Consider the following 72,089-nt stretch of genomic DNA (forward strand, 5'->3'; position numbering starts at 1 on the left):
CTCATATTTGTTTTGTGCAATGTTTCCATAACTTATTTTTAATATAAAATTATAAATAACTAAAATTTAGGGTTTTTTTCCAAAAACTTTACAAAAGTCATAAGTAGACGAGTGTGTGACCCGCCGCTTGATGGGCAAGGGGACACACTCGTCTACTCATGACTTCCGTTACGTTTTGAAAAAAAACCCTAAGTTTTAGTTATTTATAATCTTTATATTAAAAGTTTTGGAAACATTGCGCAGAACAAGTATGAGAGCACATCATGAGGGTTGAGAGAGAGAGAGAGAGAGAGAGAGAGAGAGAGAGAAAGAGAGAGAGAGAGGGCCTCTTTTCATGCTCGGAATTGCCCACACCAAGGCTCCCTCTCTTTCTTTCTTTCCCTTGGCATCCAATATCCCCTCCAATCTCTCTCCTAATATCACGTGGAAGAGGCCTCCAAGGTGCATTAGATATTATAGAGACAGAGATTATGAAAAATTTAAAACTTTTTAATTGGAATCTTTATTGCATAGGTAAAACCAAAGCCCATCTGCCGCATTGTAACTATTTTACACATTTTCAGTGAATATCGATGGTCAACATGAACGATAGTTCAACAAGTTTTGGGGGTGAAAGGTTTCAAGAATCGAAAACTTTAGCTCGATTGGTTGAAACACAACTACAGTTTCTTTCGCAAAAACGTACCATCCCTTTCGGTCTTTCACATGTTAGCTTTCCAAAATGCCGCTTTACTCCATGGATTGGCTTGATTAGGTTCTTTGTTGCTTGTTCTTGTATCTTTTTTTTCCTTTTTGGCAAAACTCACAATGGAGTAAATTATATTGACAACCACAAAAAATTACAAATTCTTGCCATGTTCGTGCCGAGCCATGACATCTCTAAAAGGTCAATGACACATCGATTAATAGAGGAGCCATCCCTCGGCTAACATAGGGTCCTTATATATGAGAGTCAGTTACTGTGGTGCCAATTAGCATGTTCCATTCATCAGAGTTCTTATGTTTCCCTAAGGCTAGGATTGCCCCCTTGCTTTCTTCTATTACCTCTCTGAACCTGGCTATTTTCATGGTTTAGTTGAATATACGACATTTCCTAGCCTTATAGACCTGTTTGAAGTAGCAGAATCTAATAATTTGTGTTGCAATGAGCATCTCCTGGCTTTTAAGAACCTTCCCTCCCAAGAACAGATCGTTCTTATGGAAGCCTATCTTCCATGTCCTTTGCACCCATTTGCATATCTTACCTGCAAGGCCGCTGATTACAAGGCATTCCTTGAACAAGCTAGCATGCTTTTTCTTGGATCTTGACAACTCTCACTTGTTTCACTATCACCCATTTTTGAGGACTAGGTGCTAGTGGTTTGACTTCGGGGACATCAAGGGCCGCTCTTTTCTTCAACCAATTGGAACTGGAGCATTGGCGACTAGATGGGCATAAGTGAGGAGGAGGAAGCAAAGAGAGGTTGAATTGGGGGGATGGGGTATGCTTTGGCTTGATTAAAAACAACCACCACCGTGTGACTCTCTCCTCTTCAAGATTGTCTCTCTTTATAATGCATGAAAAATACATTTAAGATTACTAGATTTAAAGAAGATCTCATGATATAGGATTGCAGATACTACAATATTTCCAAGCTCTACAAGATCTCCAAGCTCTCCCTGAGGGAGCTTATAGGAGTGTATGCCATAGCTTGCACAAGGAGAAAGAGGTCACTACCAATGCTTCCATTCACATTTTGAGACGAGAGACGAGGACAACAGCCTTCACAAAAAAGAGAGACGAAGTCCTGAAAAATAGTTCTTATGCTTTGTTATTGCAATGTCCTCATGCAATGGTGGAGTCTTTTGCACAAGGCACAATTTTGGTAACTATGAAATTCTTGGAGGCATTTGTAGAACACAATATGCAAGACCGAGCAGAAGAATTTTAATCGGGCCTTGTTTCGTGTTTGGCTTGTGAAGAAGCCTCTCCACCATAGGATGGCCTCTTTTTGGCACTATGGACACCTCTCATTTGGAAGGGATCTATAGTCCCAGATCATCAATGATCATGAACTGTTAGATTGCTTTAGGAAGTGCGTGAGAGGAGAGAGGCGGGGGGGGGGGGGGGGGGGTTTGAACCGACTACATTGCGATCTAGACCGATGACTTACCAATGCACCAACGCGTGCAAGTTGATACATGGCACTAACTTGGGCATTTATTATCGGTTCTGTGAAAAACCTAGTACACGCCAAGCTGGCATTGTGCTCACGCACAGTTCACACAATCAAGGATGCACTAGCCACCCATGTTGAGTTCACATGACAAATAGTCAACACCTACTTCACACTGAGCTCATAAACAACAAGCTCACGCCAAGTTAACATTTTGATTTAGAGTCGATTTTCTTGCCAATGTGGGACATGGATTTCGTGCCATAGATCCCCTCCAAAAGTGAGCTATCATTCATGGTGAGATGGTAGCCTACATACAAAGCGTCCAGTGTTTGGGAAAAGTGTGCGTCAACTTAGCCTCGAGCCGGTTGAAAACTCAAAACAACAGGTTGAAGGGGGATTCGCGAAGGAGAAGGAGAAAATCTGCTTGAAAATTTTAAGAAAATAGAAATGAATTGCAAAAAATTATGGTTATTTTTGAAAATTTCCTCTTTGAATCTACCCTAAATTATAGCATAAAGTTTGGAGACAGACGCTTGGAAAATCCAATTTTGCAAACATAGAAAATTCTCTCAAGGTTTTTAAATTTTGACTCGGAAGCTTGCACCACAAGTCGAGCATGAAAAAAAAAACTTATGGTTTCTTTGACATGAAATTTGAAAGAGTTGACTAGCAAGCGCATATAAAGAGCGCCCTTCCAACCGCCACCTGATATGAACACTGAGTTTTCTGCACATCTCGCGCCATCGCCATTTAACCAGCTGCTGCAAACGCCCTGCTCGCTCTCTCTACACGGCCTTAGATCTCCTAGCTGCGAAAAATCTCTTTGTTGCATGTGAGGTTCTGCTTCCCTCTACTTTCTCCTCTACTTATTATTGCTTCATACACAAGAATCTCAAGACCGATTCTTTGAAGGCTGCTTCTGATCAAACCCTTGTAGGGTGCATATTTACCCACCATGGATCCAGACACAGGACCTTCAGAAGAACATGCAGAAAAGAAGGAAATAGCGCCTGCAGATCGTGCTGTACCGTTCTTGAAGCTTTTCAGCTTTGCCTCGCCCCTCGATGTGGTGCTTATGCTCATTGGTAGTGTTGGAGGTGCCGTTAATGGTGTCAGTTTTCCCCTCATTGCCCTCCTCTTCGGTCAACTCATTGATGCATTTGGCAATAACAACAATACTGATGATACTCTTGACGCTGTTACTCGGGTATGAGCTTTTCTCTCATTCTTGCGCACATTTTGCTTTTGTGTGTGCGAGTCTGTGTGTGTTGTGAGAGAGAGGGAGACTTCCTTTGTTATTGAAGCTTACTTTGTTTTTAGGTCTCCTTGCGCTTCATCTACATCGGTATCGGAGCTTTAATAGCATCCTTTTCACGTAGGTTTTCTTAAATGTCGTTTGCTCTCATCCTTACTGTTGTGCGTAGAGTCACCAAGAAAACATTTTGTGTTTTTCTGCAGAGGTCACATGTTGGATGATAGCAGGTGAGCGGCAAGCCGCTCGTATACGTGGGCTTTATCTGAAGGCTATCTTGAGACAGGATGTGGCTTTTTTTGATCAGGAATCAGCTACAGGCGAGGTTGTGGGCAGAATGTCTGGTGATACTATCCTTATTCAAGATGCTATAGGAGAGAAGGTGAGTCTTGGCAGTGATGGAGCTTGTGTGAAAGCATGACTATATATTACACAAAGTAAAGCAAAAGAAGACATATTATTCGTGTTACTCACATATTATGAAAAGAAGATGCCTGTTAAGAGAAATCACGTAATTAGATTTAAATTACAATCACCATGTCTGAGAGCATGAACACAGATATAATGCCACATCCACTTGAGAATGAAATTGTGAAGTGTTGAATGGCTCACAGCTAAGTATTGTCATGTTTTAATTTTTTGGTTTTTTTGCGCCATGTGCTCTGTTCTGATGAAATTTTGAGACTGGTCCTGCAGGTTGGGAAAGTCATACAGCTGGCTTCAACCTTCATTGGAGGGTTTGCAGTGGCATTCATAAAGGGTTGGAAACTGACTTTAATGATGCTTGTTACCATTCCACCAATGGTTGTTGTGGGTGCAGCAATGATGACCTTTATTTCTAAAGCAACAAGTCGGGGTCAAACTGCTTATGCAGAGGCGGGAGATGTTGTAGAGCAATCGCTTGGTGCAATTAGAACAGTAAGTTGTCTCCTCTGGTTTAACCTTTACATCTTTTCTTAAAATTTGCTGCTGGAAATCTGGATCAGAAATCTCTCCATTTATTTTTTGGTTAATCAGGTAGCAGCTTTTGTTGGAGAAAAAAAGTCAATTGAAGCATACAGCAAGAAGCTCAAAGTTGCTTATGCGGCTTCCATTCGACAAGGAATTGCTACTGGGCTAGGGCTTGGCGCGTTTATGCTGATTATGTTTTGCTCTTATTCTTTGGCTTTTTGGTATGGTGCAAAGCTCATACTAAACTCAGGATATTCAGGTGGTGCAGTTGTGAATGTGGTTTTTGCTGTACTCATGGGAGGCATGTGAGTATTTTGTCAGAATGGTACCATTAAGGGGCTACTTTTTGTCTTTATCTTCTTGTTTTCTCAATCAAAGATTTCTTACAGGTCTTTGGGTCAAGCTTCACCTTCATTGAGTGCCTTTGGGGCTGGAAAAGCAGCAGCATACAAGATGTTTCAAGTTATTGATAGAGTGCCAGATATTGATGCTTTCAGCTTGACAGGGGAGGTCCCGAAGAACATAAGAGGGGAGATTGAGTTTAGAAATGTGGACTTCTCTTACCCAGCACGCGCAGATGTGAAGATTTTCTCAAACTTTTGCTTTCATGTACCTGAAGGGATTACTGCTGCCCTAGTTGGAGAGAGTGGAAGTGGGAAATCCACAGTGATCAGTTTGATCGAGAGGTTCTATGACCCACAGGGGGGCACCGTTTTACTTGACGGAGTGAATATAAAGAAATTGCAGCTGAAGTGGTTAAGACAGCAAATAGGGCTTGTAAGTCAAGAACCTGTTCTTTTTGGTACCTCCATCAAGGATAATATAGCATATGGGAAGGAGGGGGCAACCTTAGAGGAGATTAAGCAAGCTGCAGCATCAGCGAATGCATCGAATTTCATATCCCGACTCCCCAAGGTGTGCAACTGGTCAGACTGCTCCTGTGCTTGTATTGTATTGTTCATTTGTGCTTCTTATATCTGACATAGTTTCTTGTGCGACTAGGGTTACGACACGCTGGTGGGAGAACATGGCACACAATTGTCTGGAGGCCAAAAGCAAAGAGTTGCAATCGCACGTGCAATTCTTAAGAATCCTTGCATATTACTTCTTGATGAGGCCACGAGTGCATTAGATGCTGAGTCCGAGCGGCTAGTGCAGGAAGCTGTGGATAGAGTGATGATGGGCCGTACCACTGTCGTGGTGGCGCATCGGCTCACTACAGTAAGGAATGCTGACGTGATTGCTGTCATTCAACATGGGGCAATTGTTGAACAAGGTAGGTGCTTTTTCTCACTTACTTGATAAAGTCCGAGTTTGATTGCTGGTTAGTGCACAATGTTTGAAGCACAGTGTGAATTTTTCCATGTTGGGCTTTGAGGGTTTTAGGAATTGCCTGCATGTGCAAATATCTGTCTTTTGGCAGACTATGCTTTTAAAACAATTAAGGGAGTCTCCCATTTAATGCCAGGGAAGCACGAGGAGCTGCTACAAAGCACTACAGGAGCTTATTCTCAGCTTATACGCTTACAGCAAATGAACAGGGAGAAGGAATCAAAGGAAGATGCTGATGGTGGGGAAACCAGGTTGTCGTCGCAAAGATCTGAACGAAGAAGTGGAAGTCACAAGTTTTACCGAAGATCTTCCAGCGTGAATTCCGACTCAGATGGAAGCATCCGGTCAGCAAGTTTACATCAATCTAGAAAGGAGGTTGTTGAACACCATAGGAAAAACCTTCTAGGTTGGTGTGGACAAAAGGTTACAGAGGGGGATTTGGAAACTGGGGAAAAGAGACAGTCACTGCCAGAGGTTTCCATCTTCCGTCTAGCTTCATTGAATAAGCCAGAGACACCGATTTTCCTTCTAGGGGCGGCTGCTGCTGTTGCTAATGGATGTATTTTCCCAGTTTATGGGCTTCTTATGTCAAGGATAATCAAAACCTTTTTTGAGCCCCGTGACCAGTTGAAGAAGGATGCTAATTTTTGGGCATCAATGTTCTTAGTCATTGCTTGCGTTGCCTTCGCGGTCCTACCAGTACAAATAATCTGTTTCAGCATAGGTGGAAACAGATTGATTCAACGCATGAGACAGCTCACTTTTGAGAAGGTTTTACGGCAAGAGATCTCTTGGTTTGATGATCGTGAGAATGCAAGGTCTGTCTTTTCTTTCTTGCATTTTTATTCCTTTGTGCGTGCCACAAACATGTGAATTATGATTTAGCCTCTGCATTTGGAAAAGGCAACAAAAAATGGTTTTTGTAATGACAGTGGTGCCATAGGTGCTCGATTATCAGGAGATGCAGCACAAGTGAGGGCTATAGTGGGTGATACTTTGTCTCTTGCAGTGCAAAATTTTGCCTGTATTGTGGCTGCCCTTGCCATTGCTTTTTCTGCCAGTTGGCAGTTGTCTCTAGTAGTTCTTGCAATTGTACCTCTCTTAGGGCTGCAGGGCTTTGCGCATGTGAGATTTATGAAGGGCTTCAGTGCAGATGCGAAGGTAAACCCATACACCTTATGATGTACTGCCAGCCTATGATTCTGCCCACATCTTCTGACTGTTGGATTGGTGCTAAGCAGGTGATGTATGAAGATGCAAGTCAAGTGGCAACCGATGCTGTTGGCAGCATTCGCACTGTTGCATCTTTCTGTGCAGAAGATAAAGTGATGAGTCTGTACCACGACAAGTGTCGCTCTCCACTGCAGAAAGGTGTTCGCCAGGGGATCATGAGTGGTTCCGTTTTTGGATTTGCAAACTTTGTGATGTTTGCAGCCTACTCTCTATGTTTTTGGTTTGGGGCCAAGATGGTTCAAAAGGGAACAACAAACTTTGAAGATGTGTTCACAGTAAGTCCCTAGAGTTCCACAAGGTTTTTAATTGTGCTTTGAGATGTGGTGAAGAGAAATAAAATGTGTTGGTTTCATCAGGCATTTTTTGCTATCTCAATGGGTGCCATGAGTGTGACACAATCTACTAGTCTTCTTCCGGACGTATCAAATGCCAAGGCTGCTGTGAATTCAGTGTTTGCATTGCTGGATCGTCAATCAAAAATCGATTCTGCAGACAGCTCAGGCTTGACCTCCAGCCCCGACTCCGTGGTTGGGAACATCGAGTTTAGACATGTCAGCTTCAGATACCCAAGTCGGCCCGATGCCAAAGTTCTCCGAGATTTAAGTCTTTCAGTAAAAGCAGGAAAGGTGGGACTCAAATGCTTGCTTACAAATTTGTTTGTTTATTGGATAATCATTGTAGTGGGGTGCATTTCCCCCTTTTCTTTGTTCTTATTGATCACCTAGAATAAGTAAGGAAAAATGCTTTTCTTTGCTTTTATAAAGAAAAGCGCAAGTTTTAATAAACTCCTGATAGAATATCCTCCTGATATATATCTACAAGACTTCATAGTCCTTTGCATAGCTGATTTCGATGAGATTTTTAAATGGGGTGTAGACCTAAATATGAAGTGATGCTTTCAACACATGCGTATGCACACACAGAAGCAGTAGAAAGGTCTCTGCATCGGGTTTCTGTCATAGCTTTGAAGACAAGTTTAACAAATAACAAACTAGATAGCAAGATGGAGTACATATTATGGTGTCTTTATGATATGATGCTTTTGCAGACGGTGGCTCTTGTGGGAGAGAGTGGATGTGGAAAGTCTACGGTCATCGCCCTCTTGGAGAGATTTTACGATCCGGACTGTGGGCACATTTATCTGGATGGAACCGACATCAAGAACTTGCAGGTGAAATGGCTGCGGCAGCAGATGGGGTTGGTTGGGCAAGAACCACTGCTGTTCAATACAAGCATTCGTGAGAATATCACTTATGGAATGACGGGCCCTGTGTCGGAGGAGCAAGTTATAGAAGCGGCTCAGGCCTCGAATGCCCACAAATTCATCACAGAGCTTCCAGAAGGCTATGAAACATGTGTTGGGGAGCGAGGAATACAGCTTTCTGGAGGTCAGAAGCAAAGGGTAGCCATAGCTCGAGCAATTATCAAGAATCCCAAAATCTTGCTGTTGGACGAGGCTACCAGCGCATTAGATGCCGAATCGGAGCATGTAGTGCAGGAAGCATTGGAGAAAGTGATGCTGCAACGGTCGGTAATTGTCATCGCTCACCGTCTCTCCACAATTAAAAATGCAGATCTTATTGCTGTTGTCAAGAATGGTGTGGTGATAGAGCAAGGGAAGCATGAGGAGCTGATGCGTGCCAAGGACGGGGCGTATGCTACTCTGGTGAGGCTGCACATGACTTCCGCTTGAAGGAAGCCATTGTTTGGAGTATGTAGGCTCTCCTATGACAAATGTTGGAATGGCTTACAGTACATGAGAGCTCCTTTACTTTTAATTTTATGTTTCTAGCTTATATGCAGGCCTTGACTCTCAACACATGCTGCTTGTGTATGTAATTTTTTTTGTACTAGCCCAGTAGAGATGCAGCCCAAGTGCGGCTCGCTGGCAAGCCCCCATTTTTGAGAGTTGGATGAGGAGCAATTGTATCATCATCGGCATTGCATCGAGACGAAGGTATCAGCCTTAAGGAAGCTTGCATTCTACTTGAGATACATGGAAGACTGGGCATTGTTGTAAATTGTTGCCATGGCTTGGCAATGCCATAACAGGCTTGTAAAAACTTTAGAGAAAACTTTAAAAATTGGAAAGTTCGAGCAAGTTCTACTGCAGACAATTTCAAGAATATACTATATTTTCTCAAGCCATGTTCAAACTGTATAGATACAGCCAATGGGATTGAGCATGTAGTGTTAAGGTGTTTCTGTGGGTGCTTAAAGAACTGAGCTCCACCAAGAAAAAAGCAGGAAAATCTACCAAAATGCCCTCAAATTTCCAAAAATTCCCCTCATTTTTGGCAAATTTTGGCATAAACTCCCAAAATGCTTTGTCACAATTTATAGAACACCCCTTTGGCGATCTTGTAAAAATATTTTGTTGCGAGTCTTCATAGGAACGTTGATTCTTTCTTGACAGAAGAGAATAGAACTAGCGTTTTAAATGGTGATCTGTGTATGGATGAAACCCTTAATTATTTGTAGGCACAAATGCTACTACTTATGAGCTCATTGATGAAATCTTTGCATAAGACACTTTTAAAGTAGATTTGTTCCTGCTCTTTTGGGTGACAATTGTAATGTTTTGTTTCGCGCGCTTATGGTAGCCGGAGACCCGTATTATCAAATTGAAAAAAACTATGTGAAAATTGGACCAATCCATCCAAAATTGATACTAAGGGTATTTTTGGAATTTTAAAAAATTACAAGGGTATTTTGTAAATTATTCGTTGGTACTGAGCAAGGGAGTGTAAGGCTATGGTCACGTGAGGCTTAGTTTCCGTCACAAGCTTTGACACGTTGCAGCTTTTGACCTGCTTAGTAGCTCAACTATGCCTAAAAAGGCATAGTTGCAAAAACAATTCTGGTCGCCACAGCTTTGCATTGAGTTTCTCTCTCTTGCTTGCGCCCGGCTCTCCCTCTCTCTACTTCCTGCTCCCGGTCTTCGCTCTGCACTCCTGTCAGACGCTCGCCAGGCTTACAGGTAACTAAGTCTCGCGTGACCACGCCCTAACGTACTGGGCTCACTCTAAAAAAAATTACCACTTTTCTTTGAAGATCCCTAGATTCCCTCAACCCCCCTTGCCTTCTTCCTTGCCTGTGTATGGTGGTTGCGTCTCTCTCCCCTCCCCTTGCGTCACCTTCGTATATAGACTCCACCTCTTCCCCCTCTTCTCAACCCCCCCCCCCCCCCCCCCCCCCAAGCCACCACATCTAGATTCTGACCCTGTTGAAGGGTCAAGACAACTCGTGTTAGTATACACTCATTCGCATGTAAATTGGTAACGCAGAGAAGAGGTGCTCTCTCTCTCTCTCTCTCTCTCTCTCATGATTTTCATTGTTCTCTCCCCCATATCCCTCAACTTGTGCAAGACCTGCTTCCCTCATCGTCGAGGTTGTCCTAATAAGATCCATCATCCACAACGAAATAAAACCGCCGTGTACTCTGTGCGTAAGATAATGAAGAAGATGTCGTCCGTTGTGCAAGAGAGAAAGAGAGCCCTCGTAAAAAGAGAGAGAGAGCGATGGGCCTCTGGATTCTTCTCTATAGAAGTCGAGAGAGGGAAAGAGAGCACACGTGCCATTTTCTCTAAATAGACGAAGAGAGAGACAAAGAGTCAACTCTGGATACCCTCAACCTTCTAGTAACCCTCTGTATTCTCAACATTCTCTTAATACTCTATTTTTTGGCTTGCCCAAAGGGCAGAGGCTATAGTGATGCCTTCTTGTTTTGTTGATTAAAATAGAAAAATAGTTAAGTTATATTTTCAAGCATTTTTTGATAGACCAAAAATGTTCATTGGTTAACATAAGATAGTGGGCACTCATTTAAATAAAGAGTGTCTAAATCTAAATCTAATGATGGACATGTATTGAATTTTGAAATATGAAACGAATGCTCATTTATCAAGGAAAGAATTTTGGACTCCTTTTGAAAAGATGAAACGTTGAAAGCATTAGAGGTTAAATGTAAAAAATTGCAAAAATTCAAGAAAAGTAATTTTCTGGTGGTGGTAAAGTGAGAGACAATTTTTATTGTGTGGAGGTAGGGTTAAGAGGATGTTTCTTATCACTAGTTGAATTTATCTTTTGAGGGTCTCTCTCTTCAAATTTTAAAACCCATCATTTTGTAGTGTACTTTTGCATCATCTACTTTGTCGGTTATGCACATTTTTCCTTCATATATGTAGTTTTTCCAATAGGATTTTTTGTTATGCTTGCACAGATGTGAAACTGCACCTTTCAGTTAAATGTCAATGGATTTGTGCATGACATTTGTTTTTTTGATCTTGTAGCAACTTGAAGAAGAGAAAGCAGGCTGCAAGCAAGGAGCGTAAGGCCAAAAAGCCTTTTCAGGCTTCACTCCCCTCAACCCATCTGTTACCCCTCCTTGGCCCTGTGGATGGCGTCGTCTCTAGTGGTGCTCTTTCCATGGCTTTTCCCATTCGGGTGGCTCTCGCTTGTGCAGCTGCGCTTGCAAACACGCGAGTGTTGGGGTTGGCAGTTTGAATCGCTATGGTGGGGAAGGGTTTCTTTTAATGCGTGTTCGTTATTTTGTTTGCGGCTTGCAATGCTGATGGGTTTTGGCGTTCTGTAGTGCGGCTTGCAATGCTGGTGTATTTGTTGAGGCGGGTCTCACCTTGGTGCAGGAGGATCGGCCTATGAGCGACACCGCTAGCGATGGATATCAGCATGCTACAGGGCGCATGGGCATCTCATTGGTGCTGTTTTCTGAGCGATCTTGATGTGTGCAAGCCATAACGCTGGCGAATCTTGATGTGCAACAGAACTGCGTCGTGCAAACGATAGATCTCGACTTGCTGCAAGCCACATGCATGGCGGATCTCGATGTGCTGCAGAACTGCAGTCTGTGGATGTAAGATCTGGCCTTGAGGTTCACTGAGCTGGTAGTTGGACATGACATAGGTGACTGTTCTCAGGACTGTAGTAGGGTACTGAGGAAGGCGGCCAAGTTGCTGGAGGCGTCAACCGTAGCTTCTACTCCAGGCTCCAGCTCTTCTTTGCGCGCTTTGCATGACGAGCAACTCCTCTCTTTCCGGCCTTGGTTGGCAGCTCATTCGCGACCCTCTGTTGATCATGGCACTAGGCCTAAATCCCTTTTTGGCCTCTTGGAACCCAGCACAAGGCAACTCCTTCTCTGCCACATATTCAGCTCTATAGTAGTCTGTAACTCTCTTATCCTCCTGCTACATTTCCAGCTCCATAGCCTGAGTTATCTCCTCAGTGTTTTTGCTTCCCATTTACACAGATGTTTGATGCAGGTATGTCACCCTCGCCCTTTCCTTGTGTGAGGTCCTTTACGGCTCTAGATCTAGGTCGAGGTTTATGTATTGATGGGCTTTTGGATGCATGAAGTGAAATGTGGTTCAGGAATCAAGCCTTGCCTCACTAGTGCGTGCAGAGCTTTCTTTCGATAGCACAGGATGACAACTTTCTTCCGACAGCACATGATGACATTGCTACCCATGACCTTCGCGCTCCGTGCGTGATTCCACACTCCAGCATGCTTTTTTCTTGCCTCTAAGGCAATGAATATAGCCACCATCATGGCTGTGGGCATGCCATATTTCTTGCTTCCCGTCAAGAATACCACATGGCTGGCTGAATTGTAATGCACCTGCAGCTTGCTTGTCATGGTGTCAGTATTCCTTAGTTAACTGCCCTCCTCCCAGCAAGCTTTAGACATGCATATTGGGAGGCCCCAGATGGAGGCTGATAGTCCTCAACAAGAGCCCTCAGTTAACTGCCCTCCTGCCAGCAAACTTTAGATAGGCATATTGTGAGGCCCCAGATGGAGGCTGATAGTCCTCAACAAGAGCCCTCAGTGGTTGCACTATGGAGTGCCCCCATTTCCTCATTCCTTTCCCCCCGGGCCCCCTTAATTTGCCGGCCGCGATTCTCATTTGTTTTTGTTTGTTCACATCTACGGATGTGTTTTTTGTTCTTGGTTGTTCGCATCCATGGTCTTGTGTTTCTGTATTCTTGCAAGTGTCTGCCCTTCCATAATGTTTCCAATGTAATGCTTTTTGTTGGTGAGCAATAGGTCGCTAAACCTTTGCACCTGTGAGAGCACCCATCCTCATTCAGGGAACACGATCTGAGCTTGATCTCTCACAATGGATCACCCAAGAAGCTGGTTTCAAGATTTTGGTCTTTTCCTTTAGGAGTTGAGCAAATGGGTCGGTAAAGCTACACATGGAACATTTATGATACACCCTCACTGAGTGCATTAGCACGGTTCAGGCAATGTCGCTTGGGATCACCAAAGCAACTCCATGGAGGGTGCCCCTACAGGCTCGATGACACCTTACAGACCGTTTGGGACAGAGTAGGGTGCTTCTCTCTTTTCCATTGAGCTTACTGTCTGTAGAGGCGATTTTGGATGTCTGGGCCAGCAGGTTTGGTCTCTTGTACAGGGTATGCCAGGGGAACTGCATAAGTTGTGGATACTCACAGGACAGGTTTTTCTATGGCAGTGGTTGGATTCAGGAGGGTGGACCTCTATGCCTCCTCTCTTGAGGATCCTCCTACTTTGGTGTCCTTTTTCAAGTACAATGTGGATCTCACCCGCCACACTTACATCAAGGGCTAGCCAACGAGGTGTAAGACGGGTTGAGGCATTCCACATCGAGATGCAGGCTCTATAATGCGGCTCCTTTGTCAAAATCTTGGAGCAGCCTAGCACATCATGGTTGGGAGTACATGAGAACTACAGGCAATGAAGAGCACAATTCACCCAAATCCTCGTGACATGAAGCTTGCAGACCTGGTCAACCTCAATACAAATACTACACAGTGAAGTTGCAGAGCAACCTGGGCAAGCATGTAGCTGCCACCAATCAGGTATAATACACTCCAAATCCTTTCAAATGAGTGATGTTGGACACCCTCATGGGCTTGTGTTCAAGGCCTTCCTCAGGGAAGGCAGTCCCTTCTACATTGCGTTGTTGGAAGCACAAATCCTTGTAATGGTCCCAAGAATTTGTCCCCTTATGAGCCAAAGTGCCCAGAAAAGGTATTGTGCCTGACTATCTATCTATCCCGCTTTTTCATTTTTTAAAGAAACCAATTCGAGCAAGATAGCCTGCTCCCTCCGCCTCCATTTCTTCGTCTCTTCCCTCCACAATCAATAAATGCGACCCAAGATATAGCAAAATGTGATGCTCATCAAAAACTTAATGATGCCTCATATCTCCGGCCAAAATAGCCCAAGCAACGTAGATTTCTTAAACAGCATTAACTAGCAATTTGATCATGATTTCTCTCTTCCATTGCAATATAGGGCAGAGGCCTTTAATGCACATATGGGAATAGACGTCTATTTCGTTTCTCCTATAAGAATTCACCAGCGCTCTAGAAAATAATTGGGATAATTATCAACATACCCCTCAAATTTTCCAAATTGCTCCCCATGTTCTGCCATAAATTCTCAAAATACCTCTGGTTTTGATATTAAATTTCTCCAAAGATAAAAAAATTTGTAGCTTTTCATAAGAAGATTGATTGTCTATTAATACAAGATGCTAAAACTAGAATTGAGTTGGTTATGTAGGTTTCAAAAACTATCTACTCCATAATTTTTAAACATAATTGCTTTTTTTTTAGAGGTAATTTGTGACAAATTACATGCCATACAGATCTCAATCGTCAAAAAGGAATAAAATTAGAAAATCTTGAAGAATCCAACAAAAATAGATAAAGGGTATTTTGAGAATTTTTTGAAATTTGAGGGGTAGTTTGGGAATTTCCAAAAACTACAGGGATATTTTTCCAAATAATTTTATGGAGCCGGATTTGGATACTTTTCATCCCTTGTCCCAGCATGCTCTTCTTTTTGTTCTCTCTCTCTCTCTCTCTCTTTAAGGAAAATATGAAAATCTTCTAAGAAGCTTTTGATACATGTTTTATCTCAGAAGAAAAGCTTTACCTACATAAAGACCTTTTCAACTAAAAATCGTCAAATTGAACTTGGCCTCAAAACCTTCTTGCTAAAATTTGAGCCGGTCATATTTTGATTTGGATAAAGCAAATGTACCTTTTTTCGAGCCTTGCTAGCAGAGCAACTATTTGAGAGAGAGAGAGAGAGAGAGAGAGAGAGAGAGAGAGAGAGAGAGAGAGAGAGAGAGAGAGAGAGTTGTCTGATTGGGAAGAGAGGGGTTTTGTGATTGGGACTACCTATTGTGTCTATTTTGGTATCCTTACCTTTGTCCTCTGGACAAGGCGGTTACACTCATATAGAGGAAATTGCAAGTACCATAACAGTAGTCGCCCTACGTTCTCTACACTGTATACCAAACTCTTAGAGTATGTCTACCCTCAAGACCATCACTGACCTTGAATGTCATCACAACAAGGCCTACAAAAGGATGATGGGAGTGGTAAGCCTAATAATTTGGACCAAGCTGAGAGCTCACCCATAATGATTTTGCATTCATAAATGCATAGCCCCCCATGTGCAGAGTCATGATTGGAAGCATAATCTAGTAGGGGTCACCAACCTTAGTGTCAATGAAAACCATGAGAGGTTTAAACCAATGGTAATGTCTTGTTACATAGGAGACCTGTCCAAATTGGCTTGAAGACATTAACTTCGTAGGTTTTATTGCAATGAAATATCTAATCAAAATGGCTAAGTGAAAGCTAGATTGGGCAATGGGCATTCTGAGACTTGATGGATGTTGCTAAGAAGATGTCACTCGGGCATGTGGTGTGCACGGGATTAGGACCAAACTAGGCTTGCCTCTTGCATCCGAGAGCAACTCCTTATATTAACTTGAGAAGTAGTTAGAACCATAACATGTCCGACCACACTAGGTGGCCGGACTCTACCTGCACAACCACACACCACACCTACAACAGACTTCCGAGTCCAGAGCTTGGGATAGCTACATGCCCATGTCTACGAGGACCACCACAACATTGTCGCAGGCTCCATCAAAGGATCAAGACTATCTAGCACAACATGGGAGACGTCCATTACGACTATTTACAGAGGCGGACATTGACGATGCTCTTCAACGACCGATGCAATACATCCTTGGATAGTGCCCGATGCCAATGTCCTCAGACACAAATGTTGATGTTGGCTTTTATTTTATTGTACTTCATTTTTTCTTGTGCCCAGACATTGTATTAGATCCACCAAAAATGTATCGGTTTGCTCTCTCTCTCTCTCTCTCTCTCTCTCTCTCTCTCTCTCTCTCTCTCTCTCTCTCTCTCTCTCTCTCTCTCTCATGTTGCGCACATGCAAGCAGGCGGTGAGCAATTCTGATGGAAAAGCGCATTGAGCGCACCACAGCCCGAACGTTAGAACTGGTGCAGTGACTTAGCGGTGCCGGTGGTGAAGGAGGCGATGGCTGTGTATAGAGCATGGCCATCCTCTACTAGACTCTCACTCCCAAATGTGCATGTGTGCAGCCTATCTCTCTCTCTCTCTCACCTATCGAAAGGTAGTGCCATATTTTGCAGACAACTTCTTACATAATTATTGAACAAGTCAATGTGGTAACTACTCATGTTAACCTCTCTCTAGTGCTTGAAATAAACTTTTTTCTACAACCTTAAAAACTTGCACGAAGAAATTTTTAGAGGTAGTTTGATTCTAAAGGTCAAATTTCAAAGTTAGAGGTAAATTCTGCAGTTTGGTGGGTGGGATCACACTAAACTTAGTTACGGTAAATATTTGAAAGATGTCATTGGGCATTTTGAGCTCCCATGCATTATTGGGGCTGAGATGAGTGCACCACCAATTATAGTGGAGGATCTTGCTAGATCAACGTCTTTCATTCATAGCACATGGGAGCTGCCACGCGGCAGATATGGGGCGCAATTTTTGGGCGAGCAATTTTTGGCGAGCGCTTTTTAAGAATCGGGCGAGCGGATTCCCAAAGGAAGGGATAATCTACCCATCTCTCTCTCTCTCTCTCTCTCTCTCTCTCTCTCTCTCTCTCTCTCTTTCTTTTTTTTCAACTAAAATTTGATTGTCGTTTCACGGCTAACTTACATTCAAACAAAAAACACCATGGATGCATTCAATACACTATTAATAAGACGAATAGAAGTTCCTTACACACAGTTATGGTCTATTTCATATAGCAAATCCCAAATCTATGTGTTCCATTGCATCAAAAGTAAATACATATGGGGGGGATACATCATGAGTGAGGTGGATGAAAGAAGGGCGGTGGGGGGCCATATGCTCTGGGAGGAAACAAAGGTCGTGCCAATAGGGGCAATGCACCAAATGGTGGGGGAACTCCTCCAAATGGCAGAGGGTACGAACTATATATGGGGGGGGGGCTATAGGTAGTGAAAGAGGCAATGGATCAACTCTGGGCGGGGCCTCAGATGTGGAGGCAATGAATGCAATGGGAGACGGTCCAATTGCACGCCATGCCAAAACTGGGGCCGTGAAAGTGGGATATGGTGCTGCTACTGCCCTGCCCAGACTGCTGAGTGGTGTCGGGAAAGATGGCTCCAATGGATGACGTTGCTCTGCCACCTGCTTCGGTTGCTTAGTTACCTGAGCTCTGACACTCCTATGAAACATCAATGTCGAGCCTAAATCGGAAGGTAGGCGTTGAGCTGGCTCTAGACAAGCACTGTAAACTGCCCAATCCTTCTCACAACTGATGCAATGCCTTCGTAGTAGTAAACATTGTGCTTCCAATGCCCCCCTCCTGCAAAACAATCCAATACAACATCTCCCTTGTCTGTGAAGGTACCTAGTAGCCATCTACAAAAAAGAGTAATCTTTAGATTTGTTATACCTATAATGTTATAGGAACATGAAGAAAAACTTCCAAAAAGTTTTAACCACTTGGCAAACGCTGGACTCCTCTCAACACCTCTACGATAAGGCCTACCCATACGATCAAGCGTCCATTGTGTGGAATCTGAACCTGGTAGCTTCTCCCACAACATGTCGTCATCTGCAGAGAAGCCACGTATATTTGCTGCAATCTCTCCATCCGTTCGATCATACCTCGGAAGCCGACACCCACTGGTTCTAGGGGGTGAAAAAATGACCAACAACAAAGTACCAACCTATGAATAATAGTAAAACACTATTATTTTGATATGCAAACATCGAAGTTACTATTCAACATCAAAACAAAAAATAACATACCCCCTCTAAATAGTCCCGAACAGTCGTGCAACTAGACTCTGGCAACCGTATGTACAATATTCTCAACAACTGGAAACGAGCTCCCTCTGCCTTCGAAGTGACAATGGACACATGTTCTTCACGACATGTCGCCACAACCATGCCATCAACCTAAAGAAACTCGGTTGCCAGAAGAAATGCAGCATCCACAAGCTCACTATCCCATTGGTTCCATAAAGGAACCCCACCTGTGCTAGCTGCATGTGGCCTAGTGTGTAAGGGAAACGCCATGTACATCAAACGTACACCACCCAATCTCAAGCTGGGGTTCATCTACCCTGTTCCTGATAGAGAGCCTAAGAATCTACGTAGTGACTGCATAGAACTGCATGCAATCTTTGTTAGCACTAAAATTGTGGACATAACTTTGATTGTAAATTAGCGTTGCTTACCTGTCATTGCACAACACATCTGGAATAGCTTTTGCCAACTCCTTGACACTAGCATGCACTGCAAGGTGGCGTGGCTCTACATGCATATATGTAGGTAGCAACATAAGATCAAATATATCTTTCAAGCAATGATAAAGAGAACAACACAACATTAACCATTTTTCACGTACCTGGATGGTTATCTCCCACAACTCTGGCCATGTTTGATAGGTGAACATGGAGGGGACTCCTGGATGCCCCCTACTGCTCTTGGAGTGAAGGATAGTGTCGGTACACTATGGCTCATAGCACCAAGGCTATGAGCACTATCGCTGACTTCTATAGAATACTCCTCAACCACATGCTCTCTCTCACTATCACTGGAAACAACAACCCTCTTCTTTCTCTTCCCACATTGCCGGTCAGCCAACGGTGCTTGCGAGTCTTTCTTTGAGGCCTGTTTCTTTTTGTCTGGTTTCTTTGATGTGTTTGGAGATAGAGAATCCTCTATCACAACCTCTTTCTTCCGTGATGCAGTATGCTCAGCTATTAATTAAAAAAGAACAGTTATTGAGTCCATGTTGTATTGCTGCATGGCAAATGTAAAAACTATATAGAATGATACCTATGTATAGCTCTTCCTCTTCGGGTGGGTACTCCTTGTCCGGGTAGTCCAGCCACCAAGGACACTTGAGCCACGCTCCCTTTGGCCGCAAGTTGTCTATCCACTCGTCAGGATATAAGCCCATCTCCTCTCTCTCCGACATGCACCATGCATCACTAGGGTGCTCGGGAATGGGAAAGACAAGAGCATCTCTCCACCATCTACAAGACATACCACAATGTTTTGAGCCACCGAGAACAAGATTAGTGTATCCTACTACATTCTTAATTTTTCAATTAAAGATGTCAAACTTACAACAAGCATCGTGCCATGCAAGCAAAGTGGGGTTGCTCTTCGGGATCCGGTGTGGACTTGATCCGAGCACTTCACTTCTTGAAGGCCTTGTCAAAGTGCTTGCATCTGTATGTCAGTAATGTGTGGATAAGTGTGCAACCATGCCTACCTTCAGCCTTCTTGTGTTAGATAGTAACATTATGATTCTCGGCCTCCATTTTCTCGGCCATGTCAAGCACTCTCCTGCAGCAAGTAATAAGTCACAAGTTAGATTATCAACAAGTTGCTAGCTGGTGCACATAATCACTAAATCTAACCTTTCCAATTGCCACCAATACACGTGATATCGAAGCCATTGGATCCAGGCCTTCTCCGTCAATCCTATGCCATTCTCCTTCAAGGATGCATCACCACCTTGGAGCAAATCAAGCCAGCGGTACTTCCTAGCAAAGGAAAAGCGAGACTTATTTTTCATTGCTACATAATAAAAAGAGAAATATATCGAATGATTTAAATGACATTTACTTACTCTTTCGGGCTAATGTGTGCACGCGCAACCTCTGCCACTCTCGAGGGTGTCATTTTTGTGGTCTTCTTGCCCTAACCTGTAAATGATATACATTTCTGGAAAGAATCATTGCGATTCTCTGGATTTGCAATGGTAGCTATCTCAAGTCCTTTGCGTGTAAAATATTGCTCCGTTTGAGATAGTGCTAGATTGATGCTTTCCTCGTATGCGTCAGGTGCCAACTCGTAGTCAAAACTCTCTTTTGATGGCAGCCCTTCCGTTTTACTACTATACATAGCATTGAACTCTTCCTATCATTTGCCAAGGACTCAATCAAAATACACATAATAAGATTTCGCAAACATATTCTCATTTAGAATTGGTTTAAGCATACCTTCCAAATGAGTTGCGCAAGGACAGCCATTGGCAATTTTAGCCACTTTGACTAGTTTGGACCCCTAAAATTCAAAGCTCTTTCTGCTGCCAAACGTGCTCTTTCGGAAAATTTTTGCAAAAGTGAAGTAGGATCCTCCAACCCTAGCTTTCTCACCATGAAAATATCATGAGTAGTTGTGTGAGGCACTGAAGCCCTCGTGGCCCTATTTAACACTCGATTGTAATTTACATTGTCAAAAAAATAAGACGCATTTTTATTCACAAAAAAAAGTTGGGCTTACCTATTGATCATTCCCAAAAACAATAAAAACTCCGCTGTCTCATGGGGTTGAAAATCAACTAGAACGCACACCACCTTTGGTGCCTTCTCAATTGGGTCGTCATTCTCGTTCATCCACCGCATCCATGCCTCCAATCTGTGATTACCATCCCAAACCACAAAGTACCTCTCGACCATGTGACTAAGCTCGGGGATTTTACGAAGCTCCTCATCCAAATCATATGACATTGCAAGATCCCTCGAAGGGTGACCACGACGAGAAAATTGCTTGTGATCCTCCCCAGGAATCCGTTCACTTACAATAAATCTTGCCATGGTTGGTTGGTAGCTTTTGTTGCAATGGAGAGTTGCAAATCCACCACATGGTCATCATACGTGCGGATGGCGGGGTTCGAAAGAAGCCGACATAGAGGAAAGCGTGGAAGTTTTCCATCATATGGAGCTCTATGAGAATCCACCCAGCCCAATGAAATGTGCTTGTCGACCACATTTCCAAACGCTTCATCTGTTACATCTTCAATTGCGGTAGCTGTTTCCACACGATGACTGGGTTTGCCACTTGATTGTGTTGTTCCATCCACTCCAATTACGATGGACATATTGCGATCTAAAGAACTTAAGGCTTGAGATTGTTCGATATCTTGAGTGCATCGCGGAGGGACTTCTTGCGACGTAGTAACATCAACCTCCTCCACGGCACCAGTATTTTTGGATTGATTTCTTGTTCTTATACTTGCGCTAAAGAATTAAAGAAGATAGATATAAGTACGATTTATGAGAAATTGTAGGTAAGAGTTTGAGAAAGATAAGTGATCAAAAGAAGACTTGACACAGAGAGAGATCTGCACAGTAGAAGAAAATAGAGATGAAGAAAGTGAAAAGAGTGTGTCAATGCTCTTTATAAAACTTTCAATTTTATTTATTAATTTTAATATTTTAATTTAATTTAATTTTTCCACGTGTGTGTGTGTGAGAGGTGGGTGAAGGTCTGTGTGTGTGTCCGCAGGCGTGTGTGTGTGCATATCCGTGGGCGTGCGTGCATGTGTGCACATACACACGCGCGCTACTGTGTGTGTGTGTGCACACACACGAGCTGCACGTATGCACGTGTGTGTGTGTACACACACACACACCAGCGTGTGTGTGCACATACACACGTGCGCTACTGTGTGTGTGTGTGTGTGTGTATACACACGCGCGCTGTATGTACGCACGTGTGTGTGTGTACACACACACACACTAGCGTGTGTATGCGCACACGCATCTGCATGTGTGTGTGTGTTTGTGTTTGTGTTTGTGTGTGTGCACATACACATGCTGACTTGCAACGTGTGTGTGTGTGTGTGTGTGTGGACACACACACACACACACACACACACGTGGTAGTCCACGGGGCCACGCAGGCCGCCGCGTGGCCATGTGGACTTGCCACGTGTATCATCGGCAGCCGACGGTACACGTGGCGTGCCACGTGGCCAAGCACACTGCCACATAGGCAGTACATAGGCCACGTGGCCTGCCACGTGTATGGCTGTTGGTCGACAGTACACGTAGCACGCCACGTGGTAATAAGGTACCACGTGGCATGCTACGTGTACTGTCGACTAGCAGTAGTACATGTGGCTTGCACACTGCCTACGTGGCAGTGCGCTAGGCCACGTGGCACGCCACGTGTACTGTCGGCTAACGACGATACACGTGGCAAGTCCACCTGGCCACGCGGCGGCCTGCTTGGCCCTGCCTGTCCACGTGGACTGCTACGTGTGCGTGTCCACACACACACGCGTTGGCGTGCGAGTGTGTATGTCTGGACTGTTGTTGGCCACGCGATGGCCAGGGGCGGACACACGCCCCCGCGTTGGGGCGTGTGGCCGCCCATGGCCAACGTGTTGGCTAGGGACGCGTGGCTGTCCATGCTGGTCATGGGCACCGATGGCCAACGTGCTGACTATGGGCGCCTGGCCACCCATGGCCAACGCCGACAAACCCCACCCCGCTCCGCCTTCCCGCCTCCGTCCCCGCCCCCGGTAGCGTCCCTGCCCGCAAACCGGTGCACCCCCTTCCCCGCCCCCCCGCCCCCGCCTTCGCCCCTGGTATCTCCCATGCCCGCAAACCCCACCCCGCCCCGGCCCCCCCTTACCCCGCCTCCGCCCCCGGTAGCGCTAACGCACACGTCCCCCCCTCCCTTCCTCGCCGCCCGCATGGCGGCGGAGGGGGCGGGGTGTACTTTCGCCTGCACGTCCCTGTGACCCGCCTCCTCAACCCTTTGACTTACAGTTTCTTGCCCCCCCTCTCGTTAGCACACTCAACTGCTCACAAATAGCACGACTGCCATTGCCATTGTGGATAGTCCGTCAAAAGGTGCAATTCAGTCAAAAGGAGTTAATGGATCTATGCATCTCCCCTTGAGTTTTGCTCTCAAATAGCTTCAAAAGGAGTACAAGACAAAAACTCTTGTAGGCTGAAAAGAAGGGCACATTGACAAAGCTTTTAATGCAAATACAACAAGTGGAACAAGTTACAGAGATTCCAAGGTCTTACAATGGTGATCTTATTCTAGAATTTCCACCTACCATGGGAAAGTTGCACCATATGGATGCAATGGAGTATAAGTATGATCCTCATTTGTGGTCAAAGCCACAAACGTCCAATATTGTTTTTCCAGGTGTAGTGTGTCTTAGTCATTGCATAAGATCTCTCAAGTGCATGAATGAACAATGTGTCCGCTTAGTTAATTATCATATTCCCAATACAAGTCATTTCAACGGGTACATTCAACGGGCACCCGCACAATATTGTAAGATTGGAGATAAGAGCCTTACATGCCACTTTTGTAAGGCATTGCTTTCTGTATTGCAACATTTGATTGTGTAGTATAGTATGTCATGCCATCGGATGAGACTGCCACTAGAGTCACGATTCATCATGTCACACATTGACACGATGTGCACATCGGCACATCCAAAACACTAATGGACAACAACAAGGTGATGGTGCAAAGGATTTTGACTGTTGACCCACACATAGGACCCAGGAAGGTTCAAATGTGTTTGGCAAAAGAAATTATAAGTACAACATTTCTTTGCAACAACACCAACGAATAAATTTTAGGCGAGCAACAGCTATTTGCAATTGCTGAGGAGTTGGGGCCATTGGTGCAAGATAATTGGTATGAGCATTTCCTAGATTCTTATTTCGATGCAAAACTCTATGCTAAATTATTTTTTATCTAAACACTTTGAACATTGTTAGGTTTCGAGGTCAGTATCTATTTTATGTAGAGGGGTTGACAAAGAATCTTTTGGAATTGATGCACTCCTAAAGCTGAAGTGAGACTGCACATATGACTTTTTCCATGGAAGCCGGTTTCTTGGTCAAGGTACGGAGGGGGAGAAATGCTATGTCTTCAAAATGTCCACAATTGGTCCAGCATCCGGTGTGGACCTGGTGAATAGAATGAGACAAGATTGGGATGGTGATCTTTGACGTGCGTGGATCCGGTTTGATCACACCAGACGTGTTAACGAATGGGTGACTATGGCCTGTCATGTCTATGATCCAAGGTCATGGTGCACCTTAACAGCTTTGTGGGTTGCCTTTGAATCTCTCTAAAACAATTTGTTTGCAACATGCAGGACCTTTTGACTATTGCAACTTGTGAAATGAAACAGGAAGACATAGAAACGCAATGTTTGTTTTAGGAGAACCTCAATGATGTAATGATATCGTGTGGGTGTGACAAAGCTAATTTCTTTGGCTGCATGGCGGATGAAGCTCGAGCAAATTGGAATGCAGTTCGAATTGTTTTCAATGGTGGTTACAAGACCTATACAATGAGCGGTCGAGAGCATTCTTGTCTTTTCCATTGGAAGCAAAGCTTGAATCAACACACAATGAAGTATGTGGTGCAAGCTTCTCAACACACACACAAAGAAATGTGTGAGAAGTGGAGGCAAGCACCAACAAAAGAAGCTGTAGCAGTAGAGGCTCGTCTGATACGCCAATGGTGGCGTAACGGTCATCGCATAGACCATAACATTCCATACATGGATTCATGGCTTAGTTGGTGGGAAATTCATCTTGCACATTGGGGTGGCATTATGACATGTGTAGAAAGTAGCTATGATGGACCAAACACTCCACACTAACCTTGTGGAGAGCAATCATGGAAGCTGGCTAGCAGGGGAGGGTTTTCGTAAACGCATTTCATTATATGATGCATGTACAACCGACCTTGCAAATTCCATCTTACAGAGCACAAAGCCCATTTCATACAGCCATGGAAAACACATTGGGAAGGGTCCATCAATACAAAAGCTTGCGGAACTCCATGAAATACGTCCCAGCCAAGTGATAAGAGCAATGAATGCGGCTACTGAGGGCACTCCAATGTATAAACAACCAACTCCATTGACAGGAAATAAGGAGACATCAAGGCAAAAACGCAAGCCAAATGAGGTTATCAACGTGGAAGATGATGCATCGCATAGGCCTGAGTACAACTTGGTCACCAAAGATCACAAGAAGTGTGGAAGACCACGTAAGATCAACTTTGCAGAAGAAGGGATATCACAAACTGAAAAATGAAGTATAGGTTCTGGTGGGCACTATGTAGTTGAGCGCAAGGTCAATGAGCCAATGTGGGCCATATGCCGAACTCCACAAGGTAGTAGGGTCACATGTAGCGGCACGCCAAGAGGAGGACGAAGGTGTGGATGTAGTATTGCAGCTTCTAGCCTTGGTATACCGGCCCCATCTTTTGAAGGATATTGAAAACATCCAAATGGTGTGGTGCGTCAAAGGTTTTGGTTTTGTCTGGATCATGTCTTGCATTGCCATATAGTAGACCAGAACATTGAGACGCAGCCTCAGCATCCACCACACACTTGGCCCGTGCATGTTGAAGGGGATCGGGGAGCACCTCAGACGGAGAGTGAGCGAGAGAAGGAGACACACGACACACAGATATGGGTGGGGAGACTCAAAGAGTGAGCAACCCCCTATACACTTATGCTATGTATAAGGTATACAAGTCAGTGGGCGCCCAGACTCTGGGCGGTCGGGCAAGGCACAGACGCCTATACCCCAACAACCTCCCACTTAAAGGTGACTGTGCCTTTAAGCAAGGGAACCTAGTCTAAAGACTACAAAAGACGAGAGAAAACCACTCTCAACCGATGACCACTGGCTAGCTGTGATCGTGTGCATTTGGCTGTCCTGCTCCCGTGTAAGTCCATACACCACCAGACGTACCGCACACGTACTGCAAGTATGTATGCAATACCTGCATATCTCCCTCGTGCACTATGCCATCATCAGTCAACAAACGACTGACAACCCCAACTGCAAGTGCTCTCACTGCAGCTGCGATATCCGGTCTCAAGATCAGCATCTCATACATGAGACCACCGAATGTCGATGCAATGCTAGCGGGCCCTGCTAGCTCTACGGAGCATGCATCAACATATATATCCCTGGAAATAGGCATCTCTGACTGACAAGGCGTGTCAGCCACATGCATCTTTTGACTGTCCACAAAAGACGCATCAACCTGTCGTGCAACCTCAGAGCAAACCAGCTGCTCTAGGTGTCTGCTGGAAGACATATCCTGCACAACTATATCCCCATGCTCACTCTCGAGCATAGAAAGGAATGACTGCATAATCACTGACATCTCAGCCTCCTCTGCAATCATCCACTACAAACATGACCGCTCAATCTGCTGTGACTCACTAGAGCTCTCATGCTCTAACTCCATATGCATAGACTCTTGCACAACGTCCTCCTGTCGTGACTCACTAGAGCAAGACCCCTCTACCTGTCTATCCTGCATAGAAGTATCTCACACAACTGACTCTCTGCTTTGCTCAGTCACTAGCAAAGCATGCATGTCTGACTCTGTCACCTCTCTGTGTGACTGCTCAAGTCGTGCCCCAACTGTGTGCACAACGAGCTCACTACCCTGCAACGTATGAGCAAAAGAGACTCGCCTGCTCTCTCGCTCTCTACCTGGCTGCATGATCACAGAGACAACACCGTCTCTCCCGTGATCCACATGCAATGGGTAACCTGTACCACTTCTGGCACCTCTCGCAATCACTAGCGAACCCAAACGAATCGCAAAAGATCGCTCAAGCGATACTCGACATCCACTATCCCGTAACTGTCTTACTGAGATCAAATCCCGTCTCAGATCTGGCACATAACACACATGACGCAGGGTAAATCTCATACCACTGGGCAAGGACAAACATACGTCTCCTGCACCCTCAATGTTATACACAACACCATCAGCCATGTGCACACAACCAAGTCTCCCACTAGAAAACGTGCTAAACCACTCACGATGCGACGTGACATGGAAAGTAGCATCTGAATCTAGTAACCAATGTGAAGGCAATGTGCAATCCGATATGCAATCCGTAGACATAAGATCGTCTGAAGACAAGCTAGATGTAAATGTGACATCGCCGTCACAAGCATACTCAGTAACCACCCTACTGATCTCACTAGCATCTGTCATGCCCAAATCTGCATCACGCATCTGTCGCCTCCATTGTCTCAAACACCTGAAACATCGACGCCTAATGTGCCCTCTATGTCCACAATGCCAACACGTCAAGTCTCTATGCCGTCGAGACTTGCGTGTGGGACCAATCTCTCCCATGGACATAGAAGTTGGACTAGACTCCCCTGTAGACATGGATGCCGCGTACATAGCATGTAAACTCTGCCATAAAGCATGAGTTGTAGTCTCCCTCGAGACCTGCCAGTCAACAGACTCAACCAGATGCAAACGAATCGTAGACATTGCCAACTCATCAAGATCCTGCCAATCATCATCACGCATAGAATTGGGCTTCGCCGATAAACCATGCAAGGGTTTATCATGCCCCAAATCCGCCAATGCAACAAGCATATGTTCCTTCCAAGCAACAAAATCTACACCATCAAACTGTGTCAGACCATAACGTTGGAAGGAAGTCAAATGAAAAATTAGCCATAATGCTCGCAAAAGAGCAACCAACAATGAGTAGCAAATGTCAACCAAATCAGCCCTAAACTGGCTCGAATCGCATCAACAAAAGTTTGCAAATATGGCTGCAAATCAGCCCCAAAACAGCCCCAAAATTCAGCTCTTAAACAGCTGCATAAACAAGTCACAAATGTGTCCCAAATCAGCCTACAACTGAGCCATACATGGACACCTGCAAAGAGGAAATAATGGCTGAAAATTCAGCGCCCAAATAAACCCTCAAACCTGCCTGTAAACTTGTAAACCTGTAGCTGAAACCTGCTGAAAAACCTCAAGCCATTAGTGCTCAAATCCGGCTACCTAGCTCGTAGCCACACAAGCATACATCACAATACTCACTCCTGTGAGTGTGCCAAGATAACTGTACGCCTGTCAAACCCGTGAGCTAATCACCAAGCCCACACTGTGCGGTATCGATGCATACACACACACAAATCTCCCACCTGCAGAGAACACTACACGCAAATGCTGAGTGCAACCCGCAATCTCTACCTAGATCGCATAAATGATACGCATAAAACTCCTGGGAAAATTTCGCCAGAGTTTTGTCAGTAAAATGGCCACAAAACCAGTATCCAAACTGACTGCACGCTCAAAACCATGAGCAACCAAAGTGCATCAAACCACACTCCAAATGCATGCACCAATCTCCATACTTTGCATACATCATTGCAAACACCTGCAAATCTAGTACACAAATATCTGATCTACCTGTGACTGCCAAAAAACATGCTCGAGGCATACATTTCCGAGCTCAAAATGCAATCACATTAGTCTCCCTGAGCATCAAACCACATAAGGCATACATCGTATCCTCCCACTTGTGAGGAAACTTGCAGCAAATATCACTCTCACATCTGAGAGCAAACCATGTGTGGAATCCTCGACACACAATAAACAACTGCTGCTGCAAAAAATTCAGCATTTAGAATTTTAAAATTCTGATATGACGAGCGCGTCCGGAGCGTGCCAAAACCCCAAGGTAGACTCCTGGATCACATGTATCTGAGTCCGGGTGTGAAAGCTATGTCAAAAACCTCCGTTTCGACCTAAAAACGCACCATAAACTACCAAAAGAGGGCTGAAAAATGCTGCTCCTCAACTGTAGCTCGAATGAAGTTTTTGATGGCTCGAATGGCTTCGAAAGGGGGGTGAAACGCCAGGACACTTGATGGAAACACTCTCGGAAAGCTGAATTTTCTGATGCCGAAGTCGAAACCCTGTTTGCACTCTTGAAAGTACGCACACGCGGACGCGATTTCGGGAATGAAACTGTCTCTCCGCTGTTGTCGTGACTGTGCACACACGCGCTCCCTCCGCACCTACGCTCTGATACCAATGAAGGGGATCGGGGAGCACCTCAGACGGAGAGTGAGCGAGAGAAGGAAACACACCACACACAGATATGGGTGGGGAGACTCAAAGAGTGAGCAGCCCCCTATACACTTATGCTATGTATAAGGTATACAAGTCAGTGGGCGCCTAGACTCTGGGCGGCCAGGCAAGGCACAGGCGCTTATACCCCAACACATGTGGGCACCAACCTATCGGAGGATGAGGTGCAAATATTGCACGAAGGGGGGTATCAAGTGGAGCTCAACAAAGAAGGAATATCTAATGTAACGCCGGTTTCTCCTGCACAAAATATGACCAACTCTCCTTTCAAGTCAAAAGATACATCCACTCCTGAAGGCAGTGCAAGAGCCACAGTGCGAGATGGTGTGCGTGTACGGTATCGGACTTCCATTTCCGAGGATGTTGCTCACAAGATCAATTTAGCACTAGCCCTGAGAGCGAAGGTCGTAGAAGAGATATGTGTAACAGATGGTGTTAATGAGGTCTTCAAAGTAGAGACCAAAAGTGAAGATGGTCATGTCGAGATGTACAAAGTTTGTATTTGCAACCAGCCATCGTGCACATGTCCAGACTTCATGGAATGGGTGCAAAAGCAAAAACCATATCTTGCATGTAAACATTTGTATTTTACTTATCCGCGTGTGCTAGGGTTAAGCCAAAATGAGAACATGTTTATCCATCCACCAATCCTGGCAGATGCTGATATCTTCAGGGCACTGAGCCAAAGCCGGACCTATGCAGGCATCGATGCATAACATTTGTCAATTCTCACTTTTTCTTAGTATGCTTCACAAAATGGACAACTGTACTAGTTTCTAATTTTATCTTATGATGGCCACATTTTGGTACATTGATTTGCAGTTTTTTTCGAATTTGGAAAATGGTTGTTTATTTGTCAAATCGTGAATAAAGTAATATAATATTTGCACAATGTCTATAAATTACCATTGCTTGAATCTATTTTTGTGAAAGCTTCCAGTAGCTTCCGTATCCTTCTCTATTACTTTTCACGATGACCGACTATCTTGAGAATAAAATCAAGTCTGCGTGGGATGCCCTGAAAACCATTCCCAACGGAGAGGTGTTGTATGGAGCCGACTGGTTTAGGGAGGCTCTAAAGGAAACAATCAATGTGTATCGCCTCTATCATTGCCGCAAGGCGCTCTATATGCGGAGCTTACTCAGCTTGGTCGAGAAGGGACAATTCGCTTTCTCTTGCTGGAAGAAGATTGGGCTCATCACAGAGGAGGATGAGGAGGAAATGACATAGCAGCTAGGGAACGTGGTGAATCTTCTTTTGCCACTCAAAGGCAACACATTTACTCCTAAAAGCGGGCCTTCGAGAAGATGAACGCTTCTTGCCTATGTAATGCAAGTGCAATAAAATGTAACTTTCTATTATTAATGGATGTTATTGTTCCTAAACCCTAAATCTTTGTCTATGTCTCAACCTCCCTAGTACCCCCCCCCCCCCCCCCCCCCCCCCCCCCCCCCCTCTCTCTCTCTCTCTCTCTCTCTCTCTCTCTCTCTCTCTCTCTCTCTCTCTCTCTCTCTCTCTCAGAGATAGAGATATGAAAAAGGCGAAAGAGTCAACAAGGAGGAAGAGAGAATCTTTTTAGGAATCTGCTCACTTGATTCCTAAAAAGCGCTCACCAAAAATTGCTCGCCTGGAAATATCCCCCGCAGATATGCATGACTAGCGCTTGAGTCCTCGCAACAGTTGGCACTTGAGGGTGATAGTTCATGTTGGTTTGCATAGATATCAACTTGATTTACAAGAGTTGTGGCCTATGAGGATGATGGTTCATGTTGGTTTGCATAGATATCAACTTGATTTGACTTACGAGGATTTAGTATCGACTAGTTTTCCCCATTTCAATATTTCTTGGATGCACCGTTCCTCACCCTTGCACTTTCATGCATGATCTAGGAGGACTTTGTTGTCTTCGTCACATGAGTTTGGGGCGAAGATGGATTTTTATGTTGACCATCTTCTCCGCATGATAGATAATGGCTTTATCTCACACCTCATGTATATGGACCCCCCCCTATCTCAATGTACACCCTGTGTGTGTGGGTGTGTGTGTGGGCTACAGTTCCTCTTCCTAAACTCAAGCAAATACAAAAGGAAGTCCGTTGACAATTAGGCCTACCGAAAGTACTCTTTATTTGGATTTGACAAGGACTCAAGAATTGCAATGGAGATTCTCCCCCCACCCCCACCGCCCAACTAAAGTTGTCATTTTTGTTGGTTAAACTTTATGGAAGGAATTTATCCTTTAGAGCTTTAATCTTTAAAGATTTTTTTTTGATATTTTAAACCTAATCCAATGAGAAACTATTTTTTTTTATTAGAAGGTAAAAATTTGAATTAAAGAAAGTGAAAATGTTACATGGATCCACATGTAGGGGGAGGGTCACTCCGAGACGTTAGAGTTTTAGAACTTACTAACTTAGAACTTTAAAGCTTTTAAAGTGGGATTTACAAGTTAGCAATCTACAGTTTTAATTTGTAAAAGGCACTCTAGAGCTTAAAAATGTAGAATTTTTAAAGTGGGGTGTAGAGCATAGGGATCTAAAGCTTAGGGTGTAGAGCTTAAGGGTGTTTTTTTAATTCAATTCACTATACTTATGTTAAGCTTAGAGATGTAGAGATTTTAAAGTGGGATCTAGCCTCATATCAAGGCCTAAAATTGACGTTTTTTTTTGTCAAGGGCTAGGTAATAACTAAAGTTGTTATTTTTGTTGTTTAAAACTTTATGGAAGGAATTTATCCTTGAGAGCTTTAATCTTTAAAGATTTTTTTTTTGAGATTTTAAAGCCAATCCAATGAGAAACTAGAGTTTTTTTAAATTAGAAAGTAAAAATTTGAATTAAAGAAAGTGAAAATGTTACATGGATCCACAGGTATGGGAAGGGTCACCCAGAGACGTTAGAGTTTTAGGGCTTACTAACTTAGAACTTTAAAGATTTTAAAGTGGGATTTACAACTTAGGGATCTATAGTTTTGATTTGTAAAAGGCGCTCTAGAGCTTAAAAATGTAGAATTTTTAAAGTGGGGTGTAGAGTATAGGGATCTAAAGCTTATGATGTAGAGCTTAAGGGTGCTTTTTTAGTTCAATTCACTATGCTTATGTTTTTTTTAAAATCTTAGAGATGTAGAGATTTTAAAGAAGTGGGATATAGCCTAAGATCAAGGCCTAAAATTGACCGTTTTTTTTTTGTCAAGGGTTAGGTAATAACTAAAGTTGTCATTTTTGTTGGTTAAAACTTTATGGAAGGAATTTATCCTTTAGAGCTTTAATCTTTAAAGATTTTTTTTTTGAGATTTTAAAGCTAATCCAATGAGGAACTAGAATTTTTTTAATTAGAAGGTAAAAATTTGAATTAAAGAAAGTGAAAATGTTACATGGATCCACAGGTAGGGGGAGGGTCACCCCGAGACGTTAGAGTTTTAAGGCTTACTAACTTAGAACTTTAAAGCTTTTTAAGTGGGATTTACAACTTAGAGATCTACAGTTTTAATTTGTAAAAGGCGCTCTAGAGATTAAAAATGTAGAATTTTTAAAGTGGGGTGTAGAGCATAGGGATCTAAAGCTTAGGGTATAGAGCTTAAGGGTGCTTTTTTAATTCAGTTCACTATGCTTATGTTTTTTCTTAAAGCTTAGAGTCATAGAGATTTTAAAGTGGGATCTAGCCCTAGATCAAGGCCTAAAATTGATTTTTTTTTTGTCAAGGGCTATTTCGCCTATCAAAACATGTACTTAAAAAAACACTCATGTCATTTGACATGCTAGAATCTCAAAATTGCCTATCATTTTTTGTGTTTATATCTTTAAGTTAACGATATATATGAAAAATTACATAAATTGATTGCATTACACAAAGCATATGAAAGGGTACTTAAAAAATTGCATCTCAAGAAGAAAATTTTATCAGGCCTGGCATGATTCCATACATTATGTTTGTGTTTATCCTATCAAAACACCACTTTGATACTCTTCAATCCTTCATCGCGGTCAACATTTATGATGTTATCTGTAAATCACTTCCTATATGGATCAATATGATTACCATCCTAGTAGTTTTTTGTTTCACTTTCATGTTCTTTATTAGTTTTCTTAATTTGGCACGCCTTGTGATTTTATCACTTGTTTTGTTTAAAGAAAGTGTTGGTTGTGGGTTCAGTTGATCTCTTCTTAAAGATTCTTAAAAGGCCTTCATCTATACTATACTAATGGGGGAAGGGATTCCGGCCCCTCCCCCGGACACATGTCAACACAAGACTCATTCGGTAGAAATTTGGCCAGTGCCCTGCGCAAGTGGCACATGCGTCAGGCGAGAGCAGTCGATACAAAGGTGAAAGTACGTGCGTGCGCGCGCGCGCGCGAGAGAGAGAGAGAGAGAGAGAGAGAGAGAGAGAGAGAGAGAGAGAGAGAGAGAGAGAGAGAGAGAGGTATTCACTGTTGAATGTTGGCTGGGCGTCTGCGTCGACTCATCACGTGTACGCATGAGAGAGAGAGAGAGCATGCAAAAGGTGGCCGTTGGCTCCACTAGGGCAGCGTGTGGGGGAAGGGATTCCAACCCCTCCCGTGGACACGTGTCAGCACAAGACTCATTTGGCAGAAATTCGGCCAGTGCACTACACAAGTGACACAACGTCAGGTGAGAGCAGTCAACACAGTGGTGACAATGCGTGCGTGTGTGCGTGAGAGAGAGAGAGAGAGAGAGAGAGAGAGAGAGAGAGAGAGAGAGAGAGAGAGAGAGAGATTTTATTATCGTCCTCGGAGGTCAAATATGACCTATGGGACCAAAGTTACATGTGATGTAGTATGTGTATGGCTGATGAGTGACTCTCGATGCTCCAAAATTGTAGTGATGAGAGTCGCAATGGAGAGCCCACACTTTGGCTGGGAGAGGAAAGTGTGTAGATCTAAGTTATGCTGAAAATGTGAGAGAAGCAAGTTCGGATGTGACCAAAAGCTGAGCACTCTAGTAGTGTGTGGTACTCAGACTCTCGAACTTGCAGTGAGCATAATGTGCACAATCGATTTGACTCTTCTCCATTTCCCCAACGCCCTATCTCGCATCGAAGGAAATGGGAGCTAAGCCGAATCGTTGCAATAGTGCGTATCGCGGACAAGGGAATAGGCTCAAGCATGTAAGTGTGAGTACGGTTTCCTCTCTCAGCGAAGAACATGGTTTTGTAGTTGGGGGCAATATAGGTGGTGTAATGTATGAAGCATGACCCACCGGATTTCTCCCAAGCCGTAATACATTGGAGTTGTAGAAAAGCTTCATTCACTTGAGAGTCAATTGAAGCATCATGTAGAAAGTGTAATGCATCCCATCTCCCAAACCACTTCTTTATGTCTTGCATCCATCCCGTGCTCAAGATCTTGCTTTTATGCGTCTTTTGAACTTTTTTGCTTGCTTCCCATGCAATTGTAGGAAGTCGATGTGAGGGGTTTTGACGCATCTTTATCATGTACTCCACAACCCTTTCCATGCCCATAACCTCAATTGGAAGACATCCTGACTCAAGAAGTAGGAGCATATATGGTGTTTGTGTCTTAACTTGGAGAAAGTTTGTAAGAAAACGCTTTTGGACATTCTCAAACTCTTTCCAAGTAGACTTTGAGATGCTCCCGCCCCACACTTCAACTCCATAAAGAAGAACTGGTGTCACCAATGCATCAAAAAGATACTTCTTGAGAACCCAACACTTGATGTTTCCCGCATTACACATGTTCTCAAATGCATAATATGCTCTCTTTCCCGCTTCCAAACGACGTATAGCACATTCATGCCACTTGTGTTGGATGGAACCTCAAGGCCAAGGTACTTAAATCTCTCAACAACTTCAAGTGTCTCATTTTTGTACACAATGCATGGCTTCTCCTTATGGTTGGTTTTCACAAGCATAACCTTTGTTTTGGATTCATTTACAATCAGCCCACTATGCAAGAAAAAGTTCTCAAGGACAACCATAATCTTGTGTGCATCTTCTAAAGTGTGTGCTAGAAGCACTACATCATCCGCATACAACAAAAGCATGATTACCGCATTGCAAATAGTGACCTCTTCAATTCCTTCTTCTTGTATAAAGTCAAGTACCATTTGTTCCAATTGATCGATGCATAGACCAAAGAGAGTTGGTGACAATCGACATCCTTGTTTAACCCCAATAGTGCTTACAATTTTTTTTGGAATTTCTCTTCCCATGCGCAATTGACAAATCACCTTCTCATAGATTCGAGAAACCGCAAGCATAAACTCACTTGGCACTTGGAGTTCTTCCATCCTTCTCCACAAATTGTTACGTGGAATCATATCAAAGGCTTTCTTAAAGTCCACAAAACAACAATACAATCGCTTGCCTTTCAACCGACTTTCCTCCATGAGAACACCGAGAGTGACAAGATGATCAATGGTGCTATGGCATCGACGAAAACCCGCTTGTCCCTTTGCATGCTTGTCATTCTCTTCAGCCCAATCACTCGGTTTCATCTCCATTATGCACCCAAACAACTTTTCCATAAGAGACGCAATCATTATAGTCCGGTAGTTGCTTACATTCTTTACATCCCCTCCTTTATGCAAAGGCTTAACCCAATTAGTACTCCAATCATAAGGCATACCATGTTGAAGTGCAAGGTTGAACATATCACACATCCACTCATGGGTAAAATCTCCCATCCATTTGATCATCTCCGGCTTTATACCTTGAAGATCTCCCGCTTTGCGAGTGGCCAACTTTTCAAGCCCATCGCATACATCCTCAATAGTAAAAAAAGAGGGCATACATGGGAGTGAATCATAAAATGGCATTTTTTCAGCATTTGCTTGCTCATATAATTGCCTACAATGTGTGTACATATCCACTAGACTCAAGTTACCAAAATTATCAACCCACTTGCCCCTCAAGTTTGTCCAAAATCTTCCACATGCATGTGCCTTTTCTTGGACTTGAAATTCTTGTTGCTTTACTTCCCATCTTCTTCTCTTCTTTTGAATCAATGCCTTGTATGTATGCAAATGACTTTGATAGTTGTCTTTGTCCATAGTTGCATCAAGCTTTATCAAGGACTTTCGAGCATCTTGACATTCTTTATCAAACCACCTTTTGCGTGATCTATCTTTGTTGATACCATGGAGATGCTTTATGGCAAAGCAGTCTTCCGCACAAGAACAAATAGCTTTCTTGGAAGCTTCCCATTTAGTTTCCAATGGTATGGCTTTAGTTGCCTCAGGCATGGCTTTAGTTTCTGCTGTTACGGTTATATGTGCTAAAAACCCCGTCCATTCTGTTCTTTTTTTAATTTTTGTTTCCTGTAATACTTCAGGTTTACTTATCTTATTAAATCTTGACTTCTTCGCTATGATTTTTTTAGTAGTTTATATACGCGCGATTGTTGTGTCATTTTTATTTGTAGTGATGATGCCAGACACCGAAATAGCCAAAATCTATGAAAATATCTTACGCTACTTACCAGTAGGTGGTATTATTGGACTGATTTTTTGGTTGGAAATCTTTGTCATCTTAGACAATGATTACATTCCAATACTACCAACTAATTTAAATAAAACCTATCCAAAATATATGGTTTATGCTGAAAGAATCTAAAGTTGGACTAATTTAGAAACATTAGGCAATTTACTTTATACCAACTATTTGGTTCCGTTTCCGGTGTCTAGTCTGATCTTATTAGTAGCTATGATCGGGGCTATAGTATTAACTACACGTAAAACTACTAAAGTTAAGAGACAGGATGTATTCTAATAAAATGTTATAGATTTTTAAAGAACTATCGAAAAAATACGCAGGAATAAGCAAATACAAGGTCTTGCTGCCAAGGGCTGCTGCCAAAGCCTCAATTTTGCTCGTGCGGCCCCTCAGATGCTATCCCCTCTAAATGTGGTATCGGTAGGCACGAATACTCTAAGCCTGGGCCAGGCGTACAGCGGCCCTGTTACTGACTGACAGACCAACAGCAGGCCTCTCTCTGCACTGCAAGGCGCAACAGCTAGCCACGGTGGAGTCATTTTTGCAGAGGAGATGCAGATACTGACAGCCATCAGCAGCCTGTATTCCCCTGATGCAACAGCGTACAGCCAAAGCCACGCGGTCTCTAGTATAGTAGGTGGCCCTCCAGCAAGGTTAGCTTCTTTCAGTCCAACCCTTTCAGGGCTTGTCAATGGGCTCTGAGCTCCCTTCAGTCCAAGGTAAGGCAGTTTCCTTCCGTCCAAATGACTTTAAAAGATACCTTTTTTGAAACAATCTGTACCCTTAGCATCTTTGGACCCCCTGCCGCTTCTTTGTCTTCATCCTCGTAGCTTCGGCGTCCCCACCTTCTTTATTAAAGAAACAATCTGTACTTTTAGCTTCTTCGTCGCTAAGATCCCAATGCTTCTTTTAACAGTACGCAATACAAAGAGAAATCCCGGCGTTACGAGAATCATTAAACGAGAAACCCCGGCGCTTCTTTTTATTCCGACCCCATGGTTCTTCTTCTTCTTCTTTTTCTTCAAAAGAGTTAGAGAAAGCCCTAGGTTATCTTAGCTTTGAGAACCTATCAACTTCTTCGTTGAAAAAAACCCTGTAAGCTTCTTTGTCTTTTAACAGTACACAATCGAATTCAAGTTCGGCATCTCCACCTTCTTCAAAAAGACACAATTGAATTTAAGCATTTAAAAGATACTTCCTTACCTTTTTTGGTAACGCCAGTGGAAGGGATTATTACTCTGCTGTGTTCGAGTCTATTGTATTGATGTGGCGGAGAGCAAAGACAGAGTGAATGCCAAGGAGCATTGCTTGGCTCGTGATATTGTCAATGTTATAGTAAACTTGTGAAGGCGTAGAACGAGTTGAGTGCCATGAGCTTGCTGATAAATGGAGAGAACGCATGTTAATGGCTGGATTCAAGCCGCACCCGCCAAGCTTATATGTAAACAGCGCAATGAAGTCCCTGCTTGAGTCCTACAATGAAAAGTACAGATTAAAAGAAGATGGAAAAGGTAAAAAAGCAGATTAAAGCTAGCACCTTCTGCATGGCATTAAGGTGTGGATAAATGCTAGCAGCCTTCGTATGGCATCAGTCATGAATTAAAGCATGCAGGCAGATAAAAGTGTGCATTCTTGCTAAGCGTGTTTTGACGTTATTTCAGCTTGCTTAAGAAGCACTGCCCAAGGCAGTATCCGAGATTGTGCTTACGAAAGTATCTAGCCAATAAAGAGGTCCAGGTATATGAATTTTTGTCCTAGACTAGAGTTTCTCTTGTGGGGAATAGATCATGGATTATAATTATATCTCTTTTCCCAGCATCGTTCTTATTGACAGGGCTAATACATTTAGCTCTGTAAAAGAAAAGATAACACGCACCCTTTGTTTACTAATAGCGATATGCCCCCTCCTACGACATTAGGTTCATTGAAAGAATGGCTGGATGAAGCTAGCCCCTATAATTAACAACTGTAAAGCACGCACCATCTTAGCAAGCTACGCTTTGGGGTGGGGAAAGCCCGTAGTAAGGCCAATGCCAAGATGCAAGCGAAGGGATTTTCGGGGGAAAGCCCGAGCGGCTAATTAAAGAAGCGGGTACTGTGGGCCCTCTGTTTTACACATTTAACCGGCAGCGGGCCGAATGCATAGTTCGCCGGTTCCACCGAATACTCTATTGATGTTGAGGCACGGGTGCGCTTGCTAATGGTGTGTGTGTTGTCCTTATTAGACTCAGTTAGGCCTTTATTTGTCTAGGCATTTGCGCCTTCTTGCTGCGCATGCGCGAGGGATATGCCTTATCCATAGCCTTCTGTATTGTGTGGAGGGACCCTATCTGACGCTAGCCAGGATCCCTTCTCCACCGATCTGTAGTTCATGATCCGTAAGTCTTACCCGTGTCTCGGAGACACGGTCGGGAGCCGCCAAGGGCAGTTTTTGAGTCTAGTAGGCTAGGCCCCTTTTTCAACATGCTATGGGGCTCTAAAAAAGAAAATTATTCCATAGAGTGAGTCGAGCCCGTCTCGCCACAAAGCAACAGCAGCGTCCAGACAATCGATCTATCCGGCAATTCATCCGGTGACTTCACAGTCGCCAAAGAAGCCCCAGGAAGCATCAAACATCTCCAAGGAAATCCATGAAGCAATCTCTATATAGCAAGCACTAGCTCCCAGTGCAACTTCGTAAAAAACAGTCAGGGAGAAAGTAAAAGAGAATAAAGCACACGTAATAGTTACTATGGCGGTTCCTTTTGACCCTAAGAAACGACCAAAAGCACCTGCTATGAAGCTACCAAGCAGAGGCAACGATACTGTTAGTAAGTACGTACTTAATGAATCCTTTCTTTTTTTGTTCCGGTATTCATGGCAGTTCTTCTTTTATGGCTATTGCTTCATCTTATTGAGTTATCAACAAGATTAGATTCGACAGAGACAGGTAAAGTCGTTATGATCGAATAAGATAGGAATTGGAATCTTTTTTTTTCCTTATTTTCTGCTTTATTTTAGCATATTAAAGCAATTCAAATAGTTTGACAATGCTTTGCCTATTCGTTTTTGGCTGGCATTTAGGAAGTTTTATGTTATAAGCTGTAAGTCGGGCTATCTACAGTTAACTTTATACCTTAAACGGTGTAGAGTCACTATGTATAGGAGTCTGGCCGTTAATGACACGGGCATGGCTTGTTGTAGTCCTTGCTTGGGACGCTGACATCTAAAGCTCCGTTGGTTTATCAAGCAAGTTAAAGGCCGCTAGTAAAGTAAGATTATTCACTATCCTGCCTGAGGCAATGAAAATTAAATTGAAATGCCATAAATATCGGTAAAACAAATCAAATAGAAACCTTTTTCTAATGGATTAGCTTTTTTCCTTATTCTCATGTTTATTTGCTTCGCGTGCAGAACGCTCAAAAACTCCGCCGATGCCTATGGAAAGGCCACAGGAAGAGTCCTCTAATTCCCTAGTCTTTATTAACAATTCGAAGGGAGTTCCACAAGAACCTGCTCCGGGCAGTAGCTCAGGTTCAAGCGATTCAGTGCCTGACTGGGAAGGGACCCTCCCACTTTGGTAGATTGGCTTAAAGATATTATATCCTTGGTCTTTTTTAAAGTTCTTGTATGTATTGGATTTTTTAAAGTGCCTTCTCCCCCAAAAATCCTGTCTTGGCCCAGATCTACTGGTCTAGGGCCCAGCCCCTGTAGCGTGAAAAGCTTGGCTTGGCAAAAAAAGTGAATCATGCCATCTCGAAGTCAGAAACGTATGCCTCTAGCTCAGCGCGTTGTCTAGAAGCACATTCGCCTAATGAGCAAAAAACCCTAATGAAGGATGTAGAGAAAACAACACTTATGCAAGAATAGCGAAACGCTATACCGAAAGCAATCCGCTTCTAACTCTCCCAACTAAGCCCCATTGCGGCTACAGGCTGCCCATCGTGACCATCCCGTTTTATGTTGCTGCCATGAAGCTGACTGTCCAAGCTGCCACTTTCCATGTATTGATTGATAGATTAGCAATTTTCTGCTTTATTAGCTGCCTTGCAGTAGCTTAATAAGGGAACGAGGTTAGCTCAAAGAACTTAAACTTAAACTTGGCAAGCTGAATCTTACATAGGTTGGCTTGTTTTTGTGTTGCTTCGAAACCTAGAGAAAATACAAGCCTTTTTGAAGGGAAGCGATAACACGTAACCAGGGCATACGTAGGCGCGAAGCCACTGAAATCGTATTGGCATGGCCTAATTGCATTACTACACTTAGGACAAGAGCCTCGTCACTATGTTATACAACCTTAGACCCTACTTACGTGTAACACGGCGAAGCACTTGAACTTTTAGCTGCCGCTTTGAATACATGAATAAATTGAGGCCCGAAGGGATGAACACGTTAGTACTGACTGATTTGCGATGGCTAAAGTCTTACTGCTCTCTAAGGGACGAAGGGGGTAGCCGAAGCGAAGGCGGGACCCGTTTTCGTGTAATCGATAGATTGGCGTTGCCATAGATATGAACTGCCCGTTGCCTGCGACCCTCGTTGTTTCATTGTACAGAATACCTTTTCCTTGCCTCGCCACTTAGGATCAAGACTAATGCAGGGTACGTACAAAGCAAAAAAGGAACCGATACGATCAAGAAAGAAAGATAGCCCCCGTAACCCCTAAAAAGTAAAGATAGGCGATATCCTGCAAAGGCAGCCAGAGTAGGCCTCGTGGAACTGAGAAAGGTGAGCCTCCCCGCAACCAAGCAAGCACTGTTTTGATAGCAAGAAAGGCTAGAGGTTGTAGGAAGAAAGTATCGAAAGCAGGCAAGAAGGGAAAGTGGGCCAGTGCAATAACCCAGACATTATTGATCCTCTGCTTCTATTTACTCAATTTTCTGCCTTCCTTCCCGTGGTTGGCTTGTTTTGTTTGCCCTAGCGACACCATTAAGAGGACTGGGTGATTGTGATTAGAGATCAATTCACTGTCGCTTCGAGTACACGACGAGGTTACGAAACCCGTCATGGCGATAACATGGTAATTTAGAAACAAGGCGTGTATGAGGAACTATCAATGTCTACGGTTTGTGTTGGGATTGCCCTTCGGCACTTCAGGGCTCAACCAATTAAACTCTCGGTGTCTACGGCGTTAGAATGAACTTCGTGCATCCATTTATTTCTACGAAATTACCAACGCTAGACTGGACGTATTCGACCATGCGCCCAGATTATGCAGGGAAAACCAGCGATACTTTTTAAGAGCAAAGGGTACAGGAACTTAGTGGCGTTCTCAACTCATTCCTCTGATCCCAGTATAAATTGGATCGGCGAGAAAGGTTAACCCAACCCTGCTTGACACTTTGTGCCCCTCGCTCCCTAGTCTTGGCATAGGATTTAAAACATCGAAAAGGTGGGCTATAGGAAAAAGCGTAGGGAACCGCTTACTTTAAATAAAACAAGAACTGAAAGAAAGAGGACTGAACATAATACCGGGTGGAAGATACATGCTTTACCTTGCAAGTTGTGAAAGCTTTCTTCTCAATAAGAGTGAGAGTTAGTGGTATATAGCTTTATCGAAGCCCGAAATGAAACGATGTTGCATTGAAGAGGACTCGAACCCCTAACTACCTGGTTCGAAGCCAGGGACTCTATCCAATTGAGCTATCGGTGCGGGGGGGTTGGGTCAAGGAAAGCCCAACCCTGGAAATGTTTTTTGCGTTATTTCAAAATGAGTTTACGTAATTAAAGAAAATTAACTCAATTAAAAGACAAAAAAGTCAATCTTTGTCGTTGATGATCTCTCGGTTGGTTACCGAATAATTTATCCATCCCTTCCCTAAAAGAAAGTAATTACTTGATATATGTAATCCGTAATATTCGGATTCAGTCGTCAGCTGTGGTTTTTATCCTCCCCAGGGTGTCCGCTCTGCCTGTCACACGGTTTTTTAACCATGACGTCTACGTTTAAGTTTAAAGGCAGTCCCTTTATGAATCCGGCTTCTAAGCCTATGGAACTTAACGAAAATCTAGACAGCGTCCCTGGCTTTATTATGAACGGCTTGGATTTTATCCGCCTCCTCCTGCGAAACAGTTATTTCTGTTTCTGGATTCAGCGGCATGTCTTGCTCAACAAAAACTACTTCTGGAGTCGAAGGCAAGAGATCAAACAGGGCTTTATACATGTCAATCAAAGGTTGCGCCTGGGAGACTATTTGCGCGGCATAATGCGCTATCACTTCCTGGGAGAAGGGGACCTTCAAGAGGAGTTCTATGCCCTCTTCCGGGGACATGCTTAAAGGGAGAGATACCCCAAAGATGAGCATCAAGCCAGGAATAAGGTCCTTATGGAACGACGTGAACAGACGGGAGTTTGCCTCCTTAAATTGTACCGAAATCTGAGCCCATTCCTGCATTGTGGCTTCGCTGACTATGGAGGGGTTTAACTTGGCAGAGATAGAGTTTACTAGATTGTTTATTTGCGCAGGCTGCAGTTGTGAAAAGAATTCATAACCGTTCTCAGCGTTGGGCAATCTGCCTTGTTGGCAGGTTTTTAGTATTTTATCACAATCTTGCCAAGTTTCAAATAAGATTGAACGGCAATCGTCCTCCTTTAGTTGCATAAACTGTGAATGTGAAGACGCTTGAGTTACTATTGAAGAACTACTAGCGCCCATATTCATACAGTATGCTGTTTCAGCAAACCCAAGCCCAATTAGATATAATAAAATTAAAAAAAGAGCAACAAACAAGAATACCTTTCTCAACAAAAGAAAGGAGAGATATATGGTGAGGTTATTAAAAAGAAAGGAGAGATATATGTTGAGGTTCTTAGAAATAAAGGAGAGATATATGGTGAGGTTATTCAAAAGAAAGGAGAGATTTCTGGTGAGGTTATTCAAAATAAAGGAGAGATTTCTGGTGAGGTTATTCATGTTTATCTTGTTTTCTTTTTTTAAGATACAAATAAGATTGAAAAAGCCATCGTCAAAGCAAACAAGGCAATAGCTTCTGTTAAGGCAAAGCCTAAAGTAACATAACCAAATAATTATTTAGCTAACGATAGATTTCACGCCAGAGGGCTTGTCAAAGAACTAAATACGTTTCCAATACCTACTGCTGCTCCTGCTAGGGCTATGGTAGCCGCTCCTACTCCAATTAATTTTGCACCTTCTAGCGTAACTAATTCTTAAGTGTCTGTGTAATAATAATAAAAAAGTGTAGCTAGCACACTTTAAACGAAGTAAAGCGGTTGGCTGGCAAAGAAAGCTTACGCCTCTGAAGAAGAAAGATAGAGTTTGCATGCCTACCTTACCAAACACGTTGGATGTCGTCGGAAAACCAAGACATTTGGTAAACAGTCTTGTTGTCTCTTTGCAAGCAAGCCCATTTAATTGTAACAATTTAACGGATAACAAGATTATTTCCGGATGAATCCAAAGAAAAAACATAGTAAGCAGAGCCCTGACCCAAATGAAGAATAAGTGGTAGATTGGTAATGTTATCATTAAGGTTCATTGGTTTTATATAATGTCAACAATACAACTAAGCATTCGTTGACAGAGTCAAAGTTCCCCGTTTCTCAATCGTGGCATCCACGTTAATAAGTCGAAAGCCTCTTGGGCCGTCATTATCAACCAGGAAGGAAATCCTAGAGGAACTAGGATTTTTGGTCCAATAGCAAGGGAATTGAGGGAATGTAATTTTGACAGAGTAGTCTCGTTAGCTCCCGAAGTGTTGCGATAACTAATGAAAAAAAAAAGAAAGCTCGTTTCATTTATTAGAACTCAAAGAAACTTCAATTCCTTTAAAAATTTGGGTTTGAAGAGTTAGGTGTCGAATAGTCCAATACATACACATATACAAATAAACAGAAAAATCTATCTATATCTATTCTATCTATATCTATTTAGATAGATACAACTCAATAAAACGAAGATGGATAGCCAATGAAAATGAGTAGAAAGGAAAGAACCTTTTTTCCGCCTTGAATATCATTTAGATTTTGCCAAGAGGAAAGGCTGGAGATTTTAGAAATTACTTAAGTAAAAACAATTAATTCTAATAATTACCGATTGATATTTCACGAATAATGATGCCATCTCCACCACAGTTACTTCAATCAAAAATGCAAATACAAAAAGAAAAGCTATGACTAGGATACCAGCTACTAAAATGACTAGAGGTATCGTGCAAATCTTACTGGAAGAAGGTTTTTTAAAAAGCGTCACGGAACACACAGAGGTGGGGAAAATTTTTATGGATGTCAAACTGAGATATTTTGGCAAAGAAAAAAAGCCTTACGTGGCAACTAAACTATAACTATTAGGTACATTAGCAAACCCGGTCTCAGAATCTATTGCGATCATATAATAATCCCTAAGATCTTAGGGGGCATGGGAATTGCAATTTTATCAACGTCTTATGGACTCATTACAGATCGGGAAGCTAGGCGAAGAAAAACTGGGGGAGGAAATTCTACGCCATATTTGGTAATTGAAAGGGAGAAACAGGGACAAAAGTTACTTATTTTCACCAGTTACGTCTTCAATGAAAAGAATTTTTTTGGAGAAACTTGTAATGTAAATAGGAGGTTTACTTATTCCAAATGATGAAGAAACAGAATCTCATTGACATGGAAGGTACAGTAACAGAATCTTTACCCAATGCCACGTTTTGAGCGTGTTCGGATAATGGATGTCAAGTTTTGACTCATATATCGGGGAGGATGCGACGCAGTTATATAAGAATACTACCAGGAGATAGGGTAAGAGCTAAACTGAGTCCCTATTATCTTACCAAGGGACGCATCATCTACCGCCTTAGAAGTAGGCATACAAACAATAGTCAGTAGATTTCGGTATCAGTTTAGATTTTCGGCAGTTAACCAAACCACTTCTCTTGCCAAATTTCCTATCTTGATTAGATCGAAGAAACATGTAGCAAACCTACAGTTAGATTTACCCAATTAATTCAAGGTTATAGATACGAAAATCCGTGCTTCCATTTGGAAAATATGTAAAAAATGTCGATCGATTCTACGACGTAGAGGAATCATGGTAATTTGTTGCAACTCAAAACATAAACAGAAACAAGGATAATAAATATTTATATCTGAAAAAGAATATTCATTAAACAGAGCTTCCCAATAAAAATAAATAATTAATTATGTCAAGTCAAATAAATCGAGAAAAATTCGTTCACGTGGGGGAAAACGCGGAGTTCAAAAGGGAGTCATTCATATACAGGCGAGTTTCAATAACACCATCATTACCGTCACAGACATCCAGGGACAGGTAATTATTTGGTCTTTTACAGGTGCCTGTGGATTTAAGGGAACACGCAAAAGCACGCCATTTGCTACGCAAGCTGCGGCTGAGAATGCAATTAAAGCATCAGTAGATCGGGGTATGAAACAAGCAGAAGTTATGATGAGCGGGCCCGGACCGGGGAGAGACACCGCTTTGTGAGCTATTCGCAGAAGCGGCATAATCCTCAGTTTCATACGTGACGTGACTCCTATACCGTATAATGGTTGTAGACCCCCCAGAAAGAGACGCGTCTAACTAGTGATTAGTCACATCAAAAGGAGAGAAAAAAAAATTACGTATGCGCAAAAACGAGATGTTGACCTCTAAGCAGGCAATTCAGTGGAAATGCCTTGAATCCAAAATAGAAAGTAAGGGGCTTCATTATGGTCGTTTCCTTGTATCTCCCTTTAAAAGGGGTCAAGCCAGTGTTGTAGGAATTGCCATGCGTAGAGCTTTGTCACAAGAGATTGAAGCGACAAGCATAACACGTGCAAGATTTTGCGGAGTCGTGCACGAGTATTCCACAATAACGGGTCTTCAAGAGACAATACATGATGCTTTAGTTAATCCAAAAGAGATTGTGCTTAGGGGCGATTCAAAAGAAGATATTCAAGAGGCGTTTTCATCTGTAACAGGTTCTAAAGAAGTAACTGCGGGCGATCCATCATTACCACCTGGCGTCGAAGCAATTGACAATTCGCAATATATAGCTACCATTACCCAACCCATATCTTTAACTATTGAATTAGAGATTGAAAAAGATTGCAGATATCGTATAGAAAATCTAGCGAAATCCGAAAAGGGACAATTTCCCATCGATGCTGTATTTATGCATGTCCGAAATGTAAATTATAGCATCCATCTATTTGGAAGTGGTAGAGCGACACAGGAAATCTCATTCATTGAAATATGGACTAATGGTAGTCCGACACCACACGAAGCACTTAGGAAAGCTTCTGAAAACCTCATGGACTTGCCAACCACCTTCTCGTATGTAAGGGGCGGAGACGTATCTCTCTTCGAAAATGGCGAAGATTCTCTTGCTTCCTTTGCCTCCTTGAAAGTTTATAAAGGGTGATTCCCTTGCCTCTGCTTCCAAAGTAGCTTTTGCCTAAACATTTTTAGATTCCTTTGCCTTTTTTAGAGTTTCTAATGATTTTATACCTTTGTTAGACACATCTCTATGTTTATAAGCATAATAATAGAATAAAAAAGGCGTTCTTTAAAAAGATCTACTAAGAAGCAGAAACACACTACTGTAAGCACCAGATGAGTAATAAAAAGTAATGAAACCCCCCTAACCTAAAAAAGTTAGTGGTTGGCTTGTTTTGTTTGCCCTAGCGACACCATTAAGAGGACTGGGTGATTGTGATTAGAGATCAATTCACTGTCGCTTCGAGTACACGACGAGGTTACCAAACCCGTCATGGCGATAACATGGTAATTTAGAAACAAGGCGTGTATGAGGAACAATCAATGTCTACGGTTTGCGTCGAAGCCCGAAATGAAACGATGTTGCACTGAAGAGGACTCGAACCCCTAACTACTTGGTTCGAAGCCAGGGACTCTATCCAATTGAGCTATAGGTGCGAGGGGGTTGGGTCAAGGAAAGCTCAACCCTGAAAATGTTTTTTGCGTTATTTCAAAATGAGTTTACGTAATTAAAGAAAATTAACTCAATTAAAAGACAAAAAAATCAATCTTTGTCGTTGATGATCTCTCGGTTGGTTACCGAATAATTTATCCATCCCTTCCCTAAAAGAAAGTAATTACTTGATATATGTAATCCGTAATATTCGGATTCAGTCGTCAGCTGTGGTTTTTACCCTCCCCAGGGTGTCCGCTCTGTCCGTGAGACGGTTTTTTAACCACGACGTCTACGTTTAAGTTTAAAGGTTACGAATCCGGTTTCTAAGCCTATGGAACTTAACGAAAATCTGGACAGCGTCCCTGGCTTTATTATGAACGGCTTGAATTTTATCCGCCTCCTCGTGCGAAACAGTTATTTATGTTTCTGGATTCAGCAGCATGTCTTGCTCAACAGAAACTACTTCTGGAGTCGAAGGCAAGAGCTCAAACAGGGCTTTATACATGTCAATCAAAGGTTACGCCTGGGAGACTATTTGCGCGGCATAAAGCGCTATCACTTCCTGGGAGAAGGGGACCTTCAAGAGGAGTTCTATGCCCTCTTCCGGGGACATGCTTAAAGGGAGAGATACCCCAAAGATGAGCATCAAGCCAGGAATAAGGTCCTTATGGAACGACGTGAACAGACGGGAGTTTGCCTCCTTAAATTGTACCGAAATCTGAGCCCATTCCTGCATTGTGGCTTCGCTGACTATGGAGGGGTTTAACTTGGCAGAGATAGAGTTTACTAGATTGTTTATTTGCGCAGGCTGCAGTTGTGAAAAGAATTCATAACCGTTCTCAGCGTTGGGCAATCTGCCTTGTTGGCAGGTTTTTAGTATTTTATCACAATCTTGCCAAGTTTCAAATAAGATTGAACGGCAATCGTCCTCCTTTAGTTGCATAAACTGTGAATGTGAAGACGCTTGAGTTACTATTGAAGAACTACTAGCGCCCATATTCATACAGTATGCTGTTTCAGCAAACCCAAGCCCAATTAGATATAATAAAATTAAAAAAAGAGCAACAAACAAGAATACCTTTCTCAACGAAAGAAAGGAGAGATATATGGTGAGGTTATTAAAAACAAAGAAGAGATATATGTTGAGGTTCTTAGAAATAAAGGAGAGATATATGGTGAGGTTATTCAAAAGAAAGAGAGATTTTTGGTGAGGTTATTCAAAAGAAAGGAGAGATTTCTGGTGAGGTTATTCATGTTTATCTTGTTTTCTTTTTTTAAGATACAAATAAGATTGAAAAAGCCATCGTCAAAGCAAACAAGGCAATACCTTCTGTTAAGGCAAAGCCTAAAGTAACATAACCAAATAATTATTTAGCTAACGATAGATTTCACGCCACAGGGCTTGTCAAAGAACTAAATACGTTTCCAATACCTACTGCTGCTCCTGCTAGGGCTATGGTAGCCGCTCCTACTCCAATTAATTTTGCACCTTCTAGCGTAACTAATTCTTAAGTGTCTGTGTAATAATAATAAAAAAGTGTAGCTAGCACACTTTAAACGAAGTAAAGCGGTTGGTTGGCAAAGAAAGCTTACGCCTTTGAAGAAGAAAGATAGAGTTTGCATGCCTACCTTACCAAACACGTTGGATGTCGTCGGAAAACCAAGACATTTGGTAAACAGTTTTGTTATCTCTTTGCAAGCAAGCCCATTTAATTGTAACAATTTAACGGATAACAAGATTATTTCCGGATGAATCCAAAGAAAAAACATAGTAAGCAGAGCCCTGACCCAAATGAAGAATAAGTGGTAGATTGGTAATGTTATCATTAAGGTTCATTGGTTTTATATAATGTCAACAATACAACTAAGCATTCGTTGACAGAGTCAAAGTTCCCCGTTTCTCAATCGTGGCATCCACGTTAATAAGTCGAAAGCCTCTTGGGCCGTCATTATCAACCAGGAAGGAAATCCTAGAGGAACTAGGATTTTTGGTCCAATAGCAAGGGAATTGAGGGAATGTAATTTTGCCAGAGTAATCTCGTTAGCTCTCGAAGTGTTGCGATAACTAATGAAGAAAAAAAGAAAGCTCGTTTCATTTATTAGAACTCAAAGAAACTTCAATTCCTTTAAAAATTTGGGTTTGAAGAGTTAGTTGTCGAATAGTCCAATACATACACATATACAAATATACAGAAAAATCTATCTATATCTATTTAGATAGATACAACTCAATAAAACGAAGATGGATAGCCAATGAAAATGAGTAGAAAGGAAAGAACCTTTTTTCCGCCTTGAATATCATTTAGATTTTGCCAAGAGGAAAGGCTGGAGATTTTAGAAATTACTTAAGTAAAAACAATTAATTCTAATAATTACCGATTGATATTTCACGAATAATGATGCCATCTCCACCACAGTTACTTCAATCAGAAATGCGAATACGAAAAGAAAAGCTATGACTAGGATACCAGCTACTAAAATGACTAGAGGTATCGTGCAAATCTTACTGGAAGAAGGTTTTTTAAAAAGCGTCACGGAACACACAGAGGGGGGGAAAATTTTTATGGATATCAAACTGAGATATTTTGGCAAAGAAAAAAAGCCTTACGTGGCAACTAAACTATAACTATTAGGTACATTAGCAAACCCGGTCTCAGAATCTATTGCGATCATATAATAATCCCTAAGAACTTAGGGGGCATGGGAATTGCAATTTTATCAACGTCTTATGGACTCATTACAGATCGGGAAGCTAGGCGAAGAAAAACTGGGGGAGGAAATTCTACGCCATATTTGGTAATTGAAAGGGAGAAACAGGGACAAAAGTTACTTATTTTTACCAGTTACGTCTTCGATGAAAAGAATTTTTTTGGAGAAACTTGTAATGTAAATAGGAGGTTTACTTATTCCAAATGATGAAGAAACAGAATCTCATTGACATGGAAGGTACAGTAACGAATCTTTACCCAATGCCACGTTTTGAGCGTGTTCGGATAATGGATGTCAAGTTTTGACTCATATATCGGAGAGGATGCGACGCAGTTATATAAGAATACTACCAGGAGATAGGGTAAGAGCTGAACTGAGTCCCTATTATCTTACCAAGGGACGCATCATCTACCGCCTTAGAAGTAGGCATACAAACAATAGTCAGTAGATTTTGATATCAGTTTAGATTTTCGGCAGTTAACCAAACCACTTCTCTTGCCAAATTTCCTATCTTGATTAGATCGAAGAAACATGTAGCAAACCTACAGTTAGATTTACCCAATTAATTCAAGGTTATAGATACGAAAATCCGTGCTTCCATTTGGAAAATATGTAAAAAATGTCGATGGATTCTACGACGTAGAGGAATCATGGTAATTTGTTGCAACTCAAAACATAAACAGAAACAAGGATAATAAATATTTATATCTGAAAAAGAATATTCATTAAACAGAGCTTCCCAATAAAAATAAATAATTAATTATGTCAAGTCAAATAAATCGAGAAAAATTCGTTCACGTGGGGGAAAACGCGGAGTTCAAAAGGGAGTCATTCATATACAGGCGAGTTTCAATAACACCATCATTACCGTCACAGACATCCAGGGACAGGTAATTATTTGGTCTTTTACAGGTGCCTGTGGATTTAAGGGAACACGCAAAAGCACGCCATTTGCTACGCAAGCTGCGGCTGAGAATGCAATTAAAGCATCAGTAGATCGGGGTATGAAACAAGCAGAAGTTATGATGAGCGGGCCCGGACCGGGGAGAGACACCGCTTTGCGAGCTATTCGCAGAAGCGGCATAATCCTCAGTTTCATACGTGACGTGACTCCTATGCCGTATAATGGTTGTAGACCCCTCAGAAAGAGACGCGTCTAACTAGTGATTAGTCACATCAAAAGGAGAGAAAAAAAAATTACGTATGCGCAAAAACAAGATGTCGACCTTTAAGCAGGCAATTCAGTGGAAATGCCTTGAATCCAAAATAGAAAGTAAGCGGCTTCATTATGGTCGTTTCCTTGTATCTCCCTTGAAAAGGGGTCAAGCCAGTATTGTAGGAATTGCCATGCGTAGAGCTTTGTCACAAGAGGTTGAAGGGACAAGCATAACACGTGCAAGATTTTGCGGAGTCGTGCACGAGTATTCCACAATAACGGGTCTTCAAGAGACAATACATGATGCTTTAGTTAATCCAAAAGAGATTGTGCTTAGGGGCGATTCAAAAGAAGATATTCAAGAGGCGTTTTCATCTGTAACAGGTCCTAAAGAAGTAACTGAGGGCGATCCATCATTACCACCTGGCGTCGAAGCAATTGACAATTCGCAATATATAGCTACCATTACCCAACCAATATCTCTAACTATTGAATTAGAGATTGAAAAAGATTGCGGATATCGTATAGAAAATCTAGCGAAATCCGGAAAGGGACAATTTCCCATCGATGCTGTATTTATGCATGTCCGAAATGTAAATTATAGCATCCATCTATTTGGAAGTGGTAGAGCGACACAGGAAATCTCATTCATTGAAATATGGACTAATGGTAGTCCAACACCACACGAAGCACTTAGGAAAGCTTCTGAAAAACTCATGGACTTGCCAACCACCTTCTCGTATGTAAGGGGCGGAGACGTATCTCTCTTCGAAAATGGCGAAGATTCTCTTGCTTCCTTTGCCTCCTTGAAAGTTTATAAAGGGTGATTCCCTTGCCTCTGCTTCCAAAGTAGCTTTTGCCTAAACATTTTTAGATTCCTTTGCCTTTTTTAGAGTTACTAATGATTTTATACCTTTGTTAGACACATCTCTATGTTTATAAGCATAATAATAGAATAAACAAGGCGTTCTTTAAAAAGATCTACTAAGAAGCAAAAACACACTACTGTAAGCACCAGCACCAGATGAGTAATAAAAAGTAATGAAACCCCCCTAACCTAAAAAAGTTAGTGGTTGGCTTGTTTTGTTTGCCCTAGCGACACCATTAAGAGGACTGGGTGATTGTGATTAGAGATCAATTCACTGTCGCTTCGAGTACACGACGAGGTTACCAAACCCGTCATGGCGATAACATGGTAATTTAGAAACAAGGCGTGTATGAGGAACAATCAATGTCTACGGTTTGCGTCGAAGCCCGAAATGAAACGATCTTACACTGAAGAGGACTCGAACCCCTAACTACTTGGTTCGAAGCCAGGGACTCTATCCAATTGAGCTATAGGTGCGGGGGGGGTTGGGTCAAGGAAAGCCCAACCCTGGAAATGTTTTTTGCGTTATTTCAAAATGAGTTTACGTAATGAAAGAAAATTAACTCAATTATAAGACAAAAAAATCAATCTTTGTCGTTGATGATCTCTCGGTTGGTTACCGAATAATTTATCCATCCCTTCCCTAAAAGAAAGTAATTACTTGATATATGTAATCCGTAATATTCGGATTCAGTCGTCAGCTGTGGTTTTTACCCTCCCCAGGGTGTCCGCTCTGTCCGTGAGACGGTTTTTTAACCACGACGTCTACCTTTAAGTTTAAAGGTTACGAATCCGGCTTCTAAGCCTATGGAACTTAACGAAAATCTGGACAGCGTCCCTGGCTTTATTATGAACGGCTTGAATTTTATCCGCCTCCTCCTGCGAAACAGTTATGTCTTGCTGAACAAAAACTACTTCTGGAGTCGAAGGCAAGAGCTCAAACAGGGCTTTATACATGTCAATCAAAGGTTGCGCCTGGGAGACTATTTGCGCGGCATAATGCGCTATCACTTCCTGGGAGAAGGGGACCTTCAAGAGGAGTTCTATGCCCTCTTCCGGGGACATGCTTAAAGGGAGAGATACCCCAGAGATGAGCATCAAGCCAGGAATAAGGTCCTTATGGAACGACGTGAACAAACGGGAGTTTGCCTCCTTAAATTGTATCGAAATCTGAGCCCATTCCTGCATTGTGGCTTCGCTGACTATGGAGGGGTTTAACTTGGCAGAGATAGAGTTTACTAGATTGTTTATTTGCGCAGGCTGCAGTTGTGAAACGAATTCATAACCGTTCTCAGCACTGGGCAATCTGCCTTGTTGGCAGGTTTTTAGTATTTTATCACAATCTTGCCAAGTTTCAAATAAGATTGAACGGCAATCCTCCTCCTTTAGTTGCATAAACTGTGAATGTGAAGACGCTTGAGTTACTATTGAAGAACTACTAGCGCCCATATTCATACAGTATGCTGTTTCAGCAAACCCAAGCCCAATTAGATATAATAAAATTAAAAAAAGAGCAACAAACAAGAATACCTTTCTCAACAAAAGAAAGGAGAGATATATGGTGAGGTTATTAAAAAGAAAGGAGAGATATATGTTGAGGTTCTTAGAAATAAAGGAGAGATATATGGTGAGGTTATTCAAAAGAAAGGAGAGATTTCTGGTGAGGTTATTCAAAATAAAGGAGAGATTTCTGGTGAGGTTATTCATGTTTATCTTGTTTTCTTTTTTTAAGATACAAATAAGATTGAAAAAGCCATCGTCAAAGCAAACAAGGCAATAGCTTCTGTTAAGGCAAAGCCTAAAGTAACATAACCAAATAATTATTTAGCTAACGATAGATTTCACGCCACAGGGCTTGTCAAAGAACTAAATACGTTTCCAATACCTACTGCTGCTCCTGCTAGGGCTATGGTAGCCGCTCCTACTCCAATTAATTTTGCACCTTCTAGCGTAACTAATTCTTAAGTGTCTGTGTAATAATAATAAAAAAGTGTAGCTAGCACACTTTAAACGAAGTAAAGCGGTTGGCTGGCAAAGAAAGCTTACGCCTCTGAAGAAGAAAGATAGAGTTTGCATGCCTACCTTACCAAACACGTTGGATGTCGTCGGAAAACCAAGACATTTGGTAAACAGTCTTGTTGTCTCTTTGCAAGCAAGCCCATTTAATTGTAACAATTTAACGGATAACAAGATTATTTCCGGATGAATCCAAAGAAAAAACATAGTAAGCAGAGCCCTGACCCAAATGAAGAATAAGTGGTAGATTGGTAATGTTATCATTAAGGTTCATTGGTTTTATATAATGTCAACAATACAACTAAGCATTCGTTGACAGAGTCAAAGTTCCCCGTTTCTCAATCGTGGCATCCACGTTAATAAGTCGAAAGCCTCTTGGGCCGTCATTATCAACCAGGAAGGAAATCCTAGAGGAACTAGGATTTTTGGTCCAATAGCAAGGGAATTGAGGGAATGTAATTTTGCCAGAGTAGTCTCGTTAGCTCCCGAAGTGTTGTGATAACTAATAAAAAAAAAAGAAAGCTCGTTTCATTTATTAGAACTCAAAGAAACTTCAATTCCTTTAAAAATTTGGGTTTGAAGAGTTAGGTGTCGAATAGTCCAATACATACACATATACAAATATACAGAAAAATCTATCTATATCTATTCTATCTATATCTATTTAGATAGATACAACTCAATAAAACGAAGATGGATAGCCAATGAAAATGAGTAGAAAGGAAAGAACCTTTTTTCCGCCTTGAATATCATTTAGATTTTGCCAAGAGGAAAGGCTGGAGATTTTAGAAATTACTTAAGTAAAAAAAATTAATTCTAATAATTACCGATTGATATTTCACGAATAATGATGCCATCTCCACCACAGTTACTTCAATCAAAAATGCAAATACGAAAAGAAAAGCTATGACTAGGATACCAGCTACTAAAATGACTAGAGGTATCATGCAAATCTTACTGGAAGAAGGTTTTTTAAAAAGCGTCACGGAACACACAGAGGGGGGGAAAATTTTTATGGATGTCAAACTGAGATATTTTGGCAAAGAAAAAAAGCCTTACATGGCAACTAAACTATAACTATTAGGTACATTAGCAAACCCGGTCTCAGAATCTATTGCGATCATATAATAATCCCTAAGATCTTAGGGGGCATGGGAATTGCAATTTTATCAACGTCTTATGGACTCATTACAGATCGGGAAGCTAGGCGAAGAAAAACTGGGGGAGGAAATTCTACGCCATATTTGGTAATTGAAAGGGAGAAACAGGGACAAAAGTTACTTATTTTCACCAGTTACGTCTTCAATGAAAAGAATTTTTTTGGAGAAACTTGTAATGTAAATACGAGGTTTACCTATTCCAAATGATGAAGAAACAGAATCTCATTGACATGGAAGGTACAGTAACAGAATCTTTACCCAATGCCACGTTTTGAGCGTGTTCGGATAATGGATGTCAAGTTTTGACTCATATATCGGGGAGGATGCGACGCAGTTATATAAGAATACTACCAGGAGATAGGGTAAGAGCTAAACTGAGTCCCTATTATCTTACCAAGGGACGCATCATCTACCGCCTTAGAAGTAGGCATACAAACAATAGTCAGTAGATTTCGGTATCAGTTTAGATTTTCGGTAGTTAACCAAACCACTTCTCTTGCCAAATTTCCTATCTTGATTAGATCGAAGAAACATGTAGCAAACCTACAGGTAGATTTACCCAATTAATTCAAGGTTATAGATACGAAAATCCGTGCTTCCATTCGGACAATATGTAAAAAATGTCGATCGATTCTACGACGTAGAGGAATCATGGTAATTTGTTGCAACTCAAAACATAAACAGAAACAAGGATAATAAATATTTATATCTGAAAAAGAATATTTATTCACCAGTGTATTAGGGCAGCATGTGTCAGCACGTGCGCGCATGAGAGAGAGAGAGAGAGAGAGAGAGAGAGAGAGAGAGAGAGAGAGAGAGAGAGAGAGAGAGAGAGAGAGAGAGAGAGAGAGTTCATAGGTGCCACCCAGGGCTAGAAAAATACATTTTTCCTAACCAAAGAAAATAAGGGCAAGCTTGAAATTCTCTCGGGTTTTAGGATTTCAGTCGGTTAAAATACATTTGACCACGGTTTTTTTCTAACACCGGTGCCACCTTGCCAAGAACTAGAGAAGCATTGCATTTGATGAGCCTTGCTTTGCAGGTCTTCAGTCTCTTGAGAGTTCACAGGTGCCACCCAGGGCTAGAAAAATACATTTTTCCTAACCGAAGAAAGTAAGGGCAAGCTTGAAATTCTCTCGGTTTTTAGGATTTCAGTTGGTTAAATTACATTGGACCACGGTCTTTTCTAACACTGGTGCCACCTTGCCAAGAACTGGAGGAGCATTGCATTTGATGAGCCTTGCTTGCAGGTCTTCAGTCTCTTGAAACGTGTCAATACCTCTTGAGTCTGGCAGCTTTAGGCGGGTGTTGTCTCTACGAAAGAGAGAGAGAGAGAGAGAGAGAGAGAGAGAGAGAGAGAGAGAGAGAGAGAGAGAGAGAGTTGGTTAAACTACATTGGACCATGGTTTTTTCTAACACTGGTGCCACCTTGCCAAGAACTGGAGGAGCATTGCATTTGATGAGCCTTGCTTGCAGGTCTTCAGTCTCTTGAAACGTGTCAATACCTCTTGAGTCCGGCAGCTTTATGCGGGTGTTATCTGTGCGAGAGAGAGAGAGAGAGAGAGAGAGAGAGAGAGAGAGAGAGAGAGAGAGAGAGAGAGAGAGAGAGAGAGAGAGAGAGAGACTCAATCGGTAGAAGGCCGTACTTATGGTGACTGTGTGTGTGCGAGTCATTGTAGACTCTTGGTCGTTAATGCTCCTCGAGTCCAAAGAGAGAGAGCGCGCGGTTATTGAAAAGAAAACATCATGCTTGCCACTACATTGGTTGGGACTTGCTGATAGAAAGAGAGAGAGAGAGAGAGAGAGAGAGAGAGAGAGACCGCTAAAGGCGGCCGACCATACTAGTCCTTTTAATATCTTTTGAATCTACTAACATAATATGGCAGAGAGAGCGACCCTTTACACATGTCACGTATTGCGAGATAAAAGCTATAAGCCAAAAGTGAGGGAGCGAAAAAGAGAGAGAGAGCTCAGAGGGGAGCGAGGGAGCGAGAGAGGCTACCGAAGACGGCCGGTCATACTCGTATTTGAATATGAAAATCAATATGTGTATTTGAAGAAACTTAAAAGCGTCTCTTCTCAAAGAATATTCAAATATTCTCAAAGGCCTTCATCCTTTTAATATCCTTTGAGGTATGTGCCTACAATCTTTTTTTCTATTTGTTTTAAAAGGAATCAAAGGAGATCCTTTGGGAAAAATGGGAAAGCAAAAGGACATATTTGAGTTTGCCTGTTCGGTTCTGTAAAAGAGAGAGAGAGAGAGAGAGATAGATAGATAGATTTTATTATCGTCCTCAGAGGTCAAATATGACCTATGGGACCAAAGTTACATGTGATGTAGTATGTGTATGGCTGATGAGTGACTCTCGATGCTCCAAAATTATAGTGATGAGAGTCGCAATGAAGAGCCCACACTTTGGCTGGGAGAGGAAAGTGTGTAGGTCTAAGTAATGGCTGAAAATGTGAGAGAAGCAAGTTCGGATGTGACCAAAAGCTGAGCACTCTAGTAGTGTGTGGTACTCAGACTCTCGAACTTGCAGTGAGCATAATGTGCACAATCGATTTGACTCTTCTCCATTGCCCCAACGCCCTATCTCGCATCGAAGGAAATGGGAGCTAAGCCAAATTGCTGCGATAGTGCGTATCGCGGACAAGGGAATAGGCTCAAGCATGTAAGTGTGAGTACGGTTTCCTCTCTCAGCGAAGAACATGGTTTTGCAGTTGGGGGCAATATAGGTGGTGTAATGTATGAAGCGTGACCCACCGGGTTTCTCCCAAGCCGTAATACATTGGCGTTGTAGAAAAGCTTCATTCACTTGAGAGTCAATGGAAGCATCATGTAGCAAGTGTAATGCATCCCATCTTCCAACCACTTCTTTATGTCTTGCATCCATCCCGTGCTCAAGATCTTGCTTTTATGCGTCTTTTGAACTTTTTTGCTTGCTTCCCATGCAATTGTAGGAAGTCGATGTGAGGGGTTTTGACGCATCTTTATCTTGTACTCCACAACCCTTTCCATGCCCATAACCTCAATTGGAAGAGATCCCGACTCAAGAAGTAAGAGCATATATGGTGTTTGTGTCTTAACTTGGAGAAAGTTTGTAAGAAAACGCTTTTGGACATTCTCAATCTCTTTCCAAGTAGACTTTGAGATGCTCCCGCCCCACACTTCAACTCCATAAAGAAGAACCGGTGTCACCAATGCATCAAAAAGATACTTCTTGAGAATCCAACACTTGATGTTTCCCGCATTACACATGTTCTCAAATGCATAATATGCTCTCTTTCCCGCTTTCAAACGACGCATAGCACATTCATGCCACTTGTGATTGGATGGAACCTCAAGGCCAAGGTACTTAAAGCTTTCAACAACTTAAAGAGAGAGAGAGAGAGAGAGAGAGAGAGAGAGAGAGAGAGAGAGAGAGAGAGAGAGAGAGAGAGAGATATTTTGCACGCTATCTGGCAGACTTTGGTTGTGTGGCGGCACGACAGATAGCGAAAAGAGGGAGGATCGTGCGCATGGATTCATGAGGTAAATCGAAGCAGGCAAGGGTACATAAATCGTCCAAGCCGTGAAGTGTGGAAGTCAGATGAAGATGGGGTAAGCACAGAGGGACTGAGAGAGAAGAAGATGCTCTCTCTGTTTCTTGCTCTGCTGCATTCATTTGCAGGGGAGAAGCCAAAGTGAGAGAATGGGATAGTCTGTTAGAGGGCGGAGACGAGAGACAGATTCGTCAATGGTGAGGGCGAAGTTGGTGTGAGAGAGAGAGCTGCAGACAGAGGCTTGAAGGGGGAGAGTTGACAGTATTGGACGATTGAGTAGTTTTCGTTGGCCTGTAGGAAAGAGAGAGAGAGAGAGAGAGAGAGAGAGAGAGAGAGAGAGAGAGATGGGAGGCGCATGCTTCCTTGGTCGGGAGAAGAGGCGAGGGATTCACAGAGCGAGCCATGGCAAGGAGGGGGCTACAGATGCTGAACGACGGTACGGCAGACTGTGATAGCGCGTAGAGGGTGCGAAGGATCCGCTAGAATCTTAATGACAAATTAATGCGTCCTTTGAATATTTGAATATGAAAGTCAATGTGTGTATTTGAAGAAACTTGAAAGCGTCTTTTTTTTTTTTTGTTAAGCAGACTAACTTAATGCCAAAAAGAAAGAGCATTATTTAAGTGTCAAACAAAACTTCAAAAAGATACATTGGCTGAGATACCCTATTTCTTTTTTGGTTTTTAATCTATCTACACTCAAAAATTGTGAGTGAAAAAAAAAAGTGTGAAAATGCAGGCCGTGCACTCGTAAAGGCAAGTTTTTTTATTGCAAAGAATCAAAAGACATTAACACAATCTAAACAATATCCATAGCCCTCAAAATATTAATTGTGCTTCGCCTATCCAAAAGGCATCTCCCTGTGATTCTCCTTAAACAAATGCTTTCAACATTGGACCTACATATCTGAAGGCTTTAAAGAGACTCCCACACAAAATGGAAGGACATACAACTATTTTTTCCAAATTTTCTTCAATTTTTATGAAGGGGTTGCATTTTAGTGTGTGTGGAGAGAGAGAGAGAGAGAGAGAAGGTTTTTTTTTTGGGGGGGGGGGGGGGACAACATGGACATCAAGAAATGGAATGTGGAGGTGCAATATGACTTGACGTTTCTAAACATCATTCTCGAACATGCATTGGCATGCATGGTTGGTGCATAGAATCAATGCATGTGAGGGAGCTAACAAGAGAGGTACATGAGGGCTGGGTGGTTTAACAAACTAGTATATGACCCGTGTGTTGCTGCTACTAATTAGAAGCAAGGCTTAACTCTGTGAGACTCTCTTCCCTCACCTTCTCCCCAAGTTGGCAACATGTGCAAACATTCTTTACGCATCATTAGGAGAAGTTTAAGGTCTCAAATTTGCCCTATAAAAAATGATAGAGAGAGAAAATACTTTTCATTTTTGAAAAAACGAATAAGGAATTTGAAAACCCAAAATGGGGGGGGAAATTTTATAATTTTACTGCGTGCAAGGGATGTCACTTTTCGGGGCCTTACAGTAGTGTTGTTTTCGAATCTCTTGGGAATGTGTCCCTTTCCGAAAAATTCTCCCTCCCAATGCAATGTTTTTCTCTTTGGTCCAAATTTCAAACTTCCCTCTGCTCATTCTGTTCTTTCTCTACACCATATCCAACTCATCATATTCCCCACATCATCTCCATGAATCCTACTAAAAGAGATATCTATTATCTCCATGTCGAGTTGGAAGATGAATATTCCCCTCTCCAAAGAAGAAATAGGCTTTGTGAAACTCCTCCTTCTGCCATAGAAGCATTCATATTAGAACAAAATACGCACATTGATCTATGGACAGATGGTAGATTGTATCCCATAAACCCCATTACCAAATGCACCCCATCATTTTTCAATTAATCTTCATTGATAAGATTTGTAGGAGATGGTATGAAAGGGCTATTAGGCTATACACAAAACCTTGCAACACAGAGAGACATTCTTAAGCTGCAAAACCATTTTCTACTATAGTTGAAGGATTCTCTCAATCATCAACTTCAAGAAAGCAAGGAGAAGGTAAAGAACCTCCAATCATTGTCGAATACAGTGAGAACAAAGAGGACAGAGCTTGAGCTTAGACAAAGACAAAGGAAGTTCAAGAATATAGAGAGTCTCAAGAGAGGAGGTGGAGGCTGTAGCAAAAGAACCTCCAATCATTGCTGAATACAATGAGAAGAAAGAGTACATAGCTTGGGATTAGACAAAGACAAAGGAAGTTCCAAGAATTTAGAGAGTCTCAAGAGAGGAGGTGGAGGCTGTAGCAAAAGAATTAAAGCAATGAGGTAAAATTGATTTTTTAAAAAACAATTGATATTTGTTTTGCAAGCTGGTATCTTTGGGTGCTATAGTCTTTCTTTGTGTTTACCTCAGGTCCTTAGTTCGGCCAAGCTGTTCACAAGGAAACATGAGAGGTGCATCACAATCATTTTGTGAAGTGATTTTACATGTTGCTAGCAACCTATTGAATGAAAGAAGATTTAAGGTTGCTAGGCAAAAATGCATCAATGTATTTTTTTCAAAGTTCGACTTTGGACAATGATGAAGTTCAAGGCACTTTGGAAAAAGTTGAAACCAGTAGGGCAGGTTACCGAAAGTTATTCAAGCTCATCAATAGAAACCTAAAGCAGTCAAGACCGAAGGGGTCCTTGCTTTCAAAGCCATCAGTTTCTCAATAGGCTAGGCTCAAAATTAATTCCAAGGTCATGGAGATGCTTGGAGAGCCTTTCCAAATCAATGTCATATATCCTGGTAAGAAGAAATACCTCAAGCTTAACTCTTTTAACAATCTGCTCTATGACTTGAGAACTTTGCGAAGGGCAATGATAAAATTCTATAATCTTCAACATATAGCGGTGAATGGGCAAGCCATTTTTGTCATCAAATTAGATGAGAGTGAAATTTTGAAGGGTAGAAATCTTTAGAGAGTATCAATAACCTTCATGAATAGAGCTCTTCATACCTTAAAGGGGGAAAAGACCCCAAAAAATTTATTTTGCAATTAGAGAAGAACATTTGGTGGTTGGGTGCTTTTGAGGTTGATAGTGAAGATTTCAATGTGTTGAATTGTGTATTCCACCATACTAGTATCTCTGCAATAATCAAAGCTCAGCATACTAGGGAGGAGCTAGATGTTGAGGGCTTTGGTAGATACAAGGTGGAATGGAATAGGGGGGGGAGACGACCTAAAGACACACTAGTGTATGTACAATTTTTTAAGGGGTGCCAATGCCAAAACCCCCTGTATCTATTGCATGGGAGCAGCAAAGGAGTTGAATCCTGCTAATTGGAACAAGTCCCCAGATAGACGCTCTAAACATCCAAACTTTCAAGTTGTTTTAGATATTCCCCTTTTAAAAGTCCAGCTCTACACACTGCATGCACTTTTCTTATTGTGATAAAATTAATTAGGAAAAGAATGACCTCTCCAATTTTAAGAAAGAGTTGAACAGATTCAAGAAAGCTATGACAAGTGCTTGGAGCTCAAAGCACTTCACACACTATAAAGTAATACTTATGAATTTTAGTTCTACTAATTTGCTTTGATACTTGCATAAGTGCAACACATTATCTAGAATCACACTCCTTGGTTTGTCAAGAAATATGAAGGCTTGTCAATCTCATCTACTCAAGGTATGGAGAAGCCCCACTATCAGGCAAGAACCAAGTTTTTCAAACACACTAGACATGGTGGAGGAGCTAAAAACTTTAATAGCTTGCTTGAAGTATTCCAGTGGTTTTACAGAACAAGATCACAAGAGACTAAAAAATTATTAGACACTTTTGATACTGCTACATCTATACAAAGGAGTATACAAAAAAGGAAGGATGCATACAATAGATCATCTGCAAGTGAAAGATTTTTACAATGGCTTTCCACTAGAGAGACACAAGGAAGCAAGTGGGGCAAAATACAAGGATCAGTTCTGACTACTTGATCAAGATTTTCATTTTCCCCCCTCCACTTCAAGTACTTGTGCTTCTTGTATGCCTGCCAACTGCTTGCCTATGTAACAAGAAGACGCAAGGAAATAACTAGCCATAGTGTCAAAGTATGCACGTCTTCAGCCCATAATTCCTAGAGCAAGTTCAAAAACTCTAATGTCTTCTTACTTCTCAAGAAGTATGATTTTGTCCCACTCCAAGTCTTATTGGATGTGAGCCTACCACCCTTAACAGAGCCACTAGTGCAAGTATGGGGAGAGTGGGTGATTGGGAAATGTTCCTGTTGTAGATAGCTATTTTCTCCTCGTTGACCTTCCCGATGCAATGGTCCAAACTCTGATCGCGCTTTATATCATAAGGCCTGGAGCCCTTCCCTCTCCCTAGAAACTTGTCAGGATCTACAATATCACTCTCTGTGCAAAAAAAACCGCTCAAATCAGTAAAAAGAAATGAAGTTTCATTGGCTTAAATAATATGCTAGCAAAAATTCTATTTTACCATTTTACCTAAGCTTGGTTTATTTTGTTTGATCTCTCTTGGAACTTCTTTGCCCATGTGTTCAATCTTCAATCTTGTAAGGTTTCCAGTTTCTGAAACCTTAAAGGTTGTATAAGCTTAATCAAACTGATATGATTATTGAAAAAGAAATGTAGAATTGTCCGACCATGGAAAATATTGGTATTTTTGGAATCTTAAGCACAACAAACCCCGGGCTAGAAATTTTCAGAATTGAATTCCGATAAAAACTGGCGTAGTTATGACCCCTGGAAGTTTACACTGTGAATTGAGTAAAATAGGAAAAATTGAAGGGTTACAGTAATCATTTAAGCATAGACTTTATTAAAGATCTCCCAGATATTTACAAGATATTTACCAATTAAGCAAAAATAGGTCAAATTATAGCAAAATTGACATTTTAAAAGCTGGCAGGTAATGGGAGGGTCATCACTGACCTGCCAGGGACTCATTTAGCAGCAGGGGTCGTTTTTTGACTTGCTGGGGGCTGCTTGAACTTCAAGCAACTGCCTTTTTCAGCTGGTGAGAGCTTATGAGTGCCAGAAAACTATAAATAGGACCCCTAGCTTCACATTTTACACAGACTCGGAGCCTTGCTACTCTCTCTCTCATCTAGAGAGAACACTACGTAGAAATCATTAGAGTTTAATCTCTAATTGATTAACCCTAACGGTAATTAACTTAATCCTTCTTAATTAGCAAGGTTAGATTAAGATAAATTGTTAATAAATCAAAGATTAGGCCTATGCATACTCCTTAAACCTCTTTAAATTAATTAATCTCTGTTGATTATTGTAATTAAGCTTAGTAATATAAAGCTAATTAATTATCCTATCATATTATGGCTGAAATTAGCCAAATTAACCATGAATTAATGGTAAATATATTAATTAAGCTTAGATTAAGATGAGGTAATTATCAGAGTTGCATTAGACAGTCATTAAGCTAGAAAAATTATCCTATAATTTTTTGAGTAATTTTCCTAATTAATTATGCAGAATTACTCTGTTTTTTGAGCTATTTAAATAGGGGAAATTAGTAAATTAATTTCAATTGCTATATTATATTTATCAGTGGTTAATTGGGTGTAACGGAACCCGTGATAATTAGTAAAAGCTCAGATAATGAATCTAGCTAGTTAATTATGCAGAATTACTCTGTTTTTTGAGCTATTTAAATAGGGGAAATTAGTAAATTGATTTCAATTGCTATAATATATTTATCAGTGCTTAATTGGGTGTTAAGGAACCCTTGATAATTAGGAAAAGCTCAGATAATGAATCTAGCTAATTAATTAGGTAGAATTACTCTATTTTTTGACCAATTTAAATAGGGGAAATTAGTAAATTGACTTCAATTGTTAAGATACATTTATCAGTGGTTAATTAGGTGTTAATAAACCTGTGATAATTATCAAAAGCTCAGATAATTAATCTAGATAATTAATTGGACATAATTACTGTGTTTTTTGAACAATTTTAATAGGGGAAATTAGTAAATGGAGTTAAAATGCTTCCATATAATTATCAGTAGTTAATTAGGTGTTCAATAACCCGTGATAATTAGGATAAGTTCAGAAAGTTAAATTAGATAATTATTTTAGCTAAAATACCCTAGTTTTTGAGAACATTAAATAGGGAAAATTAGTTAATGGAATTTAAATGCTGTGATATATTTACCAGTGGTTAATTAGGTGTGTCAAAATCTGTGATAATTAGGAGAAGCTCAAAAAATTAGTTTAACTAATTATCTTAGTGGAATTACACTGTTTTTAGGGGTAAATTAAAGGGGGAAATTAGTAAATCATGTGCTATAATTACATGCTATTTTTGAGAGCTGTATTATAGGGTCAAAAGGCCGTGATAATTATGAAAAGGTTAGAAAATTAGTATAGATATTTATCTAAGTCAAATTATACCATTTCTAGCTAAAAAGTAAAGGGGAAATTAGTAAATAGTGCACTATAATTACATGCTATTTATCAGAGCTGTATTATAGGGTAAAGAGGCCGGGATAATTATGCCAAGGTTAGAAATGTAGTATAGATATTTATTTAAGTCAAATTATACCATTTCTAGCTAAAAAGTAAAAGGGAAAATTAGTAAATCATGTGCTATAATTTCATGCTATTTATCCGAGCTATATTATAGGGTAAAGAGTCCGTGATAATTATTCCAAGGTTAGAAAAGTAGTATAGGTATTTATCTAACTCAAATTACACTATTTTTGGCTAAAAATTAAAGAGGGAAATTAGTAAATCATGCTATATGATTACATGATATTTATCAGAGCTATATTATAGGGTAAAGAGGCCGTGATAATTATGTCAAGGTTAGAAAAGTAGTATAGATATTTATCTAAGTCAAATTACACTATTTTTAGCTGAAAATTGAAGATGGAAATTATATAATTAAGTCAGAAAATAATAAGATAATTACCAGAGGTCAAAAATATCCTTATCTACTTGTGGTAATTATACCATAGTTAATTAGTGAGTTTAGTAAATCATAATTGACCAAAAGTCTTACTTTGAGCAAATGATTAATTAAAATAAATAGACTTGTGGTTAAAAGTTTTTAGAAAGATTATAGTAAGTGCAAACCTATGATATCAAGTTAACGAAACGAAATCTTTAAGAGAAATTAAATACAATAAATATTAAGCCCAAAATAAGTAAATTATTAGCTTAAAAGTTGATAGGAAAATTAGGAAAAAAATATAGAAAATTATAAGAAAGTTAGGAGAGCTTAGAAAACCCTTAGGGAAACGGTGGAAGAAGTTATCATGCTTATATAAACAAATAAGAAATTACTATGTCAAGAATTTATCACTTAAGACTATAAATTTAACCTTGGATGGGTTACGGTTAAATACAAAGGTTAAGTCTAGATTTTGAACTATTTACCTAATAATTAGACGTCCTTTTTTATAAGGATAAGAAGTTTTGATACCAAAAAGGACCCGAGCAAATCCTACATCTGATGATGAGGACGTAGCTCCAAAACGAACTAGAGCATCGCATGACGACGAAGCCGGGCCTAGTAGTAGGCCTACGGAGGAGAGTCTTCAGGCGCCGGCGCAACAACAGATGGCCAATCAATCCCAGGTGGGTTTCCCATTATTCAATTAAGCCTTTAATTAGTTTAAGTTCTTTTATAAGTTAGCATTGCATACGTAAGAAGGATAAATTGGCTGAAAACGGAAGGTAACTTCTAGCGTGCATTTGTTTAGAATGTAGGAAAGAATTGTTTGGGTTAAAACTGGTTGAATTAGGAAAGATATGTTTGATCATCCTTAAGACAGCTTGTCTCAAGATACCTCCGACTCCTTGATATAAATTGATGATAATGATTGGCTTTCTAGCCACGGTTAAGTCGGTTACCCCCATGAACGATGAGTTTCTACTCCGTGTCATGTCTTGATGTTTCTACATAAGTTAGGATACCGTTTTTTTTATCCTAGGGGAGCCGCCCGGTTGTATGGGCAACTGGTTTGGTGTATGGGCACCCGGAACCTTGGGTGGGGGTTTATCCACTCCGGATTTGAATAAGGAATGGGTGCCGTTTTTTCACCCTTAGGTGGTCTTGAGACAAGAAGAGTACTGGTCATGGTTATTATGGATAATGTTTTGATTGACAGTACCCTGTCTTAAGTTTAAAGATGTTTGTTTTCTAAAAGAATGCTTTCAATGATGTCTTTAATAATTGATTCAAGGAATTACTGTGACGGAAAGTTAAAAGGAATCATTATTTTAAATGTTTAAAACAATGTGATAGTAAGATAATTGAATCATGTGTGAGTGCGGGGTGGTAAGTGGGGATTGACTAAGGTTGTCAATCAAGGACGGGTGGACCTGATTAGTCAGGTAACTATCCATTCCGTGCAGTAAAACGTTTTAGAAACTTCTCACTTGGAAGAGGAATCCACCAACGGCTGTGCCCTCACATATGTTAGGGGGAAAAAAGCGTTGGCTAAGGAAACCATAATCTGAGTGATGAAGTTATAGGGCCTAAATAAGATTTTTTTTTAAAGGTTGTTTGAATACATTGTCCCGTTTCCGCTGCGAGACAGGACTGGGTCTGCTTTTAAGGCTATAGACCCAAGCCATTGTCAATGGTAAAGGTCTATTCCTTGGATTTTTCTTGTTTAGAGACTCCGATTTTTATCAGACCTAGAGACCTGTCAAGGATCCCATCCCGATCTTGGTATAGGCGGGTTGGCGACCTTACAAATCTTTTTTGAACTTATTGGAACTCCGCGTCTATGAGAAGCCCTTGCTCTTCATAAATTTGAACAACTTTTAAGTACAGGATCTCCAGCATGGGACTGATCAATAAACTTTGCAGATTCTATATCAAGCAATGACAATGGGCATGGTGTGTTGTACTCCACAAAGCCTTTATCATGCTCTATCCACTCTTCCAAAATAGCAAAGCATTATTCTAGTTTCATTTCAATTCCATTTCATTTTCGTACTTAGCTTTTATCATAGATAGATGCATGCCTCAAATGATGGTTGTATAATTGGGCGTTTCATAGGTCATTTTGGTCTTTTGTAGACACAGCCTGTACATTTTTTTTAATTCATTTCTTTCTATCATTCATCTCTCTCTCTCTCTCTCTCTCTCTCTCACACACACACACACACACACACACACACACACACACACACACACACACACACACACACACACACACACACACACACACACACACACACACACACACACACACACACAGAGTAAGTGCTAGCCCTGCATTGTCCCGTTCGTATCATAAAATCTTGGCCATTTCTTTTAGTAGTCTTTTCTTTTTCCATCCCACTCAAAACTCTTGCTTTAGTTGGGAAATAACAAGATTTTTGTTAAACTCTGACTGATCCCTACATTTCAAGAAGATAGATTAGAATAAGACAATAGTTATGAAACATTTAAAACAGCACATCGATGTGTACATCCAAAGTACGTATAACCAAGGCATGTAAAGCTCTAGCAGCAACTAACCTATGCGTTAGGCTCCCACCTTTGATGGGCACAATCTGTCAATCCGTGTCGATTCCATAAGAGCTACCTAAACGGTCCCTGGTGCTCAATAGTGCACCTTTGTGTCCATACCTTGTATCAAATTCACCATGATGTAACTTGCTGGTCTCATAGGTCAATCTGGCCTTTAGAAAACGTCAATATAACATTTCTCTCTCTCTCTCTCTCTCTCTCTCTCAAAATACATTCCATACATATACATATATAGATATATGTGTGTGTGTGTGTGTGTGTGTGTGTGTATAGATATATGTATATATATATATATATATGTCATAAAATCTAATATCTAACTAACCCAAATGATTTTCTCATATTAAATTGATCACTTAATGTGGGAGAATAAACGGGAACAAGTGTTAAGATATAGGTATGTGCTTTTAGATCTATCTCAACACGGGGCCAATGTAAAGGGGCCCAAAAGGGACATGGTCTATCAAAGAGCAAGGCTAACCAATGGAGCATAAGACCTTAGGGTTAGCTTCATTGAAGACCTCCAATAAATGTGTGTAAAAGTCCTTTTGACCTTAAGTAAGCTAGGGCTGAGCTTGAGGTGGGAACCCGGCCCAAGCTCGAGGTGCTTGTCCTGCTTGAGGTGCTTGTCATGCTTGAGGTGTTTTTCATGCTTGAGGTGCTTGATTAAGATGCTTGAGGTGCTTGACTGGCTCCATGCTTGAGGTGCTTGACTTGCTGCATGATTAAGGTACTTGAGGTGCCTTGAGAAGCTTGCCTGAGATGCTTGTGGGAACACCCCCTAGTTCAAGTGCTTTGTCATGCTTGATGAGTAAGGTGCTTGATCACCTAAAGTCAAAATCATTCCTACAAGAGGGGGGCGAGCCCTTTTCCTAGGAGCTAGAGAGAGAACACCCACTCACACACACAAGGGAAGCCCCAACTTGAAGAGGCAGCAAGGACACATGTCAGGCCCCTACCCATGTTACCTTCATGTGTTGCTTGAAGCCTATTGGCTAAGCTTCAAAGGGGTCCAATGATAAATTACATGAATTATCTAATTGTTTTAGCATTTATCAAGTCCTCTCTCTCAAAGGGGAAAGGGGGACACTTGTCCCAAGGCTACCCATGTTGCTTGTAATGGCTCCTGCTTGTGATTGGCTAGGCCTGGAGGGGTCCAATGAGCTTCAGGCATGAGCTACAAGGGGGGGTCGACCCAAGCAAGCTAGGGGGGTGCCTAGGGGGTATACTCACCCACACACACTCACAATCACTCTCAGTGTGTGCTATGCAAAGTGCAAGAGCTCCCTCTCCAAGCAAGTAGAGGTTGAGAGCCTACACCAACACTCTTGGCTATGGAGTGCAAATCCAACCAAGAGCCATGCTTCAATGCTTAAGCTTGCCATCTCCTTCTTCTTCATTACTATGCTATTATGTATGCTAGCAACAAGAGTATGATAAGTGAGGAACTAATTCTTTCTCTTACGAAACGTTTCTTCTTCCTCTTCCCTACCCTCATTCCCTGCTAGCTCTCTCCACCTTCGAAGGTGTTTGAGGTCTTGGGATAGTTAAAGCTTTATTCAAGTTTATGTTATGTTTGTGGTGCATGAAGCCTTCCATCTTCATGGCATCACCTAGGTCACAAGGAACACAAAGACTGTATTGTAACAAGTCTCTCTTTATGGGAGAAATCATAATACAAATGCCTATTGGAGGGGGGACCGGCTCCACATAAATCCGGTCCTCAATTGTTGTCATGTTCTCTAAACTCTCTCTCTTGCAAAAGTATTGTCTATGCCAAGTTAACTAATTGCTATGATTATGTTGCTATCTTCAATTATGTCTACCCGCTATGCTCACAAAATCATTTCTTGAAAGTACTCTCATTAAATTCCGCTATTCTCAAATTGAATAGGCAAATTCCATTACATATATATATATATATATATATATATATATATATATATATATATATATATATATGTGTGTGTGTGTGTGTGTGTGTGTGTGTGTGTGTGTGTGTGTTGGCGAGACCTGGGAGATGCCATGTGCAAATATCACTATGGAGGACATCCACACGATCATGCAGCGACCAATGTGAGGCATCTATGGATTCTGATACACATACCCACCATTTTGTATATGTTCTCTGAAGTACACAACTACTTTTGTATATGTACCTCTGATGCTCTCGATACCCAATTTCTTTCTTTCTTTCTAATCAGAGCTTGTATTAGATTCAACATAATGGTCAAATGGCCTTTAAAGACGTTAATATAAAATTTAATTTCATCTGTGTGTGTGTGTGTGTGTGTGTGTGTGCGCGTGCGCACCGCACACACACGTGCATGTGAGGTTGGTGTGTGGGAGAGTTGCATGATTAGGGTTTTAGTGCAACAATAGGCATATGAATCAAGGTTTCTTGTAGTGCAAACAAGCCTGCATGATTAGGGTTTTCTACATGCCAACACGCCTCTATGGTGCAGTAATTCCCACAAGAGAGGGCTCCATTTTATTTTGATAGAGAAGCAATGGACTCCAAATCATTTTGAGGATTGAATATTTTGGACCTTTGACACCACCATCTTGCACAGAAGGCCATGTTATTGCCTACTCTTGCACAATAGTCCCATCCATGGACTCTCATGATTGCCTCACTATGTGAACATGTTACCACTTTTCCCTTTGGTCACTGGAAAATGTCACTCTAGGAGATTGTGTTTGGCAAGATGATCGGTAGTATTCTTGGTTGTTTGGTTAGAGTCTAGTTTACTTGTTGCTTGGAAAGATGTAATGCCTCATCTTTCATGGAATGGTAGACAACCACCATATGGGAATTTGTTGCACCGGGAAAGTCTTCATTAGAGTCGAGATTTTGCTCAAACTCTAGTAGATTAGTTGCCATGCTAGGCTTACTTCCTTTCCTATCATGGCATACGCATGGTACATGATGTGGTTGACGTGTATGCAAATGTAATTTGTTTTCCCTAGGTAGTTGTACACTTTGGTTTGGGCGTGCATTATTGTCGATTCTAGGGAAATCTTGAGCACATGTTGGTTGATTTCTTGCTCGTTCCACCATTGGCTGCTACTCGGGATACCGCATGTCAGTTGGAACTTTATGGGACACACCTTTCATTGACATTTTTGCCTGTATAGTTTATGCTTCTCTACTACGTTGGTATTGGCTAACTGACCACTATAATGCATTATTTTCTTTGCACAAATCAGATCAATGGTGGAGCAATGCTCTTACTACGATTTGGAAGATTCATTTGCCTCTAAACATACATTTATTTCTATGGTGATGCTTGCTAGGAGTGCTCCCTGTTGGCACTCTCCTTAGTGTGCATCACACAGCTCTTCTCGTTGTGTCCGATGGTCAACATTGACTGAGACTATCAACCACCTACTTTGGGATTGCCGCATTACCAAGGCCTTCTTAGTCTGCAACTCCGCATGTATGTGTCTCCACTTTCTCTCGTCATTTTTCCACAAATACTTTTGAGTCTTCAAAATTCGCTTCGATTCCCTACCATTTTGTAGTATTCTTCATCTGGGTTAGGTTTTGGTCGATTGCTTTGTTACCATATGTTGAGCCAGCAGAGGATCACACCCACATTTTTGCTCACACTCATCATTTTGTAACCATTGATTGTAATAAATGTCTTTCCGACATTAATTTTGATTTGAGCCATTCATTAAGTAACGGGACTCAATTGAGTTTCCAGCTTGTAATCCCGAAGTAATTTCACTTGCTAATGTAATTAGTTAGAGATGTTCTCACCTCCAAGGCTGAGGTATATAAGCCAAAGTTTTTGTAACCTAAGGGGATTCAGATTATTAAT

At 41.6% G+C, this 72,089-nt stretch overlaps 3 protein-coding genes across 3 annotated transcripts; 1 reads left to right on the forward strand and 2 right to left on the reverse strand.

The window, feature by feature from the left end:
* The first annotated feature begins 2,872 nt into the window (after positions 1–2,872).
* Positions 2,873–8,723, forward strand: LOC147421274 (ABC transporter B family member 3-like). The gene is made up of 12 exons (XM_086503882.1): positions 2,873–3,366; positions 3,480–3,534; positions 3,618–3,793; positions 4,108–4,329; positions 4,429–4,667; positions 4,752–5,277; positions 5,365–5,638; positions 5,831–6,512; positions 6,627–6,855; positions 6,936–7,202; positions 7,284–7,553; positions 7,976–8,723. The coding sequence occupies exons 1-12, from the start codon at positions 3,115–3,117 to the stop codon at positions 8,618–8,620; spliced, it is 3,837 nt and encodes a 1,278-aa protein (XP_086360008.1). The 5' UTR covers positions 2,873–3,114; the 3' UTR covers positions 8,621–8,723.
* Positions 8,724–42,101: 33,378 nt separating this feature from the next.
* LOC147421275 (uncharacterized) lies at positions 42,102–43,305 on the reverse strand. Its single transcript, XM_086505071.1, has one exon. The coding sequence runs from the start codon at positions 43,103–43,105 to the stop codon at positions 42,452–42,454; it is 654 nt and encodes a 217-aa protein (XP_086361197.1). The 5' UTR covers positions 43,106–43,305; the 3' UTR covers positions 42,102–42,451.
* Positions 43,306–52,831: 9,526 nt separating this feature from the next.
* Positions 52,832–53,708, reverse strand: LOC147421276 (uncharacterized). The gene has a single exon (XM_086505183.1). It carries the CDS (start codon positions 53,507–53,509, stop codon positions 52,832–52,834), a length of 678 nt encoding a protein of 225 aa, XP_086361309.1. The 5' UTR covers positions 53,510–53,708.
* Between the last annotated feature and the right edge of the window lie 18,381 nt (positions 53,709–72,089).

The sequence above is a fragment of the Adiantum capillus-veneris genome, chromosome 28, assembly GCF_014529385.1.
Source record: "Adiantum capillus-veneris isolate H3 chromosome 28, ASM1452938v2, whole genome shotgun sequence".
NCBI classification, from domain to species: domain Eukaryota; kingdom Viridiplantae; phylum Streptophyta; class Polypodiopsida; order Polypodiales; family Pteridaceae; genus Adiantum; species Adiantum capillus-veneris.

What these genes read in the sequence shown, in the direction of transcription:
- LOC147421275 (XM_086505071.1), bottom strand. Translation starts at nt 43,105, where the DNA reads ATGAATATGGGCGCTAGTAGTTCTTCAATAGTAACTCAAGCGTCTTCA.
- LOC147421274 (XM_086503882.1), top strand. Translation starts at nt 3,115, where the DNA reads ATGGATCCAGACACAGGACCTTCAGAAGAACATGCAGAAAAGAAGGAA. An exon ending in GCTGTACTCATGGGAGGCAT is followed by an intron (nt 4,668 to 4,751) that starts GTGAGTATTTTG and finishes GATTTCTTACAG; the next exon opens with GTCTTTGGGTCAAGCTTCAC. An exon ending in GATGATCGTGAGAATGCAAG is followed by an intron (nt 6,513 to 6,626) that starts GTCTGTCTTTTC and finishes TTGTAATGACAG; the next exon opens with TGGTGCCATAGGTGCTCGAT.
- LOC147421276 (XM_086505183.1), bottom strand. Translation starts at nt 53,509, where the DNA reads ATGAATATGGGCGCTAGTAGTTCTTCAATAGTAACTCAAGCGTCTTCA.